Below are 72,089 nucleotides of genomic sequence, written 5' to 3'. Positions count from 1 at the left end.
TGTATCCTATATTGCAGTTCATGGAAATCTTGAAAAATACCAGTCATAATGTAATGGCTTGACAGCACTATGTAAATGAAGTCGTACAACTATTGTTCACATCAAACAATAAGATTGTTAATTGGTTATACCTCGTTAAATTGCTGAAGGACAATTCATCGTGTCGCTTATTGAACTGGGGAAATTATGATCCTCTTTATTCCATTCATTCATATTTATTAGTCCCAACTCGAATCGTTCCCTCTTACCCGTAAACTATCTTAAATGCCTCCTAAGAGGAGGCTGGATTGCAAGATCTCCAAACACAATCCATGTTTCATGTTAAACAGTAGCATGAGTGAAATATTTTTTTGATTTATGGCTTCATGGATTACAGTCATACATATTTCTTGATTAGCTTTGAATAAGTCTTGAATTCAAAACAGATAATGAAGACCCGTAATGACAATGAAGAAACTGCAAGAAAGCCGTCTAGAGACCAAAAACATTATTTTTCTAGAAGGAACAGGGTTCTATTCCAGAAATTTAATTTCACCTATTGAATCCACAAAACGGGATAGATCTCTCACCTGAAAAGATAAATCAAACATAAAAAATCTCCCAAAACTGGAGTTCCATTTAATAAGTTCTATTTGGCTCTCTATTGGTTTATATTAGGAATTAAATTACACATTTTCATACAGAACAAAATGTTTGCCTCCATAAAGCAAAACCAAAGATAATAAAAAACTATATATTAAAAAAGCTTATAGTTCCTATGAACAGAATTTCAAAACTATATGTATCCTATATTGCAGTTCATGGAAATCTTGAAAAATACCAGTCATAATGTAATGGCTTGACAGCACTATGTAAATGAAGTCGTACAACTATTGTTCACATCAAACAATAAGATTGTTAATTGGTTATACCTCGTTAAATTGCTGAAGGACAATTCATCGTGTCGCTTATTGAACTGGGGAAATTATGATCCTCTTTATTCCATTCATTCATATTTATTAGTCCCAACTCGAATCGTTCCCTCTTACCCGTAAACTATCTTAAATGCCTCCTAAGAGGAGGCTGGATTGCAAGATCTCCAAACACAATCCATGTTTCATGTTAAACAGTAGCATGAGTGAAATATTTTTTGATTTATGGCTTCATGGATTACAGTCATACATATTTCTTGATTAGCTTTGAATAAGTCTTGAATTCAAAACAGATAATGAAGACCCGTAATGACAATGAAGAAACTGCAAGAAAGCCGTCTAGAGACCAAAAACATTATTTTTCTAGAAGGAACAGGGTTCTATTCCAGAAATTTAATTTCACCTATTGAATCCACAAAACGGGATAGATCTCTCACCTGAAAAGATAAATCAAACATAAAAAATCTCCCAAAACTGGAGTTCCATTTAATAAGTTCTATTTGGCTCTCTATTGGTTTATATTAGGAATTAAATTACACATTTTCATACAGAACAAAATGTTTGCCTCCATAAAGCAAAACCAAAGATAATAAAAAACTATATATTAAAAAAGCTTATAGTTCCTATGAACAGAAATGTCTCACGATAAGGTATAATAAACCTCATTAACCTAGTAAGCAGAATGTTTTCCATTTCAATCTCAATAAAAGATAATAGTTCCAGCATGATAATGACCAATAAATAAATATTTTTTTGTCATAATAGTTGTCGTGTGAATGCTTTATTCTTTCTTGAGGCCAAAATGAACTTTCTGGTATTTGTTTTGATTATCATTACCCTACATCAACTATCAGTAAATCACAACATAGGATGAGTCCTTCAAGCTGAATGTATGGATTCTATAATTACTTTTCTTTTGATATTTTAATATTTCTCACTTCAAGTAAGTTGGTTGATCAATATTTTAAAATATATGATTATTTTTTTAAAAAACTAATTTTAAAAAATATATGCAGTTGTGGAAATACATTCATAAAACTTGTATCATTTATAAATTTGGTTGTAAATTGTGTAATGATTTTTTTATAGTGTCAGCGTTGGGGCTACAAAAATGGTTATACATTTCTACCACTCTTTGATGCAGCTTAATTCAAGATACACTCACTTGAAATTTATTCACTGTGTGCTAAATTGTATTTTATGCATTTCATATTTTCATCGGATTTGAAACATCACACTGATGATTTATTTGGTATGTAATATCTTCATTTAATAGTAATCACATATTGGTGCCTCATAATTCATGTGTTTTTATGTGACAATCAAAACAAAATTTAATTTTCACTATGTATACGTGTATTGGATACCGATATAATTTCGAATAATTATAAGTGGACTTAATAAGATAGAAAGTATAACTTTAAGATATGTTTCCTTCAGATATTCATTAAGTCAGATGATGGTTGGTGTATTATAATCCATTTAGGTAGAAAGTAGAACATCAATAAATGTCATATGGTGCTCTTTAAATGGCATTTTATAATAATTTAATTATTCTAATTTGTTAGTTACTTTCTTATTGTCCGGTGTCATTGAATTCTTAAATTTGAAATTTTCCTTGTTTTTGTTCCATTCCTTACTAATATTACATACCTATGTTCCTCTTCTTTCTATCTTGATCTACTCCTTCACATTCACACTCCTACTCAAAAGCTTTAATTATACCACTCTTTGACATCAAATTTTTTAATGGTGTTCAGTGATCAGTTACGATTGCCCAGAGCAGAATATGATTTACAAAACTGATTAACTAAGTCACCATATTGATAATCATTGTGCCGCACCTGATTGATAAAATGGGCCAGATCCACATAGCATCAATTTCTTGATTCAATCAAGATAACTTTTTAATGACTAATAAGATAATCTGATAAAAAAGGTTGGATGGATGAATCCAATGGATTCTCTGACGAGAGTGGTGGCGTTTGATAGAGTGAACAGTAATTGGTAATCGGAGGGCCATTTACCTCTCTTGTGGTACTCTACTCTGATTTAAAAGCTTTTGAAGAAAAAATGGAAATAATATTTTGCCTGATGTTGTGTTGAACGGCCATAGTTAATGGTGAAAAAATGAATTTCAAGCAGTAGAAACTTAGCATCAAATCAGAATTCATCTCTATAACACATTATATATGGTGACGCATCAAATCAGAATTGAGGAACCTTTTCTACGATCGACTTGCTTCATAGGAGAGCTTCTCCAATCCATTTAATTGCATGGCCTCTAGAAGTATCCACATGACTAAAAGGTTTCTAAATCTCCTCTGCCTCTTCACCACTTCTTCTTAAAGATCTTGTGCATCTTCACTCAACCAATGAGAGCTTGTGGAGTGAGTCGAGAAAACAGAGAAGAAGAAAAGGGAGCCCCAGATCTGGCTGGAATGAGCATCTAAAATGGGTTCCCCTCTTATTTATAATTATTAATAATGTTTCATAAGAATCCTAAAAATAAAGTATATCTTCCAATATTCTTTTAGTATTATGTGTGTGACCCTCTAGATCCATATATTATTCTAGTTAATTATTTTAAAAGTTAAATAACATTACTTGACCAACCTTATTAAATAATTATATTAACCTATATATTAATTAACCAAGGATCAAGTTAACACAATCGATATGTTAAGCTTCATCTTGGAATTTTAGCATCATTAGTTACCACATATGTATAATCATTTATCCATGCGAAACTCTTGAATGACGTAGGGAATTCTTCATTGTCCAACCCTAAGACATTTTTTCACTAGTACTGACGTGTAACTGTTATATCCTAGACAAGACATAGTCATAAATACGTCTTAGTCCAAACATAGCTGTCCATCTACAAGACGTGCTTGGTGTCGTAGATCAATGGAAAAAATACGCCATGAATCAACCTTGATTGAAATTTTGGTATACTATAATTCACAGATTCATACGTATCACTTTTGTGAACTCTTCTTCTAAACAGAATCCGCCATATATCCTCAGTGTTTATACTAATGATCATAGGATCAGCCATACTTATCATGTAAGTAGGATATGGTAGTAATATTCTTTCCAAATAGTTCAATGTTTATTTTGAGTCTTTTTCAAATAGAAATATTTTAAATATCAGTATTTTTTATTAGGACCTCATCATAATTCATGAAGTCATTGCATGGATATTAGGACTTTATTATAAACATCACATGAGAATAATAATGAAAAAATATTTATTTCAATCCAATTAAATATGATATGGAATTGTGACTAGCTTGAAAACCATAAAAAATCTATCATTTTCAAGCAAGTGACCAAACCAGATTTTATCTTGAAGGGTCTAATCACAAATATCCTAGTATTTGATGGATGTCACGTGGAATGTGAGTCAACCACACTTGTATGTCTCACTTTTGTTCATTGAAATAATTTCATTATTATTATTATTCACATGAGATGTTTATAATGAAGTAATTAAACTACAAACTATGACCCAGTAAAATTTGGTCAGATCATAATAATATTTTCAATTGTATATACAAAACTGTTCAAAATACTTCTATTCAATTGATAATCATCATGTACATCGAAATATCTACATAGAATAGCAGTATATAATCCCACTCATGTCATGAGTATGACTGATCCTATAGCCAATAATCTACAGACACCAAGAATAAATTGGGGGTTTCTTTCATAAAATAATTCACTAATTTTTTACCTAATTTCGTGAACTATATGAATTATTGAATGATATTGATGCCGGACGTCGTCGAGGACGTCATCCAGTCGGTACCGAGTATGATGGCTCGGTACCTAGATAGTGTAGTTGGACGTCGATGGTGTCGTTGTCCGATGGGTAAGCCCTAATTGGGTTGATGTAACTACGATGCAATGTGTCCTACATGTCGTATGAGCAGGTTTTGACTTAAGGGAGGCGCCAAGCTCTGAGCTTGGACAGGGACGCTGGGTGACGGCGATGGTGGCCTCTCATACCTCATCATAGTGACAAAGACGTCTACGGCCAAACGAAATCAATCTGTAGGGCTCGCACGTATCAGATGGATTCTTCCGTACCGGTAAGACGCTCAATTGTATCGTAATTTCTCTCAATCACCTCTCTCACCTACCAAGGTGAGGGATACAATTGTATCCAAGACCCGATCAGCAAGGACGATCCCTAGGAGTCAGGGCCCCAAGGTGCAAGGGACAGGTGATCTGAGGCCAGGGCATGACCGATAAAATGCCAGCAAGTTGTCAGGAGCTTTTGTTGAGTAGGTGTCAAGCACCCCAATGGCTCCGACAACCCGAGACAAGTGGCAGTAGCACGCTCAGGGTTAGTCGAGCAGCAGGACCAGCGCCCAGAGAGAGATAGGCATCCAGATTCACAATCACGGATAGAGCTCACTGGGGATGCTAAGGTCCCTGGGAGCAATCCCTTTGCTAAGAGCCCCTGTCACGGCTGAACGAGGCTGGCGTATCAAGTTCTGCAGACCATTAACCCACTCAGCACGGACGAATTGGGATCCTTTGACGCACCATCACCGTTGACAACTGCTGCGTAGAATGGGAATTCCCACCCTGGGGTCGTGAGAGACTCCCACACGTCGGCGATGCCATGTTCGTGGGCTTGTCATTGGGTCGCGCATGGTCAACAGAGCGCCCGTCATCTGTCATGATTTCCCTGGTTCCGACGCATGATGTGGCTTCTTCGCGCCACAAATGCAGAGTGGTGGTCGACTAGGACTTCTCTGACTGACTTGGCATTGCGTGGAGACTCCTCGATGGGAAGAGCACTTGCAGATGGCTAAGGAAGATGGGGCTTCCCAAGGTCTCAGGCATCTCCCCCTACCACCTCTCGCCCTCCCTTCTTCTCCTCGTGTTCTTTCTTTTCTAGAAAGGGGAGGTGAGACCAAGAGAGAAAACACAACAACAAGATTTCTTCTTCTTCCTGGTCTAGCTGTCTTAGGCCCCCCATACTTCCCTTATATAGGGAGGTCAAATGGGCCCCTAATGGTCAACCAAAAAGGGGGAAATTGGGTCCATTAGGGGGCCCTTATATAATGGGCGCCCCATTACAAAATTAAAGGGGAAAATTAAAACTTAAAAGAAAAGGGGGAAAGAGACAAGTGGGGGGGTCCAAATGACTAAGGACCCCTCCCCATGATGATGAAAACACAGACACAGGACGCGTCGCAATGCAATGAAAACAAAACGACAAATGCAAAAAAACATGAAATACAACTAAAGACGATGAAAATCCAAACGTGTTAAACGAGCATCTTCACCCAGCTGTCGACGACCGTGGCGGGCATCGCGGATGACATCGTCAATGGTTCAGGATGGCATGTGCCATCAGATATTATACCTATTTTTTAATCAGATCGATTCATTAGTGGTTTTGTTAGTGATCCTTAGATATGAGAAACCAAAGGTACCTTGTTGATGGGTGGATTTGTTTGTGTCAAAGTACAAGATTCTAATAAACTGTAAATCAGATTCTACAAGAATTACATGAATGTGATTTTATGCTCAAGATGAGATCATGTATCTTCGTTATAAGATGAGATGGATTCAAGGAAGAAGATGAGGTTGAATTCCTGGTCAATGTAGAGGAAATATTACAGAAGATAATTTCCAATTAGCTCTACCAGGAATTAGTAATAAATTCAATGATCGTTTGGTAATAAATGGTTAACCATATCCTAAGCCATACACAAGTCTTGTAAATACTCAGCATCTCATGATGCCAAAGCTTCAATTATAATGTTTAAGTATTCTTTTGTAGCTTTTCTCGCATGAGTTCTATCTTGGTAACCCATGGATTGGCAACCCAACCTATCAATTGGGTTAAAATTTATCATTTTTAATTCATCTCTATGGTCATATAGTTAATTAATAATTTGGATAATGAAGGTTATCAGGCCATTTAAAATATTAAATAGAATAAGAAATGGGCCTAGAAGGTCATACACCTATCATTTTTGAATTTTGCTGAAAATATCTTAATTTCCAAGACTTTTATAAAATGTGCCCATAAATTAAAAAGTGAAGAGAGCACCAAATTTCTAGGAGACCAAGCAAGCCATACTTAGGCGCCCTCCCTCCTTTTCTTCTCTCTCAAAAGGCTGCCTTCTAGTGAGACTCACTTGTGAGGAGCAATTCTTAAATTTTCTGTATCATTTTAGGGAACAACGAGGAGATTTAATCTTATAAAGATCTCAGGGATACTTCTGGAGGGTGAAAACATAGACATCTCAAACATACTCTACCAAGCAACCAAATGATACATGAATATGACCCACTAAAGGTTATCTGTATTTGAGATATAAGTGGTCTGGAAGCTCATGACACATTCTATACCTTGTTCAATATTCAATGATACAATATATATTCATTATAAGGCATGTGTGATGCTATAACTGAAATCCATCAATACATGCAATGACAAAATAAATCACGATGAGATCATAATACAAAGATCATTAGTCTTTAAATATGTGTTCTTAAAAAATTATACTCAAAGGATACTAGAGAATGTCATCATAATATCCGCGTGGAATAGTATTGTCTAGTCTCAACTATATTATGAGTATGATCTGTGCTATAGCCATTAGTGTGGATAGATTAAAGACAGAAATGAATACTTTTTGGGGAAATAGTTCATTGATTTCATCTACATGAATCTGTGCATGGTAGTATATGTATTGTACCTGAATGGTACTGTACCTGCATGATCCTTGATTAGTTAATCTGTATGTGACATAGTTGATTAATAATGTTGTTACAGTAAGTGTTATTAGGTCATTAAATTTCTGAATTAGACTGATGCATTCACCTGGAGGGTCATGCACACAAGGTTTTTAGACATTGGTGGATATATTCAAAGTTTGGGGACTTTTGTTATTGGTTTCCAAGGACGAGGACTTAAATGAAAAATTCACAATGACTTGAATGAAATTTTATCGCACAATATAACTAGAGGAGGGTACCCTCATTTGATACTCATTTGAGTGAGTTGAGTTCCCCCCTCTTTCTTCTCTTCTACTTCCTTGAGTATTGCTTCCAGAGGAGACTAGATGGAGAGGAAATTAAACATCTGGCAGCCAAGTTCATGGAAAGAACAGTAGATCCTGTATTCTAAAGATCACATGGATATGTGCCAAACATCTAAATGGCTTGAAGATACTTACTCGAGGAACCAAGAAATCATGAATTTGGTCCGTGCAGAAGTTATCCTTTGGCTTGCAATGTTTTTGTTTTTTAGATCCATCTTTGATTTGATATTTCCGTGCCCAATTAAGTTTGAATATTGTCAATCAAAGCCCTGAAAATCCATTTTGGCCAAACCTTGTCCTTACAAAGTCATTTTCTCCAATTCAAAAGCATTTTTATGATGTCCACTGTTTTTCCCATCCAAAAATAGACCTCATCTCTTTGAAAGCGTATCATTTATACATCGAATAGCTCAACCTGAAGTACCTTATAGAACAAAAAAATTTCTGGCTTGGGAATTGAAGGTGTATGGATAATGTAAATGGATTAATTTCTATATTCTCTACCACAAGGAGGAGAAAATAAATATTTTAATACGCAAGGGAACACAATTAGGTAAACTGAATGTTATTATTGTTACCACTCCTCGACTGGAAGATCAAATCTGAGTTAGAACGACTAATAAGGGAGTTAGAGTGCACAAAATTCATATTATCCACTCTATTGCTTGTGACCAGGGAAATTATCCTTGATAGGTGGATTCCTTTGATAGAATATCATGTCCACCCCTTACAGCATGCCTTATAATAGAGTAAATTAGCCTGTCTCAAGAGGGGGTTCTTGATAGTTGGGCACCAATAAATGCATGTCTCAATATTACTTTTGGAAGAGAATAAAGATACCTATCAATTAGATACTCCCAATCACATAGTTTCTTACTAGAAGGCATTTAGCATCTCCTTCCAAAGAATCTACCAAATCAGAGTTTGAATGGACTCTAAAGTGAGATGGGTTGTAGATCTTGTATTGTAGCCCCATATCAACTCTGGAAAGGAAAATGATGCCTAACATATGGATTTCTTTGAGAGAATATCATGTTCACCCATTAGATCATGCCTTATTATAGCATACTAAACTCAGTCTCAAGGAGGGCATACCCAATATCTAGAAAGCTATAAATGCATGTATCATTATTGTTTTTGTACAGAAATGAAGATGCATATCAATAAGCATGGGTACAGTATTTGAAATTCTTGCTTGCAAGCCTCCTCCAATAAATAGTGATCCTCTACCAAAATAAGATGATCTCATAATGAATTTCATAGATGGGTTGTCTCAATATCAGGCAGGTAACATGATAGTGGTTGTTGATCAACACCAAAAGTAATGACACTTTGTGGCACTGAAGCACCTGCTCAGACACAAGAAGTTGTAGAGGCTGTTATCTCTAGTGAGAGAACTTGACTTCACATTCACCGGGAAATTTTAGGGGCATTTGTTCAAGGCCCATTAAACAACATACCATCCTACTTGATCTTGATGCACATCACCTGGTGCAGCACAACATACCACCCTCAAATTAGTGGGATAAACCAAAGTTGTTAAATGTTTCTAAAGATTATTTGAGTCACTTCATGGCTGAGCTTCCAGCTAACTGCTAAACGTTCTTGTCCTGGGTTGTGAAAAGCCTAAAAATGGTGCAATTAAATGCAAGTTTAATTGTATCATTGGATTTAAGCTTCCGCAAATTTTTTTTATAAAATTCCCTTTTTTAAAATATCAGAAGTATAGAATGAGAAAGGGGTCGATCAACAGGGAGGCAACTGTCCTCAAAATCTTAATTTCTTTTATTGTTCATACAAATAAAAATTGCACGAAGAAACGGGATGCCTAATAAATAGATAAAGGATGCAAAAGGAGAGAGAGAGAGATCAAGAAATCTAAACCTTCTCCTGAAGATTCAGATCACCTGAATGAATGATGAGAATGGTTGTGGTGTTTATGGCTTGATTCTCTTGAAAGAATCAATACCTAAGAGAAGAAATGAGGGCAAGAAATCGTGCCCCTTCCTTGATCCTGATTTTCCTTTGGGGAAAGCAAGATCCTGAAGGGAAACTGAATAGAAATTCTGAATGGGATGCAGGTAACATCAAAATCAATCTAAATTGGTAGCAATGGTAGATGACCTACCTAACTTGGTTTTTGATTTTGGATTAAACTCTTCAACTAAGGTGATGCTCTCCCCTCAATAACTCCTCCTAGAGCATGAATAATTAGCCCATGCTCAGTGTTTTGGTAACAAACAAGAATATCAACAAAGGGAATAGAAACTCACCAGATAAACTCAAGAACTGCAGAAAAATTGAGTTAAAAAGCTTACTGTGCCCTTCTTGGCCAACTGGAGTTGAGGCAAGTTTCAAGTAGTCCCCCCCCCTCCCCAACATTATTTTACAAATCCCTTTAATGGATGGAAATATCAGGAAAATACAAAACTATACACAAAATTTCTGTTTGATCCAACTGTGGGATCTCAAGATATCAAGGTTTTAATTTTTGTGGATCATGGCCAATTTGATTTCTTCATTTTATCTCTCCTCCAGCAATTGCCAACTCATCTTGCCTTCCACGTTAAGAAAGGAATCTCTCTACAACTTAGGTTTTGGAAAATGTGATAAAATGTGGAAAAATCCATAAAAATTAGGAAATGAAAATATTAATTCTAAATAAGCCTGATAACATGCAAATCATAGTAGAAGTATCATGCATAATCATACATATCTACATCTAAAAATTCATATCTGCATGTTATCATGCTTTAAACTGATTATAATTTCCTTTAGTCTGAATGTATGATTATTTTAGATTTACTAGAATTTATGGAATAATGCCATATCTGATGAAACCTTTTAAATATATTTATTGATGTGAATGGCTTTTACTGTAGGGTGGAACACAACTAAAAAATAATGAGACCATGAAGACATAACATGAAGGCCTGAACCATCTTTGGACCAATCTTAATTGTTGTTTCTCAAAGTTCCAAAGCCATATAAATTTATCCATGGATTGAACGTAGCACAAAGGGATAACTGGCTCCAATGTCCATTTTTTGGTGAATAACAGGCTCAATGTCAAAGAGATGCCTTATATATTGAGCTTTGTATAATCTTTCTACAAGATCAAGCTAACACCCCGGTACCATTATTAAGACCCATTTATTACCCAACGAGTAGGGAAATTGCTTATCCTTTCAAGCTACAATCAGTCAGGAACTCATTTTTTAACATCAAACAATTTTTCTTGCTCCATCATTTTGTTACAATGTTTTTGTTGTGATTACAAGTTTAAATACTATACACGTATATGCCCTTTATCCCACTTTACTTTTTTTACTAAGAAATCAGTAAAAAAAATTAACAAGGAAATTAATTATTTTCATATGTAAGGTCTATAAAATAATCCAAAATGTTTTATGCAAATATCTAAGAAGGAACTCTGAATTGAGCATCATCCTACGAATTTGGTCGATGACAAAGGCATATTCCCTAAAATTCTGTATGACGTGGTGTTCCATTCAGTGAATTTAATTGCATAGAATTAATATTAATTACATAATATGAGTTACAATTCACGATATGTATCCAATACTTTTAGTTTTAAGTGGTATTTTATTTAGTGGTGCAAAGACATTTTTGTTATTATTATTATTACTGTAATAAAATATATCATGAAAAGGATAAATTCAAGCTTTGTTTGTGTAACTTCTTCTCATAATAGTGTGATTATCAACTTTATAATAATAAAGTAATATATTTTTGATTGTAAATTCTTATGTTTCGACAAAATATTTTTGATTGTCTCAAATCAATTCATATGGGGTATTCAAATTTCAACTTAATGACTGATAAAATGCAAACTGTTGGATTATTTCTATGAAATTTACAGATTATATGTATAAAAATAACTATATATGATTGATATCAAGCTTAAAATGATTAATTCTATTTTTAGAGTGATATTCTAACTTTTGTGAATTTAAAGGTATTTTTAAGAATTTTTTCAACATCATAATCTTATATGAATGAATTTTCTGGTTTCTGATATATTTTTATGGATTTTTTTACCTTACATTCATGGGGATATGAATTTTCTAAGTTAAAATATATATTTATTATATTGTTATGACTCAGTATTTATTTTATAATGATTTATTAATATATATATATATATATATCCCTTAAAAATGCCCCCCCCCATTTGTCGCCCTTCAATTCAATCAAATGGCGACCAATCCAAAGCATGCATAATGAATAGCTGAATAAATCATTCCAAAAAGTTGAAACCATGGCAAATCACGATGCCATAATGTCTCAATCAATCATTTACATTTCCAATTGTTTTATTCTCAGGGGTGACGTGGACCAATGAGGTATGATAATCGAGATTCAAATCACAATAAAATGAGTTATGATAATCGAGAAAGAAAAATAGAATAACATGCAATTAAAAGTCAATATTTGTGGCAGTACAACTAGCGCAGATGTGTAACACCACCATTGGTTTAAAGCATATTTGATGTTGATATGGCACACAAAAATATGTCGGCATACCACACAATCAATAATAATTATTCTGCATTCTCTTACAAAAATGATGAGCATTAGTGTGTCATTCAAAGGAACAAAATAAAGAAGAAAGAAAAAATAAGATGTGTGATGTGGCGTGTCACCACGTCAGAGAATGATTACTTAAGAAAATGTGTTTTATTTTATCTTTTCCTCTACGCGTTGACTCGTGGTATCCTTGGAGCGGCGATCATCCCAATACTTTATAGCTGGCAATTGGACATCTTAACCACCAATAATAATGAAAAATGAGGAAGTGTCAGCACTGATGATGAGGATAGAGAAATAATAGACAGCTAGGATTGCTCCAACTTCAAAACTTGATATCAAACGATCCGGAATAGCAATTGAGCTGAAATTTTGGGGAACGATTCACCTTTACCTCCTATTTTCATCTATACCATCTGATTTATAAATAGAAGCATGGAGCCCTATCAAGTTTATCCATAAATTTGCTTCCTACTCATGTGGACTAATTGAAAGATAATGAGTTTTTGAGATCCATGAAGCATGTTTTTGGTGCCCTAGGTGTACTGGAAGAGGCAACAGAAAAGAGGGAGAGCTTATCTGCACTTTCATATCACCGTGACCCTACAAAAACGTAAGGACCTACTGTAAGTATCCTTACCTTACATGGTTCTTTCTCTACATCGTCGTTAGATTAGATTAATTTCATTGTCACATCCTGCCATCACATCGCATCACACCCTCTAATCATGTTTTACCACCTTCACATGATCTTGTATTGTCATTTACCTTATACAACTTTTTTTTTACCTCGCTTCGGACATTCCTATTGTTCGCATCATTTTATTCTTACACTCACACTGTCTTTTCAAATCATAGTTTTTACTATCTACTAACTACTATCACCATCTTATATACTTCCGGATCGTCCCGGACAGGGACGAAGGACAGGACGGGACGGACTTCGTCCCGATCTACATCCGACATAATCTCAGGGACGAAGGACGGGACAGATTTTTGTCATCTGACAAAAAATCCGTCCCGTCCAATTATCTCGGGATAATTTTTTGTACCGTCCAGTCCTCCTGGGACGAATTTTGTCGTCCCGGATGAAAAACGCTCTTCCGGGGGAGCCCCGACCACCGCGGCTGTGCCGCTCTCCACGCGGCGGCACTCAAACTCCCCTTCCCCCCTCCTCCCCCGCCTCCCTCTTCCTCTTCAAATCCCTCATCGCCGCCTACGCCCGCAGCGGCCATCTCCCCTCCGCCCTCTCCGTCTTCCTCTGCCTCCCCTCCCCCGACGCTGTCTCCTTCAACGCCGCCATCGCCGCCTGCTCCTCCGCTGGCCACCACTGCCGCGCCCTCCTCCTCTGCCGCCTCCTCCGCCATGGCCTCCCCCTCTTCTCCGCCACGCCCTCCTCCTCCTCCGCTGCCTCCTCTGCCATGGCCTCCCCCTCTCCTCCGCCGCCCTCTCCCCGCTCCTCTCCTCCCTCGCCTCCCCCAGATGCCACGTGGCAACATCTCAACCGTTGGATGTGAATCCGGTGGTTGTATGCCCAGATTCGTTCGTCCATCATCCGGGAGCCCCGGACGGACGATTTTTTCGTCTCACGGGACGAAAACCGTCCCGTCCAGTGGCCAGCGGACGAATTTTCGTCCCATAAGTCGTCCGGAGACCTCGGACGGGGATGACTTTTCGTCCCGGGACGAAAAAATCGTCCCGTCCGCATCCCGGAAGTATACCATCTTATTTATAGTACTAATTATAGCTATCTCGCCTCAATTTTTCATGTCACGTGACTCCACATTTTATACTTATTTCGTCTCACCACAATGATCACTATGTCAAAAATACTAAATGCTTAATCACCCTAAATCCTTAAGCATTTGTACTCATCACTACCTAAATTTACTAAGTGATTAGTTGTTTATAATTTGATTGAATAATCTCCAAAGAAACGACGGCAAATTGTAATCCTAATTTGTGAGCTTATGAATGACCTTGATGGAAAATATTTTAAAACCTTTTCCAGATATTTATAATAAAATATTTTTATTTTTATTCAATATGTATATAATATTTATAAAGTATTAATGTATTAAATTGTGTAAAGTTTTTCATCAACTAACAGATGATCTGCTTTAACTGTCGAATTTTGAAGAATATATTGATCCCATCCAAGTTTACATACACCATCATAACATCATATAATACAAAAGTGTTCAAATATTACTAATGACTAAAAACCAAATTCATGAATAAATGAGAGAGATGTAGATGAATTATGAGGATTAGATTATGTCAATGCTAGTGAGTCCAGCACTGCAAATGGCAGCACCCAGTTGTTTAGTACTCCTCAACTAAGGCTACGAGAGGGATAAAGAGTGTAAAAATTAAGAAAATGTATGGAAATCGAATTAGAGAGAACATGGACGAAGACGGCATCAAGAGAAAAAGTGGAGGGTTAAAGGGAAGACAGATCCCATGAGGAGAAGCATAACAGTAAAATTATGTGTGCAGCAGTATTCCTTAGGTATTTGTGAAAGACATCATTTATGACCATCAAAGCTGTTGAAATAAAAGATGTCCACTTGCGATGTTACAAAGCTTTTAAAATTCCTTCTTAAAATATGCCGCTTTGGGTCAGTATTTTCCCTACAGTTTTGTGGTGTCATATCCAGCCATGAACACAGAATTTCCCATTCCATTCTTGCATGATTAATGAAAATTGAATAAATCAAACATCATTTTGAAAGAGTTTAAATGTGTATAATGAAAATTTTGGGTTTTGTATCATTTTCGTGTCTAATACAGAATTTATTTATATCATTTCAGGTTTTAGAAAAGTTCAATTTTTAAAAATGTTTTGGCATATATTATTTTAACAAAATAGTTACACCTCTGGACTAAAACATGTGACTATAATATAACACAGATATGGTAGTCATCCATGAGAAGGACTTACTCAATTCTCTGGGAAAATGCCTGGATTCCATGGAGTGGCCCCATGTGGAGTCCCAATTGGATCCAAAGCTACAATTTGGTTTTCCCCTTGACGCAAAAACCATAAAACTTCTTCAATGGAAAAACATATCAATTGATAGAAATGCATAAAACGGACTCTTGATAAATTCTATGAACTCAAAAATAATTATTGAGATGGCATAAAATAAAAATATAGATTGTAATCACTAAAATTATCCACCGTAAACTCGGTGAAAGAAAATATAGAAAAAATGAAATATTAATAACGCATTAAATATACTTATATCTGAATGAATTTTCTAGTCCAACTATAATTGATTCAAGTTATCAAAAATACTTAATGGACAATTTTGTCACTATTTTTTATGACAGTAGAAATAACCATCAGGATATTCCTATAAAATTGTAAATAATTATTTATGGTTGGTATTTATTATTTCTCAGATATCATTTGAACAATGGGACTTATTTTTTCACATAGTCATTATCACTAGTTGATTTTGATCATGTGGTTCATCTCAATTTTTTTGCTTCTCTTTAAGCAGTTCATAAAATATGTCCAAAAATTCACAATATCTTAACTTTTATGCAATATCAGATGACATCTAATTTATCAGATGATGTTTTGCTGAAATATGCATTGCTGAATCTTGAAAAAATCACTAATAAAAATATGTTATTGAACTAAATAATTTTCAAGAGACAGAAACAGGATATCAGAGGCAATCATAACAAAATATTATAAGCATTATTTGTAAAGAGCTATTGGACTTCCATATTTGAACTTTCATTCAAAGATCAAATCTATGTTTCATAAGATTCGAGGATTTACGATTACAAATTTTGATGACTTAAATTTTGAGGTTACTTTAGTGGAAAATATGAGAATTTGGACTATAAACTTATATATTTGACTTATGGGAATGCTTATGCAAGTATTCTGGAGATCAAGTATGTCAAAATTTTATTAATCTAATAACATCGGCTGATCCGTGAAAAATAAAATTCCATATCTCGTAGTGGAAGCAACTATTCTTGTAATGGGGTAAGCATGACATTTCATGCTCAAATTTTAATTTACTTGTTAAGCTGGAAATTCAATTGATGCAAAAATGTTATTTTCTGAATAATGAAAGACTAATTGCCGGAAGATAAACTTTATTTGTGTATAAATTATAATGTATTAAAGGAATGCTCTTCAGTAGATGAGATTATTGGTAGTTTTAATTTTGTATCTGAGGTTTCATTTTAATATAAGTTAATATACTGACTTGTTTTTTATTCAGCCTAATAGCCTTAATGAAAGTTAAAATATTCATAAAATCTCATCAATTTAAGATACTTTGAAATTCAATAAAATATCTTGGCATTAAAACAATAATTATGTAACTGAAACATTAAGGAGGACATAACAATAATATCTACATCGACTTGAGAATGGGTAAAATCGGTAAAATAAAATTCTTGAAAACTAATTATCCCAAAGACATTTGCTTTACGAATAGGATAAATATTACAGTTTTCTGGTTTGAATTGTCTGTGTAGGCTATTATTACAGTTTGATCAAGGGGACAATGAAGACCAAATTTTACCCTTTCTCATGACACCAAATTTTTCTTTCACATGAACTTCTATGTCTAGTAGAGCGATATTTTTATTTAGGCATCTGCATGAATAAAATGAAGAGAGGAAGGAGCAATCCTCAAAGACTGTATTTAGGGTTTCCCAGAGATAAAATAAAATAAGGTAGTCATGCATACTCTCTTATACTTGATTTCCTACTAAAGTCTTCTTAGATTAACAATATGTGAAATATAATTAATAAATATTTTTAATTAATGGGAATTTTAAAATAAAAGTATCCAAACATTATTAGATGTTGGCCATAATAAAAAGGCATTCTCTAATATCCATGTCAATAAATCCAGTTGAGGTAAGAGTTTTGAAGTGAATACTCTTTGTCTAACATTTTCTAGCAGTGAAAATCCCTGATCCTATAAGATTATAGAGATCCCAGGTGACAGAGAGACATTGATGGTTGAATAAACTGGCCTCCATGCCATAGGAACAAAAATCTTTTCCATCTCCATCATCCCCTTCAATTTAATCCAACTTCCTCTCATATTCTCTCTACTATTGAATTTGATTCACTTTTATTATGTTCCCAAGACATATTATAACTCTAAAATTTGCACTGTTTTCCCTTCCAAACTTCTTCTCCTGCCATTGACCACGCGCAAAACATTCATGGCTACCAACCATGCCAACCAGTAGATCATGTTTTTGTTCACGTATTATCTACATTCACATATACTATGCATCTGTCACCCCCAATAAGCTTGCCCCCGTGACCTAGTATTGTGCCCAGCATTGGCTGTGTACATTTTTTCCATGCATGACAACCCCACTGTATGCCCCAAAACCACTGACCTCAGCTGACCATAGTCATGGCAATTTTTCGATTTGTTCCTTAATTTTAAATAATAATAATAAATTACTTAAATGTTATCATTTTTACTAGGCTTATCACTTATTTTATCTCACAATTTTTCTTTATTGAAGTATTATTAAAACTTTGAAAATATCTATTTTCATTCTAGTCCATGTTATAGAATTTCCAAAACTAATAAATTAAGATGTTAATTTCATACCTACCTGTGGGTTGGCCCCTTTCTTGACCTATATTTATAATATAGTTTTTAAATTGGAGAGGATCACTTAAATATTTTAGGTTAAGGATGAATCAAACAGCCATTAGAATACTTCTATTTCAAATTTATCAATTTTTCTGAATTGAAATATGATTTAATTTTCAATTACTGCTCTAAAAATGTTGAGAAATTACACTTTGAACCAAATATATTTCATCAACCAGAGAAAAAATTGTATTTTTTTAATAAATTAGGTTTATTTATTCATTTTGATGATTTTTTATTTCTCAATGGTATTTTATTTTTCCATATTATTTAATTTTAATTTTTCTAAATGTACTAATCATGCTAGGAGTGGCTGATTTAGATGAACTTCTGAGAGTCAATTTTTTAAGATATTGTAGTCAGTCCTATGCAAACACAAGAGCTCCCTATCAGATTTATTTTGTATATTCTAATCACTATTTTGTAAAAATGTATTATCTTTTAGGTATCATAATTTGTATATCTTAAATACATCAAAAGCAGATGGAAGATAAGGAATGGACAAGATTTTACATGCTGATCCAAAATTGACAAAATTACAGTTTTTTCACATAGAATGTTAGGCCATAGGATTACTATTTGAGTGATGTTTTCTTAACGTTCTCAATGATTTTACAGAACTACCATAATTGAGGAAATAAAGAATAAAAAACCATATGGAAAAAAATGTGAGTTTCAAAAGAAAGACATATATTGCATTTTTACAACGTACGAAAACTTTTAGAATTAAATTGAAAGTCTAGAGATATTTCTTAGATTTTGATTACTTTCTGAAGTTGGATACCCGAGAAAAATATCCATTCGATCAGATCTTTGACATTAATTTGATTCCATTTTAATATAAGCTACAGTACCTTGTAGAGTGAGAGGCATTTTGGAGCCATCCAATGTCCCAGTTGTGTACATCATATCAAAATAGTGGTTAGTGGTTGCTATTGTAGTTTTTAGTTTACGTTACTTCAAAATAAAGCATATACTCATTCTGGATTGACATGTCTCTGGATGCATTGACTAGTACTAGAAAAATATCATCCAAGGTTTGCATTGACTTGACCTAGGTTTTTCATATTAGGCGTGTTCATAGAGAGAATTCAACAACTTTAAAGATGAAAGTATATCCATGATCTCATGAATAAATACCAATTTTTTAAAATGATACAGGTTCATCATGTCATAATATATATGTCTATGTATGGATGTAGATTGACATGAAATATATGACATGTTTTAACCGGACATGGAACAGGAGGAATCAATTCATCTATTTCCAAAGTGTGAATTATTTGAGAAACTAATGAATTTATTGCCAATATCATTCTAATAGTTGTAAGTTATTGCAAGTTGATGACTTATAAATCTCATGTAGCATAAACTACTGAAGAGGACAGTGCATTAGCATCAGAAATCAAGTTCATTTATCTCAAGCACAACAATTGTGCTATTGGAGATCGTACAGGTTTGATGTTATTTTTATTCATTCATTAATAGAACATCCTATGTGAACTATCTTACTACTGTTTTGAAGAAGTTGGTTTGGAAGACCTTGTCCTTATCTAGTCAATGATTCAAGTGCTGAAAATTGGTTCATAATGTTTGTATATGAAGATAAAACAAATATTGCCACTTTACCCATTTTGTCAGCAAAGAACCTTCCTCCCTGCAGTTTCTGTAACATTCATTTAATATAATTCAGCCTATTTTAGAGTTGCCGCATCCAATTGCAAAAATGTTTAAATATATTTTCTAGGACAGACATTACAAAACAACAGAGGCCACAAATAAAGTTTCAACTTAATTCTACAACAAGGAAGAGCTGAGGCAAAAAGTATCTTCACAAGAGCCAAAAAATAATTCTGGCTCGTTCATTATCATCAGATAGCATAGGTAGCTTTCAGATAGTCGATGATCTCTGCGCTCTCAAACATCTTGACACCCGTATTTGGGTCTTCTATGTAAGGAACCTGCTTAAGTTAACACCCACTTAGAAGACAGACAACAGCCCATTAACTAGAAACAGCCCATTAACAGGCACTAGCCCATTAACAAGAACTAGCCCATTAACACGAACAAAGATATAAATATATCTTGGTTTAGGAGAAAATCACCTGAAAATTCCCCACCCTCTCAAACAGCTCCTGTCTCCTCGGGCTTCCTCTGGCAACACTGCAGTTAAATCCACTCTGGTCATAATTCTTTCGCATGTAAATTCGGCTTCATGTATCAGTGAGAGAAGACAGAGATCGAGGAAAAATAGGGCCATTGTTTTTTTCTGATAGCTGATGACTTATCTTTGACGCCTTATCTGGAACTTCATAAGAGGACAGTCTTAGTCTGCCATAAATGGTTACAGAGAGATCCTTCCAGGAAAGTTTAATGAGTAGTCATGTCACATAGGTAGGGTTCAGCATCACTAACAAGATGGACAGTGACGACGATGATAATGATGATTTTAACGTCGTCATTTGTTCAAGTAAATCATGGATGGTGATGACAATGGCAGAATATTTCAACGACGTTGATGAATTTGCAATCCATCCATTCAGTAGAAGAGGGGAGATTTTTCAGAGCAGGGTTTGTGCATATCCAAAGCTTAGATATATCTTTGATTATGTTAATGTTACGGATATATCTTTGATTTTTTTCTAAGGGATTATTTGGGTAGCTGATTCCTATGATGATGCCAAATTTTGCATCATCATGGTCCTCTCCACCCAATTATTAATGATGAATTCGTCATCATTATCTGGAAATTGTCTTCGGTGGCGTGATACAACACAATGTAAGGATGACGATGATGAACTTGTCATCATCTCTCTGTCATAATGGAAAGGTATAAGAAAGAAACTATAACGTAGAGATTCTGAGAATAGAAAATAAGTTCCCTGTTTCTGTTCCTTGGCATAGTCAAGGGAAAACAAACAAAATGCAGGAAATCAACCAACATTTTTTATGTCAATCGAGCAAAGACGGATTATTCTTTCTGGTTCCCTAATTTTTTTTTTTGAATGAAAAGTGGGAAGATCACCTGAAATCAGTGATCAACCCAATTCTGGTTCCCTAATAAACATTTTATAAAAAACATAGAATTGGTAAGTTAGAAGATGGAAGTAAAAATATGACCGATTAATAGTCAATCACTGAAGTTAGCGATACTTAAAAGAGCGCCAATCATTTTTTTTTTTTGAAAATTCATGAGGCGGTCACCCGAACTAATCGGTAACCACAAAAGAGCGCAAATCATGTTGATATCATGTCATGAAAGCATCCAATGAACTGAAAAAACACGTCAATTATGATAAGCCACCAAGAGCATAAATAGAAGGGTACCAGTGCATCAGATGTGGCAGTTCATGCTCAACGAGGACCTCTCGCACAAGCTTACAAAAAGGAGAGCCCTAAATACGCAAGAAAACCAGACATGATAAGTTTTATAGACCAGATTATCTCTACCCCTCTCATTTTCCTTAGTTATTCACAGATTTTAAGATGCCAACCTCATAAGCCCAGACTTCAATGGGTTTCTCAATAGGTCTTGCCGGAGTATAAGAAGAACCCTGTAACACAAGACAATTCAGAGGGAATCCATAACTCATCACCCCCTCGAAGTAGTCTCACCATTGAAAAAAATCAGTAGTTTTTTTACCATAAACAGAAAAAAAATATTTTACTATAAAAATAATGGAGTACCATTCATGGCAGAAATCATAACTATTGTTCATCGACAATGATGAAAATTGTAATCGTCATTGTCTTCAGCAAACAAATGACAATGACAATTTAGTGAGTGTATCTCTTAATCTAAGTGAGATTACCAGCGGTAGAGTGATGAGACAAAATCAGCATCGACATCCTACCTGTGGACAAAAGCTGATGACGATTGCCATCGTCATCATCATCCTGCTGTGATGAATGCCAGCGACAATGATGACTCATCATTGTCCTCCGATCATAGTTATCCGTGACAGCAAAGACAAGTCATAAAAAGAAAGGGCCATGTACGGAAGAGGTTCTTGCCTTTGCAAACCGGCCAATCATTGCAAGACCTGCTGTGAGAGTCTGAAAATAGAAACAAAAATGCACATAGAAATGACAACTCTTTGGTGCAAGGAAAATTTTTAAAATCCCAACAATATATCAGGTGCGTACAGTCAGCAGCCCAAGTGAAAGCATTGAAGGAACAGAGCCATCACCTGAAGAACAGTACACCGAATTTTAATGACAGTTCGTCAATTCATACATTATAATTTGAAAGGTTATACCGTATTTCTGAACCAAATACTTGATGATTTCATCCGACTCATACATTGATACGCCTGTGTTTGGGTCCACCTGAATTCAACGTAGTCTATCTGTGAGACAGGTCACCCGTCCCGGTATACTGGTGAAGTTTTTACTTTAATCAACACCCGTGAATTTAAGCCCAGTGTTTAGACCCATTAATGCTAAATTAGTACCAAAAACTGAGAAATAATAAAAAAAGATTACCATGTAAGGAAACTGCTGCTTTCCTCCCATTTTGAGGACTTCGTAGCGATACTGAGGCCCATTTCTTGGGCACGGATAGTATAATACATCAAGGTCTAGTATGCTAACAATTTCCCTGACCTGAGAATCAATAAACATCAGATTCAAAAAGTAAAGAGATTAGTCTCAAAAGAATGTGATTTGCAAGAGTATGTGACGCCAAACCTTGCGACAGAATGGACAGCTGCTCCCAAGTGGATAGATCAAAGCAATCATATGAAAATTTCAATGCAATAAAACCTCCATCAAGAATAATTCATTCAACTAGGATTCCAGAGAAAAATAGAAAAAATATACCCTTCAAATTCATAAATCTCGATCGGCTTCTCCGGGCGAGGACCCAATTTTGAGGTTTCCTTCACTGTGAGGCCTGACAAGAACGATGACTTCAGATCATTGCTCCTCACGTAGGAAAAAAACTAAAACCATTATTTAAAATCTTTCACCAAAATTTCCGTTGAACTCCAGTGATCCCTATTGATTTCTGTCAAAAATATTGTGATAAAATAAAATTGATAATAATGAGCTCATTAATCAAGAAGCTACACCAAGTGTTTATCAAATAATGAACTATTTCTTACTTAAAATTATATCGGAATATTCACTAACATTATACCCACTTCATATGATGATGTAAAAATATATATTCACTTCTAAATAAAAGTAGAGAGAATGGATTAAAATCAAATTTGATGGTGAGAGTAAGGTTACCCTCATGGTCGTTAAATTAGAAAGAAAACTCATCAAATCACATTCTATACCTTAAATCTATGGTAAGACTTCCATGAGTAGGACACTGATATCAAATCAAAACATGGTTCGTTAGTAAAGACTAGTCATGAATATTTCTTTGAAAACCTATTCAAGAAATTTTGGTGCGTAAAACACTCTGGTATCATTCAAATAATACGATGAATTAACCTTCTAAGGTTGTTAAATTCATCATTCGATAGACCTGCCTTGTATAGCATACAATGTTTCATCAATCAAAAATTCATCAAGCCTAAGAAAACAAGGGTAACAAATATGTATTCTCTCTCCTCTATACAGACAATAAGAACTAACCCAGCAGCTAGAATTATGCAAACCTGCTATTCTGAGGGCATACTGGCCAGGAGGAATGTCAGCATCTGATACAAAAGCCGCCGAGTACCTATCAATATGGAAACAGAAGAATTAAGGTTTCTAAGCAGTTTTCAGTCTAAAGACAAGCCATTAAACAACGAAGAGATTTCTTCAAAAGCATTCTACACCTTTTATTCTTCAATCCACAGACAAAATGGAATAGAAATCAATTCTCCGCCTTACCCATAAACGAATATACCAGCGCCGAGGTAAAAAAGGAAGAACCGAGACTTCAGAGCAGTTTAAAGTCAATAGAAAAGACAGTGATCAGTGAAGAGATCTCTACAAAAGCATTTTAAACTCCCACTTCACAGATTTTCGAAAAAATCAGAGCACAACAGAAACACAATGTACATGTCAGAAGAGAAAAAATTCACAGGCGAAAACAAGAGAATCCAGTGAACAATGAATAAACTTCCACAAAAGCATTATCAGCCCTCTATTCAACAAATCAAACAAAAAATGCAAATGGAAACAAGAAAATCAAAATTTCCAGGCATACCCAGAAACGAAAACGCCCGTGCCGAGGCGGAACGGAAGCGCGAGAGAAGCCCCGAGCACATCGAGCACCTTGTCGCCGCGGACAGCAAATCTCTTTGGTTTGGGAGGTTTGAAGCCTGGGGGAGGGGAAAGACTTCTCTTTTCCTCTGTCGCCGAAGAAGAAGAAGAAGAAGAAGAAGAGGGTAGATCGGAGGAAGCGCGGACAGAAGGGTAAAGAGAGGGACGACGGGAGACGCTCCTTGAGGCGATTGATGGCGAAGTGGGCACCGGGCGGAAGCCGATAACCCCTGCCATTGATGAAGAAAGGGAGGAGCTCGACGGAGCTCAGCAAGATTTGGATTTGGATTTGGATTTGGAGTAGAGGATTGAAGGTTGGGAGATTGAGGCGTGGCGGGAGAGGGGCCGCTATCTTTAATCTTATACTGCTCTACTCTGATTTGGAGATTATAATGTGTGTGTTTCATCAGATGAATCGCAGTATTTGTGATTAAATTATGATGACACCTCTCTCCACTCTCTGTCTGTACGTCTCTCTCTCTGTTTATCTCTCTATTTCTCTCTCTATGTTTCTGTCTCTCTCTGTCTCTCTGTATGTCTCTGTCTCTGTCTCTCTCTATGTCTTTATCTCTCTGTCTCTGTCTCTCTCTCTGTCTCTGTCTCTCTCTATGTCTCTGTCTCTCTCTATGTCTCTGTCTCTCTCTATGTCTTTGTCTCTCTCTATGTCTCTGCCTCTCACTAGGTCATTGTCTCTCTCTATGTCCATGTCTCTCACTAGGTCCTTGTCTCTCTCTATGTCCATGTCTCTCACTAGGTCCTTGTCTCTCTCTATGTCTCTCTCTACATCTCTCTCTATGTATCTCTATATATCTCTCTCTATGTCTCTCTCTATATCTCTCTCTATATCTCTCTCTGTCTCTCTCTATATATCTCTCTATGTCCTTGTCTCCCTCTATGTCTCTCTATGTCTCTCCATGTCTCCTTCTGTCTTTCTATATGTCTATGTCTCTCTCTATGTCCTTGTCTCTTTATATGTTTCTCTCTATCTCTCTCTTTGTCTCTCTGTTTCTCTCACTCGATCTCCCTGTCTCTGTCTCCCTCTAGGTCTATGTCTCTCTCTCTTCTCTCTCTCTCTGTCCCCCTCTCTCTATTTCTCTCTATCTAAATGTCTCAATTTTTCTCTCTTTGTCTCTCTCTGTATATATAACTCACTGTCTCTATCTCTCTTTCTTTCTCTGTCTATCTCTCTCGCACTCCCACTGTCTCTCTCTACGTGTGTGTGTGTCTCTCTCTCCCTCACTCCCCTCTCCATCTCTCTCTGTTTCTCCTCCAACTCTCTCTCTCTCTCTTCGACATGATCTATGCCCTCTTTAGTTCAATAGAATGATACATGCGCCACGATTTCCTTTCATCTTGATGGGAGGGGTATCTAATAATATAAAAATACAATTTCATACTATATATTTCACCATTGTTTCCACAATCATGGTCCAAGAATAATATAGGAACATAACTTGAATCCACAAGCGTTGATCAACTTGAAGCAGCCAAGTCCCAAGTCCATAGAACTAGCTTTAAACACTAGAACATTCTCCAACAAAGGGAACACTTGGAGGGGAGAAACAAAATTCTCAACAAAATAGAGTACTTCAATAATCACCCTTCAAGGCTACACAAGGCATTATATATGTCATTAAAGTTGTAGGGTCATCCATAGTGACAATAAACTCGAAAAGGCAACTTAAAACATTGGAAAATAACCTTCTGACCCTATAAACATAAGGTCAGGAGAGTGACAGGCCTGAGCGGAGATGATATGGAGATTCTGGGGCTTGTAGAATATATCAGAAGATACTTTGTGTGTCTCAAGAGGATTTTGACAAGACAAAACAAAAGATCTGCACCCCTGAAAAATTGTACCAGAGATAGTCTGCAGATTATGTTAGAAGAGTAATCTGAAAGAGGATAGTGTTAGAGGCTTTTGTGGGTCTCTAAGTATATTTTTCTGCAAATCTTCCAAACTTCTTGAAGGCTCTCCATCTAGGGCCACCAGTTTCAAATGTGCCTCCATAAATGGGCTTTTTGGCTACAACAATTATAAAGAAGTTGAATCTTAGTTTACCATTGAGCTTCTACTAGCCCAATATTTTTTACCATTTTAGAATTTTTCGATTATTAAAGTTTAATAATAAAATTACTTGGGACCTCTCCCAAGTTAAATCTTAGGTAAGGAATTAATAGAACCACTGTACCAAAAAGAAAACTTAATGATTAATAGATTTTCATGTTTTTCCTTTTCAGGCAAAATAAAAATTTTAGCTGCTTTAAGACAATGATACAGATCTAAAGAGATCTGATGAAATCTGAAAATATATTGAAGAAGAGTACTTAAGAGTAAATCAATTCCCACCATTAATGACAATCTTGTTCTCCCTCACAGTCAATCCGAAAAGCTCATAAATTTGAGATGTTTGCATAAAATATTTAAACTATTTTAATTGTACAATAACATAATTGTTCAGCCTAAAGCATGAATGCAATAAAAGAGAGATATTTGGGCCTTAATGACAGGTAAAATGATTTGGCTCTGATTTTGTTTAGTTTAAAGGCCTGATTTTATCATAAGCCTTAGAGGCATTGATGTAGTGATAGTGTTTGCTCTTAAACTTATATTAAGTTGTCTAAAACTATTAGATTTTATTTATTTATATGACTTGTTAGTTGTTTATATATTGATGCATGATCGGTAATACACTCCTTACATAGTTTGAGGTTCGCAACATTAACAGTCTGGCCATCTTGATGTTGAGTGACATCCCAAAAGGAACTTGATAAGGTGATGATCAATTTATCCCTTGAATGATTTTTTCCTGGTTTCTAAGTTGGTTCATGTAAGTTTTCCATTTTGCAACATTTTGTGAGCATGAAAATGCAGTAATGTAATTGTATGCATTAAAAGTAATGACATGCAATTTATTAATGTTAATGACATTTGTGGTCAGTATGTCTAATACTAAACACAGCTAAGATGCAGTAAATCTCTTGGTAATAGAATTCTCACTTTTGAGTGCTCACCTTAGACCTGATATTTGACGTAGTCAAAGTTAATGACATTTTACACATCTTAACTTTTATCTCTTATAGTCAGATAAATTTGATGACAGGGTAAAGTAAGCTAGATTATCTATTTCCATTTTGGTTACCACCTCTCAATAATATCTATTCATGTAATGAAGGGATTTCCATCTTAAGGATGCTATAAGAATATTTAAAATATACTGGATAATGAGACATTATAATACCCTCTTTTATCATGAGAAATAACATTACAGCTGATTTCAATGTTTTTTCCTCCGTATGAAATACTGCCGAGATCAATTTGAATAAAAACATTCGTTTCATAAACGGGAATATATTTAAAACTATAATCAAGTTTTCTACTGAAGTTATCACCAAACAGACCATGTCTCCTTTGCCAACAGTTTGAAAGCCTAAATAACCAACACCTTGTAAAATGCACGAAATAAACTTTTGCAAGAAGGTATCCTCATTCTGATATCAGCAATCAAACTACATATTTCTTTAAGAAAATCACTCTACATTAGAAAATTTAGGTACACCATTCAAGCATAGAGAAAAGCCTTTTCTGTAAAGGATAAAAGTCTAGGGCCTTTTGTATCCAGTTGAGACCTAATCAATAAATGACTCAAGACTCCTAATCAATAAATGCCCAGGCTTGAGAGAAAAAAAAATGGACTAATTGTCTGTCAGACACCTAAAGATCATCAAGTTGGAGGTATGTGAACCAAAGAAAACATTCATCAACCGATCAAATCATAACAAATTATAGCTTTGATGATCATAATTTGTAGACCGCAAAAAACTAGAATTCTGATACATTCCTTGTGGGACATATCGTCTTCAATGTAATTCTCATAATGCAAACCTAAATTGGTAGATCAGAAATGAACTAGAGAGTTCCCGGGATGGAGAGGAGATCAGAAATGGTCAAGGAAGAGGTCGAACGGAGGAGGTAGGGATTGTCCAGAGGTAATCTGCCTGAAGACGCAGAGAAGAGCCGATCACGAGGACGAGGATCATAAGGAAAGAGACAGGATTTTGACATAGAGGAGAGAAGGGACAAGAAAAACCACAAACATAATACTTTCTGTCTGCCCTCCTAAAGTGAGTGCTGAGCTATTTAAAAAAAACACGAAAGGTAGATACATAGATGACCCTGATGGCCAAAAGACAAGACTATCACCAGGAGGGTCAGGGATCATATCAAAAAAAAATGATGCTTGACGAGCCATAAATAATTCTAACTTATATTTCACCAAAAAACAATTCTAACTTACAGTGGTAGCTTGAGCCTCCCACTTCTCCCCAAGGCACTCACTCTACTCACAAGAGCATTATAGGCATGAATATTGTGTATAAACCCAGCATCCAACATCTCATCAATGACAGCCAAAGCTTCCTCCTTCCTTCCCTCTCTGCCAAGCCCCATGGCCACAATCTCAAAAGTAGACCCATCTGGCAAGAACCCTCTTCCCATGGCCACTTTCCTCAACCTCTCAGCCTCCATCACCCTCCCTCTTGCACAAAACTCTCTCAAAATCCCATTAAATGTGACAATATCAGGCAGCCCATCTCCTTCTTCTTCCTCCATAGCCCTCTCCATCAAGCAAGCAGCCTCCTTCACTCTTCCTTCTCTAGCCATGGCCTCTGCCAGAGCTCCAATGGCTATAATCCCTGGCTTCATCCCATATAATCTGAGTTCTTCAACCAGTTCAACCCCCTTCCCAATCTCTCCCGCCCTGCAAAGATCAAACACCAAATCCAAGCAATCAAACTCTGTTGGACCCAAAAATCTCAATCTCACCCACTCCATAACCAGATTGCAAGCTTCCAAGATCTTCCCTTTCTTGCAATACCCTCTGACAATGATATCACAAGTAGCTCTGGAGATCTGAAATCCCAATCCCATCATCTCACGAACCATCTCAATCCCTTGTTCAATCCTGCCTTGCCTCACGAACCCACTGATCAGAGTGTTAAACGAGATCGAATTCGGGTTGCAGCCCTTGTTCTTCATGATCTTGAACAGGAGGGGGATGGAGTCCAGCCGATTGTTCCTGCAGAGGCTGTTGATCATGACGTTGAAGGTGATCTCGTCGGGCTTCACCCCGTCCAATTCCATGGTTTGGAAGAGCTCGGAGACCCTGTCATGGCGGTTGATCTTGCAGAAGCCGGTCATCAAGATGTTGTAGACGTGGGCGCCGGGCTTGCCGTCGATGGAGCGTTTCATCAGGGAGAAGGCGGCGTGGGCGTCATCCAGCCGTCCGTTCTGGGAGAAGGCGGCGATGGCGGAGCGGAAGGTGGGTTCGAGGCGAGGGCAGGCGAAGATGCCGTCGCCGGAGCAGGGGCAACTGTGAGGAGGCCCGATCGAGGGGAGGAGAAGGGCGAGCTGGTCGAGCCGGCGAGCTGCGCAGAGGGAATTGACCATGAACTCGGTGGTGGTGTGATCATGGCGGAAGGCGTCGACGGAGGACGCCCAATTGAAGACGAAGAGATCGAATTGCGCCCATTTGGGGTGGTTTCGGAGCTTCTTCCGGAGGAATTGGAGGAGCTCCAATGGCGTCAAGCCATGGCGAAGTTCTTGAGCTAGGAATTGGAGCAGCGATGGCGGAGGAGACGACGGGGAGAGAGATTTGGGGCAGAGCTTTGCGATCTGCCGACCGCTGGCCATGGCGATCTTATAAGGAGCTTTTCAAGTCTCTGGTTGAATTTATAGCTTCGGGACGGATGACGGATGGGACGGTTGTCCCCGTCTTCGGAGTCCCTGGAATTTGTCGTCGTTCTCGTTGCCATCGTCGAATTCGTATTTGGGTCTGTCGTGACTCATAGAGTTGGAATTGAGAGGGAGTCGCGACTCCCCACCGTGAACCCTGCTCGGAGTCTCTCTCTCTCGTTCCCCCGTCTTGTCTGGAGACCTCTCACTATAGTTCAGGATCGTCTGGGACATGGACGATGGAGGGGACGCGACGAAGGTCGTCCTGTCCGACGTCCGGAATCAGTGCAGGGATGCGGACAGGATGTTTTTTTCGTCCAAGACCTGCGGACGGGACGGTTTTTTCGTCCGAGTGGATGAAAATCATCCCATCCAGAGGTCTCAGGACGAATTTCCGTCCCGATTTTGGTCCATCCTCACAGACACGATGCTTTTTTATCCTGGGATGAAAAATAATCCTGTTTGTGTCCCTGCACTATATCTATCACTACTAGAGCTATCGCTGAGGGTTTGGCATGTTGACTGAGGCGTGATTGGTGACGTGACGGGATGGGTGACGCTTTATGAGGCTATAGCTGTGATGGATGATGTGACGGATGACATGGTGAATGAATTGAGCTCTCTGTCATTGGTCATGTCGTCCGTCATGGTGGCTGAGGCGTGATTGGTGATGAGACGGGATGGTTGACGCTTTAGGAGGCTAGGAATGTGATGAATGACGTGACGTATGACATGATGGATGGATCGAGCTATCTGTCATTGGTCATATTGTCCGTCATGGTGACTGCGGCGTGGTTGGTGATGTGATGGGTGTTGGGTTCTACTGGCCTTGATCTAGATAAAGAAATAATAACAATACGCAGCGGAAGACTTCTGCGAAATCACACGACATCGATAAAATAATGAAACAAAGCACATGTGCACGGATCTCATTGTGATTTCTTGGAACTCGGAGCGAGACGAGTCGAGCTACTCAAGTCTGCAGACTCTAGATGCATCCACGCGGTCCTCGGCACATCGGATTTGCTCCTTCTCGTTTACGAGCCCCATTCAACCTCCGTCGCCGTCATTACGTCGTCCCGATCGCATCAGGAGTGGAGAGAAGTCATGGAGAGAGGGGAGAAGAAGGGCAAGTCCCCTGAACAATTTTGGCTTAGGTGAATTTCATTCAAGTCCTTCCCCAATTTATACTAAGTGGGTATTTTTCACAAAATTTCCCAGAATTTAAGTATATCTTCCGACATCCAAAAGACCATTTGTGTGTGACACTTTAGGCCCATGTATCAATGTAGTTAACGACTCCAGTGGCCCAATAACCTATATTGGTCTTCCAAATTAATTAAAAATATCATCATATAGATTAATTAGTGTCAGATCGATTTAACCCGATTGGATAGGTTGAGTCTCCAACACGTGGCGTGCCAAGCTACACCTCGTGTTCGAGAAGATACAAAGGATTGTGTATCAACTCACTCATGGAACCTGTTCGTCATCGGTTACTGTGTATGTATTGTCTCTCACCCACTTGACACTCCTAGGACGACTTAGTGTATGGCCAACTGTCAAACCCTAATCGGTCATCCAAGTTAGTATTGATGCGTTTGGAAATCATCAAGGAACTCTTCTCCCGATATTTCATTGCCTTGGCCAAGGAATTCATCAGATCGTCTTCCTTGAGCTGTCACCTCTTATACCCATGGTTGGCGATCCCATCTTGACCACTCAATGGTCTTCGTAAACTTCTTGATGCACCCGAACTAAGACTATTTAGAGTCACATGATTAGGGATGTGTAGGTCATAGTCAACGTAAAATTGTTCGTCCACGAGACGTCTTTGGTGTCTCAGGTCTAAAGACCACTTACACAACCGTAACGTAAATCAACATGATCGACAGTTCAGTATAATACCATTATGAGATTCGTACGGATTAATTCAATGAACTCTTTCCACTAAAAAGCACCCACTCTATCCTTAGTGTCTCCAAACTAATGGATACGGGAACGGCCATACTCATCATATGAGTGAGGCTAGATATTGTTATTCTATACGGATACTTCGGTGTCCTTCTCGTGTATCCTTTGAATAGGAATATTTAGAACACATGTTTAAAGACTAGTTATCTCTGTAATATGATCTCACCATAATTCACTAAATCCGAACATGTATTCATGGACTTCATTATAAGCATCACACGTGCATTATAATGAATATGTTCTATTAATTAACATAGAACGAGACATGGAATGTGTGATTGGCTTGTTGGCCACATATATTTCCATCAATGGGATAGGTGACGCTTGAGGAGGCTGGGAATGTGATGAATGACATGACAGATGACATGATGGATGGATCGAGCTATCTGCCATTGGTCATGTCGTCCGTCATGGTGATTGAGGTGTGGTTGGTGATGTGATGACATAGGTGATGCTTTAGGAGGCTGTGGTTTTAATGGATGATGTGACAGATGACATGATGGATGAATCTAGCTCTCTGTCCTTGGTCATGTTGTCCATCATGGTGATTGAGGTGTGATCTAGCTCTCTGTCCTTGGACATGATAGGCGATGGATGACGGATGAGAGATGGATGATGAAGATCTTGGCAAGGTAACATCATGGGACGAATGTTAGGGTTGATGGTGATGATGGTTCTTAAATGATGAAAAAGGAGGTTATGACATCTATAAGTTTTAATTAGATTTTAGTTGTTTGAAAAAAAATCCAGTATTGCCCTTGACGTAACCTCGATATTTTTACCAAATACTGATGATCATGAATAAAAACATCTCTTTTATGTACAAGTGACCAATAATATACATATTGTGAACTTGGCGAATAACATCAACGTTGTGTCCTATCCACGACCCTGTTGTTGAATACATTAGCCGTCGATGTCATAGAAGGCACTGGTTGTTGTCTTTGTCGTTGCTGCTGCCATCTCACGAGCCTGATATTATTCTCCAAATTTCTGTAATCTTGTGAATTAAATATGGCTTTTTCAGCAAATTTGACAAATAAACTACAAACTATAAACTTTTTGTCTGAGGATATCTACAGGGCACCAAATATAGTCGCCATCGTTGTCATGTTCATCATAAGACAATGACGCCAACGGGAAGATGAAATATTGATATACCTCTTGGCAGAAATGGAACCGGACGGAACAAATTATTCTATCCATCTTGGAAGACCGGCACCTGTTCTATTCTGTCATCTTCTGTTCCATTAGTTTATTTATTAATCATTGCTATGTTTTTTTCTTCATTTGTCTTACGGGTCACCTTTTCGTCTTGTTCACGTCGTCCTGTTCAACAGATTTTCAGACTGGATTGGGACAGAACAGCATGGCCTGAGATGGGTGACTGAACGGATGTCCCATTCAGTTCCATTATGTCTAGCCCCAAGTATTGTCCTCTGTCATTAGAGAGAAGAGGTTAAGCAAAATATACCTTAAATATCAGAATATAAATTTGGGAGAGGGATACTGGGCTTTATACATTTGTATCTCTTAACATCGGAATCCCAATAACAATCCCAGGTAAATCATTGTAAGTTTTGTACTTTTGGAACTACTACATGTTTTTGTCCAGCTATCACACAAGGACTTTAGTCAGAACCTATGTAAGAGATATATAATTAATTTTCAGAAAATAGTGCCATAAATTCCCTTTTTCTTGTTTTACTGTGTTGTTTGCACCTTAATAAAAAGACCAAGCTTAACAAAACATTGATATATTTTTTGTTCAATAATTCTTTCTAGTTGTTTTAACAAGGACTCATATTCTTCGCAACCAAATGACAACACTTGTCTATTTCCTCCTCCGCAGTACAGCTCAGCTACTTTACAAAGTGTTACTCTTATTTCAACATGGAATTGCCCCCTTGTTTTCTCATGTTAAAGCATTATTCTTTTGGTCATTCTAATTCAATAATGCTCCAGATTTTGTACTTTAATTTTTATGCTTCATATTTGATTTTTCCCAAGTCGTAATTTTGTTAGAAGCTTAGCTTTGCTCTTTGATTGTTTTTCCTTTTGTTAATATTCAACTAGGTATACTGTGTTCAATTGGAATGCTACCCACTCTGGTTTCCAAAATTCTAATGTCATTCCAGCCAGAACTGTAACTTCTAAATGAAAAGGAAGGACTAATCTATTACATTAGATCTGATTTTATAATGTCACAAATGGATACAAACAAATCCACTGCCTAAAAAATCAGCAGGGCAGATGCCTAAACAATGTCCAATTTAGTTACCACATCTCTACCTCGCCACATCTTTAGGTGGCTCGTCCATGGTTGATCCCTACCTCCTCTGTTGAACCTCTTCCGACCATTCCCATTCATATCTCCCTCTCTCTCTCTCTCTCTCTCTCTCTCTCTCTCTCTCTCTCTCTCTCTCTCTCTCTCTCTCTCTCTCTCTCTCTCTCTCTCTCTCTCTCTCTCTCTCTCTCTCTCTCTCTCTCTCTCTCTCTCTCTCTCTCATTCATCTCCCCCTTGAATTTATCCATCTTTACATAATTGATGCACTTCATCATCAAAATTACATCGAAGGCGATACGTATAGTTCCGGATCATCCCGAATGTGGACGATGGACGGGACGGGACAAATTTTGTCCCGTCCAACGTACGGAGTCAGTGCAGGGACGAAGGTCAGTCCCGAATGTAGACGATGGAGGGGACAGGATGATTTTTGCCGCGTCCAACGTCTGGAGTCAGCGCAGGGGCAAAGGTCAGTATGAAAACCGTCCCGTCCAGTCCGTTCGGGATGATTTTTCATCCTCTCCGGGGGAAAAACCGTCCCATCCCTCATCCCAGACGAAAAAACCAGTCTTATTTTTTAAATTTAATTAAAGGTATGTTGTCTGTTGAGTCGTTCAGCGTACAACCTACCAATAGATAGAAAGAAGAAACCTCTCCCATCCGATGGCTAACTGGCTATCCGCCCCTCCCCCTCCTCGTCGTCGGCATACGGTGCCACCTCTCCCGGCTCACTACTTTCTTCCCTCTCCGGTGCCACCTCACTCCCCCTACGGACACCATACTTCCTTCCCCTCCAATGCCACCTTTCCTGTCCTCGTCGTTGGCATATGCTTTCCCGACGTCCGCCGTACCCATACTCATCGTCGGAGATCGTGTGGCTAGCGAGGCCGCGTGGCTACATCTCAACCGTCAGATGTCAATCCGACAGTTTTTCATCCAGATTCGTCCGTCCATCGTCTGAGACCTCCGGACGGACGGTTTTTTTGTCCCACAGGACGAAAACCGTCCCGTCTGATCGTCTCCGAGATGAATTTTCATCTCTATATTTCGTACAAACCCTTGGACGGGACGAATTTTTTGTCCCGGGACGAAAAAACCATCCCGTCCGATTCCCCCGCACTATAGCGATACGTCCAGTGGCGAACATATCACAAATCAAAACCTAGTACCAACTAGCAGCATGCACATCCTATAAAAACATCATACTCAACGCCCAATATCGCTTTGTGTAATTTTGAGCAAAATTTTAAATAAAGGAAAAATGCGGGTACAACTCTAAGAAACAAGGAGCTAGTATGGCCGGTACCTCTGATCCGGCCGGCCACCACCACTGCCTACACTGCCATGGCGGCCTCGGCCAGAGAAGCTGCCGCCGCCTTTTCTGTCGCCCCCGCCGCGCTGCTGCAGTGGCAACTGGACTGAGCCCGTTGTTGTTGGGATGCTGCCCTGTTGCCTGCATCCCCAAAACAAATATCACTCCCTCAACCTTATTTATTGCCCAAAGACAACGACATAATGAGATAAAATGATTTTTCCGTTCATAGAAAAATCAATATGATATCCGGTAATTCAAGAAGGCACAACAATATGATAAATTGCTATTCCTGTCGTAGAAATCCAGTAAAATCTATAATCCTGTGATCCAACAGAATAAATGACCTCTCTGTTCAAAAGAACACTTAATTAAAGGAGAGACTGGGCTGAATAGAAAAGTGTTTCTTTCAGTCAGAAATGAAATGAAGACATAATCTAAGAACTAAAAAATTTCAACTCTCAAAACTCAAGAAATGGTGTAACCCATAGAGCCAAGACTAAATATTTTCCCAATCACGGAAGTGCAGGAAATGTATAACTCAAGGACTAGACATGATCAATGATTTTGTCATTTATAAAAATGAAGTAAATCTACAGCCCTGTGGCTCAAGAGAAACAACGATTCTTCTATTCATAGATTCCGGGTAGAACTATTGCCCAAATACTCACTACTAATGGAAGTTTCGTTCGTAGAAACGGGAGTGATTCTTGAACCCAAAGACTCAAAACGAATAAATGAATGATTTACTTTCGTAGAAAAACAGGAAACCTGGAACCAAACGACATAACAAAATAAATGATCTTGCATTAGTAAGAATCTAGTAAATCTATCAGGCAAAGACAAAATGATCCTTCCTCTCATAGAAATACAACAAATCTACAGCCTAAAGGACCGTGGTAAATAACTTGTTTTCAGTCATAGAAATTTAGGACATCTATAAAAAGAACGTTTTGATCATGCTTGAAATACTGGACTTTCTTGTTTGGCTAAAAGTAGAAGAAATGAACCTCGGTCATATCTCATAAAAAAAAACTTTTACCAAAGAAGAATGAAACCATACGATATTATATCAGTAGTATTATTATAACTAAAAAGTATAAGCACTTATAATGACTTACAGAACATAGGCCATGCGTCCGTCTGGGAGCAACATTGGTACCATGGCCAAGCCGGAAGGGGCTGATGCTTCCCTTCCATAGACTCCAGGCTAAAAAATAGTTAAACAAGATAATTATGCAACACTGATGACAAAATATCGGTATTTATGAGATGATAATGTAAAAAAATTAGACCTGGAGAAAACTGGTGGCACCATAAGAGGGAGGAAGAGGGAGAAAAGGGTTGACCAGGCCGTAGCCCCCACGAGAGGGGAAGGTCGGAAGGAGAGGAGCCTTCTGAGAAAGAGCAGGGCCAGAGTCACTGGCCTTCTTGCTGTCAGCTGGCGGCTTCGCCAGGGAACAATCCAGGACTTGCCCTGCCACAATGAGAGTGTGTGTGAGAGAGAGAGAGAGATGACATAATTGGTTAGGTTTAATAATTAGAAGCAATGAGAGACACGACCAGATAAGGCTGTTCAGATTGAAGACCGAAACAGATGCAAGAGTGAGGGGAATGAGTATGGAGATAACCTTGTTAGATGTGAATCTGTCATGGTTTCGGAAAAATTAGAGTACGAGGAGAAAATGAGACAGCGAGCAGGAGAAAGGAGAAAGCCCAGTAATTTCTGAACAAAAGGAGAGAGAAAAAGAGAGGACCAAACGAGAGAGAGAGAGGGATAGAATAATTAATCAAGACATGTTTGGTCAGCCAGAAGGCAGAGAGATATATTAAGACAGAGGGAAAGATGGGTTGGTTGAACAAGAGAAGATAAAGGAATAGAACAAAAGAGAAAGAAAACCGTGTTTGTTGAGCAAGGGTAGACAGAAAGAGAGAGATAGGTAGATAGATAGAAGAGGGAGAGGAAGGGAGAGAGAGAGATAGTTAGATAGAGAGAGAGAGAGGAACGGGGAGAGAGAGATAGTTAGATAGAGAGAGAGAGGAAGGGGGAGAGAGAGATAGTTAGATAGAGAGAGAGAGGAAGGGAGAGAGAGAGATAGTTAGATAGAGAGAGAGAGAGAGGAAGGGAGAGAGAGAGGGACAGCGGGAGGGAGAGGGAGAGGGGAGGAGAGAGTGAGAGAGAAGGAGAGGGAGAGAGAGAGAGACAGAAAGACAGATAGATGGAAAGAGAGACACAGAGAGATAGAGAGACAGACAGATGAGAAGAGAAAAAGAGAGATAGAGAGACACACAGATGGAAAGAGATACAGAGAGATTGACTGACAGACAAATGGAAAGGGAGACAGAGAGATTGAGAGACAGACAGACAGATGGGAAGAGAAACAGAGAGAGATAGAGAGACAGACGGATGGAAAGAGAGGCAGATAGATTGAGAGACAGACAGATGGAAAAGGAGACAGAGAGAGATAGAGAGACAGATGGATGGAAAGAGAGGCAGATAGATTGAGAGACAGACAGACGGAAAAGGAGACACAGAGAGAGTGAGAGAGAGACGGACAGAGAGAGGCAGACAGAGAAAGACAGACAGAAAGACGTAGAAATGGAGACAGGGAGATAGCCAGTCAGACAGGGACAGAGAGAGAAAGAGCGAGATAGACAGAGACACGGAGACAGAGAGAGACTGAGCGAGATAGACAGAGACACGGAAACAGAGAGAGACTGAGCGAGATAGACAGAGACACAGAGACACAGAGACACAGAGACACAGAGGCAGAGAGAGAGTGAGATAGATAGAGACAGAGACACAGAGAGAGTGAGATAGACAGAGACACAGAGTGAGAGAGAGATGATACCTTCAAGTTCATATCTTTCTGTATTTTTTAGCGCTTTCATGGCCATTGAGCGCTCGGCAAAATGCACAAAGCCAAACCGGCTGTTCTCCTGGCCAGGCTTGGCAGGGGGCAGCACAACCTTGGTGATCTCCCCATGCCGCTTGAAAAGTTCCTTCATCTGCTCCGGCGTTACATTCTTAGGAAGGTTCTTCACATACAACGCCTTCACCTGTACAAAAAACAGAGATCCCCCCCAATGCCTATAAATGGTCGGTAGGATATTATTTTAAAATCATGTAATTTGATGCAGACAGAATGTGATACAATCCCCATTCTATCTAGGGTGAGTTTTGTCGTGTTAGCACACTAGAGGTATTTTGGTCTTTTGGCTCTCATGTAGTTCCTTGAAATAGGGCAGCCACGAAGAGTGAATCTAAAATTCACTTTTCTCTCCTCTCGATATCTAATCATCTCTCTCCCTCTGAGATTCGTGTCCATCTTGATGGTCTCTACCTGGCTGTGTCTACAGGCGGGTGATCCCTGGTCGATCCCTGCCACCTCCATTTTGCCTCTCCTCTGATCATTCTCATTCTACTCTTCAACCTTGGGAACATCTATTATTTCTCACTATCCCCCTTGGTCAATAGGAACCCACATTAATGTTCTAATAAGAGTCTACACTAGTATCAGCACACTAGTGTACCGGATCCCATTAGAACTCCGAAGTTATGCATGCTTGGGCGGGAGCAGTACCAGGAAGGGTGACAGACTGGGAAGTCCTCCTTGGTGACCACAGCATGGGCATGTGATCACAGTTCAAAATTAAAAAAAAAAAACAAAAAAAAGACATATCATAGTCAACCTTAAAAGGTCTTACTATGGGCGATCCAATAATTTTGAGTGGGAGGGGGGTTGAAAGTTCATAACCATCCTACTCCAACCAGACGTTTAAAAATACAAATAAAGTACCAATATCCATCAGTTGAGTTTCTTTTGTGAACGTTTTAGATGCATTTAGCTATTTTGAGGGCAAGGCTTTCCATTTTCAGAAATTCTTGGGGCTTAGGCAATATCTAGGCTCTCATGTAGTTCTTCTCCTCTCTTATCCTGATTCTCAATAGATCTTCAAGAGGCATTTATCAAGTATTATCCTTTTTTTCTCTTAGAGCGCATAAAATGATGAGGGAAGGAAGACCTGAGTGTTGGACGATGGGTCGCTATTCTTCGGATCTGCCCAGCTCACTGTCGGTGCATTGTTCTCCAGCTTGAACTTCGGCATTGACATCTTCTTTCTTGAATACTCGGCACAAGCATTGTTGTAGTATTCCACGAATCCGAAGCCCCGGTTGCGACTAGAATTTTGTGGGTCCTGTAGAACAAGTTACCAAAAGCACTTATGAAATGGGATTGAGAAGGGTCGGCAAAATCTCAATGTAATCTATTTGAATGACCATACATCCAGTCCAGAATATTCAAGTGCAGCATCAATTAAATTATTGACCAGATCATAATTTGGCGATCTTAATCAATGAATGATCTATAAAGACTGATTGGTTGGTAATGGTCAGAAGAATACAAAATAATAGAAAAGAAAAGCAAAGATTCTCTCTTTCTCTCAAACCCACTGCTTTACACTGCTGCGACATGGCACCGATCCAGCAGAGGAACTACACAGTACTGCTGTTTTTTGCATGGAAAGAGAGGATGGCGGGATAGAAGGAAAGTTTATCCATTCCACTACTGGCCCAATTAGACAAGTTACCATCAATCATCCCTCTCGATTGTCAGGACGATCATGATCCAGAAATCCTGATCAAATGTATTAAATCAAGCCATCAAAATTTTCAATGAGGACCAATCAAATCTGATCTGATTGACACCCCCCTACATACAGGATCAGTTGTTTTTCATCTCTGATGGCTTTTAAAATACATGATCATAAAATGAAAAGAAAATCTTTGAATAATTTTGGCAGAGACATAAATCCATGAATGTCAGACTGGTGTTATCAATGGTCAAATGTAGCATGCGTGAATGAAGCCAGGTGGATAAGCAAAGATGTCAAAATACTAAAGGAAGAACCTCCAGAATAGGCAGATAAAAAAAGGAAAGTGAGAGAGATGGAAAGAGAGAAATATATGCATCTTAAAGGAGGCATACTTTCTTCAGCTCCACAACAGTGACCCCGGGCCCAACATTCTTCACCTCCCTCTTTAAATCATCCTCTGACCAGTGACGAGGAACGTTTCCAATGAAGAGTCGATGCTTCACTTGGGAAGCAGAGACTTTCACCTTCTTTCCCTAAGATACGGCCACGTTATAACCGATTACATTACAAACTGGATGATAACATTCAAGATGAAGAAATTAAACTGCTTACATTTAGTTCAGTCCCGCTGAGATCTTTGATAGCCTTTAAGGCGAGTTCTTTACTGCGGTAGGTAACGAAGGCATAACCCCTATTCTCTGCTGAGTCCTTCTCTTTCATAATTCTCACCTTTAGAGAGAGAAAAAAGAGTGAAATGCGTTTCTGAAACCAATGGACGAACATAAAGAGAATAATACCTCAAAAACTTCACCAACACGCTCGCAGAAGCACTGTAACTCATTATTGGCGACACCTTGGGGTATGTTACCAATGTATACCTCTGAGCCATGAGGAGGCAGAGAAAGAAGTTCTTTTTGCTTCTCGTCATCGTCATCTTTGCTGTCCACTATCATGCCAGAAGTAGCTTCTTTTGGCTCTTCAAAGTCCTCTACCTCCTCTTCAACTTCTTCCTCGATTTCCTCTTCTATCTCTTCATACTCAAACTCTTCCTCGTAATCATATGGATCTATTTCCAAATGTTCTTTGGCTTCAACTTGCTTGACGGGTTCAGAAGCCTTTGCAGCCGCAGTATTTGCTCTTCCTCTTGGCATTTCTTACACCTGGGACAGGCTTGAAAGGCGACTGAAAAGGAAAGAAAGGAGCACGAGGCGTTTGCAAGGGGAGAATATAGAAATGGAAAAGGGGAAAACAAAAGATTGGCCATAAAGTGAATCTCGAATGGGTTGCTGCAAAGGAATATGGCCAATAGAAGCTGAAGCTGGATAGCTTAGCTACTAGGTAGGTGACAGTAGAAGACAGCATGGCAGCAGCAGAATGTTTTCACAAAGATAGCCAAGAAGTTGGTAATTATCAAGGACCAAGGAAGATATCAGCACCAAAGGTTTAGATGGAGTGTGAGCCAAAAATATGGTCAAGAGTCTAAGTTTGCAATTGTGATCACAAGAAACAAAAACCAAAACAAGGAGAAACAGTATCACCATGTGAATATAATTGCAAATAGCTTATCATTAGCAAATAAATAGCATACATGACTCTGTCTCTCAACGTGCAGGATAGCCTTTTCATTTGTACGTGCCAGGCGCGTAGTTTTAAGAAAAACAGAACTGAGGAAACCTTTTTTTTTAAAGCAAGGAAGGTAATATAATACAACATTGCATCATGACTTATAAGAAGATAAATATATCAATTCTAGGAATGGGCCTTCGTCTGGGCATACTTTAAAAAGATGTAACCAACGTGCTCATGAAATTCATTTCCATGATCTGTTCCTCCAAAATAAGTAAGAAGAAAACATAACCTAGGAAGCATATAACTAAAATGTTCCGGATTTTGTGCATCAATATAGATGATTTAAGACAAACAACTAGACGTCTAACAAAATATACCTACGCACGCGCACATTAAATACTGTTCTCGTGTAAATGACAAAAACATGTTAATACTTTTAGAATGGAACTATATAAGCTTTTGATGCAACCGTCCGTTTTCTGGCATTCATTAATATCATAAACGGTTAAGTCATTATCAATGACAAGTCATATTTAAGCGCAAAAGAGGCATCACAGTTACAGATTTGATGGTCCCCTCATCACATGAAAGAGTGAATTCCTCTCCAGCTGTGCCAGACTTCCCTCACCTCGCATTTTGGATTTTCAAAAAAGGAATCCTCGTTCCATCCTACGATAAACTAGTCAAAATACCAGTCATAGTATTGGGCAAAGGCCCACGTCAGGCCACATGAATACATGCCTCGCGCTAAATAACATGACAGCTGAGTGGGCCAATTAATAGGACCACTCAGGAACAAATAAAACAAAATAAAAGAGCAAGCTTTCAGGCCCTTCTGAGAATAACATCAGAGATTTTAAGGACAAGAAAAGAGGCCTAGCGAAGTCTTACAGTGCTGGATGCATTAGTAATTTGCTGTATAAATATACAAGAAATTTAGGATCGTGTCAAAAAAAAGTTTTAGATAGATGAAGTGGAAGGTTGTAACAGCTCTAGACGCATTTATTTTGCACCATCAACCATAAGGTTACGAAATCATGGAATTCTACTCATGCAAGTGCCTTCGCACGAATGAAGGACATATGTAGACTCCTTTCTTTTATGACATTTCACTACCTCTATTTTCCACAGAACTGTGAACATGCCCCAGTGTTGTCCAATTTTAAAAACGACCACATTATGGGCCTTTCCTTTATACACTTCTTTAGGCCCATCCTGTTACCTCCATAAATAGGGATGATCCGAAGCACCCAAGATATTGAGTTTTTCCAACTTTCTGTTTTTGGCACCTTCTCAACCCTCTCTATACAGTTCTTGGAGCTGAAGCCCAATGAAGAGGGGTTTTTGGTATACGTTGCATCCTAATATGGGGCAATCACAACTTCTAAGTTTTTTACAGAAAATTTCAAGCAACAGAGGGCAAAACTTGGGTGCGACCCACCAAACATTCTAAATCTCACAAATAAATAGATTGGTTAAATATTTTTCTCACCCTACCAGACAACAAATATTTCAGGCAACTTCGACCAAATCAAATAACAGCTATCAATTTCATTGCTGCATTAATTGTCACACTAAAAATCTACCAACACTAAGCCTACATAGATTGCTACTTCACGAATGGACATTGTAGAATAAGTACCCATATGTTGTGCTGCAGTTTTAGAACTGTTAGAGGGCCCCTTGAAGCATCCGAGAGTCTCATCAGTAAATTTCGTGCCAGTAAAAAAGAGGAAGAAACATTTCAATGCTTGAGGAATTTGACCTCGGTGAAATTATGTGTCATCAAAGCAAAGGAGAATCTCTGAGTAGAGATTGTTGTCTCAATAAGATCAAAGCTATCCATGTGGCCAGCAAGCTAATCTTTATACTAATCATCCAGTGCCCTGTAATAAGCTTAGGGTATGGGGGAAAGGATGATATTGAGGTTTCAAAATGAACATAGTGCGGGAGGCAGTTTCTAGTTTTGCCGCGATCCTCTCTTATGTGCTGTTATTTCACCGTTAGCCTCAATAACAAATTCAACTCAATCATAAAATTGGATCTTATCAACTGTAATGACTAAGTTAGGACGATAATCACATCAACTAATGGTCTACATGATCATCATGCAGACCTCTTTTTTGCTTCAATAGGAGATCCCCAAAACTCGGGATTAAATCACTAAATCTTACAAAGGTAACTCGTGATTTCACTAACAGGATCACGTAGACCAGCATTCGGAATCAGGTTTACAGCAGTTGATCGATGTATCTAGCATTCAATATTTCCACTGTTTACAGCAGTAGTGGTGTAGCAAGTATTTGGGTGGATTTTCCGTTCACTCAAGACTTGAATTTGCTCGCCCGCTGTCTATAATCTCAAAGTCCTCAACAGTCTGCACACAAAGAAGCAGAGATTCTGGCTTCCCCTTCGAAAAATCGGCTTCCCAATAGAAAAAAAGGGATCATTTTCGTCATAATTCGCGAAAAACTTGAAGAAAAATAAGCCCAGGTGAGCATCATCTGAATTCGTCTACGCGCATAAATCCTAGCAACCCCGCAAAGCTGCGAGTCAACATATTCCCATACATCGTTCCGTTTTAGGCAATCTTCCATAGAAGATTTGTATGCTAATTTCAAAGTCGAGATTAAAAGTTCTTGACAATCCCTAGCATAGAACAGAAGGAAACAGGAAACTAGGAACACGCAGAAGAATAAAACGAAAATCCGCGACTGACCTGTTGCTTCCGATCAATCTTCTTCGGCAGGAGAGAAGAAGAGTGATTACCGACGCTGATAACTTGATTTCACTAGCTTGGATTTCTGACTCTGCTTCCGGATACAAAATCTAGGTTTTCGTTCAATCTCTCTCTATTTCTCTCCTATCTCTGACTATCCCAATCTCTTTTTCCGTTTCTCTCTCTCTCCTTATGTTTCTCTATCACTCTTTCTCTCTTTATGCTTCTCTCTCTATCTCTCTTTCTCTAAACGTTTCTCTCTCTATCTCCCTTTCCCTCTTTCTATCTCTCTCTATCCCTATCTCCCTTTCTCTATCTATCTATATATCTATCTCTCCGTCTCCTTTTCTCTCTTTCTCTCTCTCTATCTCTCTTTATCTATCTATCTCTCTATCTTTCTCTCTCTTTCTCTACAAATATGCCTTATTTCTCTCTATATATATCTATTTCTCTCTATATATATCTCACTTCCTCTCTTTATATTTCTCCTTCTCTCGATTACTATGTAGTCTATATATTTCTTTCTCTCTCAATATATCTCACTCTTTCCTTCCCTCTCTCTATCTATCTCTCTGTCTTTCCCTCTCCCTTTCTCTCTCTATTTCTCTTTTCCTCTCTCTTTATCTCTCTCTCTCTTTTCTTCTCTCTTTATCTTTCTCTCTCTTTTCCTCTCTCTTTATCTCTCTCTCTTTTCCTCTCTCTCAATCAATCTCTCATGCTTTTCTCTCTCTATCTCTCTTTATTGGTATATATCTATCTAACTCTCTCTAACCTATCTATCTCTCTTTGTATTTCTCTCTATTGTTCTCTCACCCTCTACCTATCTAGCTCGCTTTCTCTCTCTTTCTCTCTCCTCTCTCTCTACATATGTACATCTTCCTTGCTCTTTCTATCTCTCTCTCTTTCTCTCTTTCTCTCTTTCTCTCTTTCTCTCTTTCTCTCTTTCTCTCTTTCTCTCTTCCTCTCTCTATATATCACCATCTTTCTCTCCCACATCTCCATATCTCACTCCTTTCTCTTTCATGCACACACTCTCTTTCTCTCTCATGCACACTCTATAAATCTCGTTCTCCTTCTCTCTCATATGCTTTCTCCATCTCAATCTCTCTCTCCCTCAATTATATGTTTCACCCTCTACCTTTAATTCATACACTCTCTATATATCTCACACTTTATCTCTCTACCTTTCTCTCTCATTCTCTATCTTTTCGTACAGCTCTCTTTCTTTTTCCCTCTTTTTATATCTCATTATCTTTCTCTCTCACACACTCTCTATATCTATCTAGGCATGGGGAATTGGATTGGATCATTCAAATCTTAATTGAAAGATTCAAACGAACAATGCTTATTCGAACAGCTCTGTTCTAATCTTTCGATCGAACAGACCCGTTGTTCATGTTCGATCGAAAGTTTCGAACGAATATTTTGGTTTGTTCGTGGTTCGATCGGCCATTTGTTCAAACTGTTCAAAGAAAACCGAACAAGTGGCCGGTTGTTCACCGGGGACTGCCCGCGGCTGACGGTGCTACACTGGCGGTCGCTGGCGGCAATGGGCTGCGCCAGCGCGAAGTTGCGACACTCGGCGTGGTCAGAGCTGTGGTAGCTGGCGGAGCCGATGGGCTCGCCAGTCAGGCTGTTCGCCTGCCACCGCCGCCTCCCTCTCGACTCCAACCGCCTTCAGCGTCGTATCCGCGTCCGCTGCCCCCTCCGCCGCAGCGCGCGCCGCCTCGCCGACCCACTTGATCTCGATGCCGGTTGATCTCACCGACGAGCCGCAACAGCTCCTCCTCGGCACTGAGCTGCTCCAGCGCCCTCTTCAAGCTCGACGTCAACCTTGCACTCCCTCCGCTTCACCTCGGCCGGCAGCCGATCCTCCTCCTCCGCCGCCGCCTCCTCCTGGAGAGCCACCAGCTGGCAGAGCTCCGACGTCGTCTCTGCCACGACCTCCGCGTGGAGTCTAAACTTGCTCACGGCCTGCTCCTCCCTCTTCTCCACACCGCAGGAGAAGCCTCTCCTCCGTCGTCTTCCTCCTCTCCTCTGCTTGGCCCGCCAAAGGGGCTGAGCTTGGACGGCGGCGCCGTGATAAGCCTAAAAATGCACGTAAAGATGTCGTTGATTTTGGATTTAGACTTATACCATAAAATTTATAATTTCCCTTAATCACTAAATATGGAATATAGAGCAAGGGGGTCGAACCATAGGAAGGCAACAAATGAGAATTTTTTCCAATTTCAAAGAATTAATTCAAAGATGAATAAAATTTTCAATTAATAATCTTAATTATGCTTAATAATATTATTTAATTAATCAAAATTAAGTAAGACGTAATTTTGATTTTAAATATTTCGGTCATAAAATTCAAGATAGGAATATTTTAATTGTAAGATCAGATTAATTCAGATTTTTAATTTCCCAATTATTATAAAATTTTAAAACAATTTTTATGAATTAAAAATTGGGAATTAAATAATCAAGAAATGGATTTTTAAATTGGACTTCAAGATACATGAATTTTCGATTCAGATTTTATTTTTAGGTTTTTTATATATTGAGTTAAATTCCTAAATAATAAAAATCGAAATCTAGAGAGAGAAACTAGACAAATTAACCTAGAGATAGAAATTGAAGAATTTGGGGAAAAGATGAAATCCGACCCTAAATTAAAAATCTAATGAAGTAGAAATGTTTTAAATTGATGTAGAATTAAGGATCAAAAACCAGTTCTTGAATCAGAATCAAAACAAAGTGCTAATTTCATTCAATACAAACTTCTAGGGCATGTACATTTCGCCCATGCCTCGGCATTTTAGAATCGTCCAAGAAGATGATTGAAATACAAATCAGAAACTTACAATTTTGAGTGCAGAAGCAAGATCTGTCAACTTCAAGAACCCCTCCTGTGTCCTTCCTGGCCAATTGCTTGGGGAGAGAATCCAAAAGTGATTTTTGCCCTTTTCCAGACCTCTTTTTAAACATCCAATCGTCTAGATTGTAGAGGGGGAAAAGACAAACATGTCCTCAAAATTTCAGCCCAATCCGACGTCTAGATCTCAAGATATTGCCATTTTACTACAGCTTAATGTAGGCCGTTGGATCATTTTATTAAGCCAAAAAAATTGATTTTTATGATTGGCTGACACATTCCTCATCGTTTTCCGCTTTCTCGGATCGTGTTCTGACACGTAGTTGTCCGCGCCCGCAGGCCCAATCATTGAAAAAGTCATTGGTCTCTTTGAATGTCTATAAAGAAGCCACGTCGCCCTGTGTAATAAAAAAACAAATAAAACAAAACAGCCGCAATATTTGAATATTTTTCAATGCACGTGTGTCGGTGATAGCCGCAATTTTTGACTAGTTTTTCAATAAAAAGAAGGGCGGTGAGCTTACAGGAGCCGTTTTCTTTTTAAAAAAAAATTAGGGCGCCGTTTTCTTTAAAAAAACGCGGCGCTGATTTCCGCGTACATTTTAATGCACGTGGCAAATCGACGCCACATAAATAATAATATAAAAAAATTGCACGTGCTTGTCAGTTGCTGTGTGCGTTAAATGCACGCGGCAACTCGACGCCGCATGCACGCGCTGCGCGCGTGCATGTCAATGGGTGTATGTAAAAAAAAAGAATCTCTCTCTCTCTCCTTATTATTTGACAATAGTCATCCAATCATTCGCCCGAATTTCGGGAGAATGACGTAGATGCCCTTTAGTATATATAAAAATGCCCAATAAATTAAATATATATTATTTAAATATATAAAAATCATTTCTTGGTTCTATAGAGGTCGAAAAATTACATAAAAATATGGAAAAAATCAAGAAAAATTTAAATAGCACTTACCAACCTTTAGCCAAATATTTAAGGCCCTACAAAAAATATTTCTTCACTGAAATGAGGTAAAATTCCATGAAAACATGATAAAAAAATTCAGAAATAATAATAAAATGAAAGTGTAAGTTATTTATCTTTATTTTGATATGATAACATGCAAATATAGTCATTAAAACACATAAATATAATGTAAAATAAATTAATTAATGATGTTAATTTTCAAGTTATCACGCCACTGAAGGCGGTCCGCGACCACGTGGAATGCATCTAGTCGGATCCGAACATTCGAATTGATATGATTCAAGCAACGTGTTCGAATCGGATTGAATTCTAACATTCGATGCAAACAGCCATCTTGTTCGAACAATCCGATCCGAACAGACGCGCAGATCATGTTCGAATCAAATCTGAACTGGACAGATTGGTGTTCGGATTCGATCGTTTGAATGCCCAATTCAATCGACCATTTGAACGATCTGTCCGAATCCCCGATCCCTATATCTCACTTGCTCTATATCTCAATGTATTTCTCTCTACCTTTTTCGCTCCCTCTCTCTATGTATCAAGCGGTCAAATCCCGAGCTAGGACAAATGCTTTATGTGTGCCTCGATATCTTGCAGCGGAAGTCTTTGCAATAGCTTACATATGCTTAGAAGGGGTTAGAGGGGATGGTGGGGACGCATTCCTATTGGGGAATAGGATCATTTCATTAATATCATCAAGAAGTTACAGCGTAGTCATAGACAGTACATGGGGGAAGATGAGGGATGATACCTAAGTAACGAGATGAGGCGTTATGTGCCTTGGTAGGCCCGCCTCTCCGCGTGCGTCGGCCGTCAGCCCCACTGCTACACGCGCGCCCCCGTGCCAGGCGCTGCGCGCCCGTGGGCATGGCGATCACACACGCCACCAGCACCCACGATGACACCAATCGCGTGGTCCACCCGAACGCCGCCGTGTTCGACACCTCAAGTTGGGCGTTGCATGCCCAGCACTACCCTCAGGGGCGCCTCACGCCCGCACCGTCTCGGCACTCTCTGCCTGCAAATGCCTTAGTATTTTGGCAGAATGTCTCCGGCCCCACGCCGCACACACGCAATGCGCACGCAGTGACACTACTCCCCACACAACTCCGTGCGTAGCGCCGCGGCACGCCTCACAGCTTGCACGTCCCATGCACACATGCGACGCTCAGTGCCTGCACATGCACTCTCGGCGGCCTGCGCACGCACTCTTGGCGGCCCGCGCGCCCAGCACGTGAGGGCCTTCTCTGATCCCCCATGCTTGAGCGCCAATGGGCACATACACCATAAGTGCGATAGCACTAAAGGATTTAGTCTCTAAATCATGAGTCTAGCACACAAACATGTTCCCACAGTTAGCACGCAGGCCTCTATGCGGGAATGCCACATACTTTGGGGCCTTACACTATGTCTCACTCTTAATATCTCACTCTCTTTCTCTCTTTACTTTTCACTCTAACACGCTCCCTCTATATCTCACTCTCTTTCTCTCTCTACTTTTCATTCTCCCTCGCACTCCCTCTGTATCTCACTCTCTGTTTCTCTCTCCTTTTCTCTAATTCATGCTCTCTTTCTCTCTCCCTCTATATTTTTACTCACTTTCTCTCTCCCTCTCTATATCTCATTCACTTTCTCTCTCTAACTTCCTCTCTCCCTCTCTTTGTATCTCACTCTCTTTCTCTCTACCTTTGTCTCTCCCTCTTTCTCTCTCTACCTTCCTCTGTCTCTCTCTTTATCTCTCTACCTTCCTCTCTTTATATCTCAGTCTCTTTCTCTCTATCTTTGATTTACCATTCTCTAGTCTCACTCACTGTTCTAAATCTCACTCTGTTTTTCTCTCTATCGCTCACTTCCTCTTTATATCTCTTTCTCTTTCACTCTCTATATCTTGTTCTCTATCACTCTCTATATCTTGCTCTCTTTGTCTCTCTCGATATATCTCTCTCTATCTCAGTCTCTCTCTCTTTCTTTATCCCTCTAGCTATCTATCTCTTTGGTTCCCACTCTTTCACTCCGTCCATACATCTCACTCTCTCCCATTCTCTCTGTATTTCTCTCTCCCTCTATATATATATTACACACTATATCGTGCTGTATTTCTCTATGCCTCTCTCTTTATCTCTCCCTCTATCTCTTTCTGTCTCCCACTCTTTGTCTCTCCCACTCTATATCGTACTCCCTGTCTCTCTCACAATTTCTATATATCTTACTCACTTTCTCTCTCTAGAACTCTTCCGATATCTCACTCTCATTCTCTCTCACACACACTATATCTCACTCTCTTTCTCTCTCCTAACTCTATATTTCACTCTCTTTCTCACTCTACCTTTCACTCTCTCACTCACTTTCTCAATATATGACTCTTTGTCCCTTCACTTCTCTCTCACAGCCTCTATCTAGCTATCTAGCTCTCTTTCTCTCTCTCCCTCTTTCTATCTCTTATGTGACATAACCCCTTTTAAATAATCCCCATCCATATCATCTCCTTGCTTTTGAGCCTTTTTTATTCCATTCTCTTATCACATCAAATGTTAGTCACCTCATGATATTCATCATCATCTCTCCTATTTTATTAGGATCACATTATGAAATTCTATTTTCCAAGGTAATCTCTTCCACAGAGTAAGTGACCTTGATATGATACATGTAAGGTCCACCACTCAGAGAGAAGTGAGACACCTTTGGATGACATCATAATATCTAGAGAGTACATCTTTCTATTTCACTTCATTAACTCTGTCCAAAAAAGATGTGGAGTTTCTCACATTCCTAAAAATATTAAAATCCAAACTAAAATGTGGATTTTTCATTATTGGAATGCATTTGATATTTCCCACACTAAATGAAATTAATTTTGGTTTCATAGTTGAAGGGGCGATGTAAAGAGAACTAGCGGTACATTTCTAGGGGACAACCAATTTTTTAAGTAAGGGGGGCATGGTTGCATGTAAAATATGTAGATAGTTATGCATATTAAAGGAACCCCTGCAACAAAATCTCTATATGTGCATGTTACGATTGTGAAAATTTATTAAAAACATCAAGTTATTTTCTGATTTCTTCAAATAATGGGAGTGAAGGCATTTCCATAGGGACTGGCCTTAAGAGATATATCTAACATTTGAGTTGGTTTTAGGGAGAGGGACATGATAATAAGGACAGTAAAGGTATTACCCATATATCTGAGTAGGAAAAGCGAGAAGGTGAGAAGGAAAGGATAGTGAAAAATAAGAATATAAGTATTAGGTGGAAAGAAGTAGTAAGATAGGTAGTGCAAGGACTACTTTGTATTTTAAAATAATGTATAAGAGAAACAAAGTGATCAGAGATTAGTAATGATACTATACCTAGTAGGATTATTATTTTTAAATTAATCTAGGTTATCGGTAAAGTGGAAGAGATAGAAATAGTACATAAAGGGATACTAGGTTTTAGTTAAGCAGTGAATAGTTTTATTTTATTTTAGTGGGATATGCGAGGAAAAATTAAGAGGAATGGATAAGGACTATGATAATAATAAAAGGGAATTAGTTAACTATGTATAGATTAATGAAGGAAATAAATATTTAGATATACTATGAATTTAAGATTCAGAGAGATAGGTGAGAGAATAAACATTATTTAATTTTAGAAGAGTTAAATACTTAACTAGTGTGGATATATTTTAACTTTGAAGATATTTTGATTACCTAGTTGCAGAGGGAGAGACTGAGAGCAAATAAAAGGATTGATAAGAGTACTTAAGAGGAATGTACTCATATTATTATATACATATCTGTAGCTTATAATGACAGATAGATGGTTTGTATAAGTAGATATAATTAATAAGTACTTTATAATTGGTTAAAATTCAGGAATTAATAGTGGAAAAACTTAGAAAATAATCAAAGGCCAAAATGAGATTGTAAAAAGGCCTCATGAGACCAAATTATGAAATCGGCATAAATCTCAAATCCTACTACCAACTACAGAAATTTAAGATCAAGAAAAGATGATAGAGATCAATGGGGAACAATCAAGAGCATAATGCACCGAATCAAAGAGCAGGGAGGTTTTCACTCAAAGATGCCCCCTAATCTCAGTGTGCATTGCCTACTCTTCTTCTCGATGCTAGCTCTGTCATATCCTAAGCTCTCCTTAATCTTCTTAAAACCCATCGAGCTGGTAGAGAAGTGTCACAACCAATCCTTCAGCTCCCTTGGTGATGTAGGACGACATCAGTGACGTCGTCCCGAGTGTATCGAGTTGATGCTCAGATACTCGGGTGATAGCAGACGCTATTGAATCTACGGAGATGCGACTACGTGATGCGAAGACTCCTAGACAGATGTATGTGCAGGCCCCAACTCGTGGGGTTTGCCAAGCTCTGGGCTCCAGGGTGGGCGACTGATAGCGACTGGTAGGCTCTCTCGTGTCCATTTATCCTCTCACTTATTCTATCCCAAGCGTAGTGGAGTGCAATCAAAAGATAAATGACAAAAGATAAATTAACTCGGCGAGCTAGGGGAGCGAGGTGCCTCCTTGGACCCATCGGCTGGTTGTCAAAATATTCATCCATGCAGTGGCCGGTGCAGGTAAGTTTGGCGGAGTCGTGCCAGGGACAGGCACGTCATTGCTCCACTGGCAGCGAAGACGTGGCGCTGGAGTCGTGACGCTAAGGAAATAAGGAGAGACAGGGAACGGGGCCCACGACTCGGCATGGTGGGCCGTAGCGCGACACCGCATGGGCAGCTTGGTGTGGCGAGAGCGCACAGGTGATGTGAGCCATCCATTGCAGCAGGCAGCGTGCAGGCAACTCGGCATGGTGGGCAATGGCATGGCAGCAGGCAGAGCATGGTGGTTCAATGCAGCGGAAGCGCACGGATGGCGCAGACGGAACGTCGCAGCGAGCAGCATGCATGTAGTTTGACGCGGCAACGGCGGCGGCGGCGCATCGGCGACAATGTTGGGTGGTGGCGGCAGCGACGATGGCGGCAGCGGCAGAGACGGCACCAGCAGCGACGGTGGCGGCAGTGAGCGGCGATGACGGCGTCGCTGGCGATGGTGGCGGCAGCGGCAAGCACCCTCCCCCTCTCTTCCTCTTCTCCCTCCTCTTTTCTCTTCTTCTCCCTCTTCTTCTTCCTCTTCTTCTTTGCGATCGGGATTCTTTCCAAAACTTCAACTTGACTTGAGTTTTAGGGCACCCATCCATCCCTTATATAGGGATGGTGATAGGCCCCTTAAAAAGGGTCCAACAAGGGAGGCCCAATAAACATGGGGACCCCCTTAAAAACTAAAAAAAAAATACTAAATTTAAAAACTAAGGTTTGAAAAGGGGCGTGCGAGTGGATATTGCCCGAAACTTACAAGTGATGAAGTGCCTTTGCCTTTCTCTTGGCGTGCCGATCTGGCAGAGCTCGAGCCGGCAGTTATCGCCGGCGATGGCATCAGCCTTGATGGAGGGGATCTCTTGCTCCATCACTAGGTCCCTCCAACAATCCTTGTTGTCCCATCTTTTTTCTGTGATGAAGATTCCACAATAGGCTACAAAATGTTGATGTAAAGGGTCAAGAGAGAAACTCTTCCGAGAAGACTTGACCCTCCATTGACTGGCTCCTAATCCAACAGCTCTCCTAGGACAGTGGATTGGTCTATGGCCCCATCCATCATCAACCTCCACCAGCCAGCTGATGAGAATGATGGCCGGAGGTGGAGAAGGATGGGCCTTCTCTAGTCTTCTGATCTCCCTTGGAAGGGTCCAATGTCTACGATTCAGTTTCATCCATGGACCCATCTTTTTATGATGTACTCCTTACAAAGTCAGCTTCCCCCTAAATCACTTCATCAGTGGCTGGCCTTCTAGTTGATACGTTGGGAAGCCAAATCATCTTTGTTGGTGGCCCACAATAAAACACAAACCTTCAAAAAGGCATCAAAGGAATGTCTTAAATCTGATTGTCTGATATTCTTTAAGGATATCAGACGTATGAGATTCTTTAAGGATATCAGACGTCTGAGATTAATACATTGTATTTTAAAATGAAACCCATTATAGCATGTGTTTCAGGCCAAAGTCAGCTCAAAGCCTGATTATCCTTTCATCTAATATTTCTTAACATTTGTGGACTATTGTGTCGCAATTCATCTATCATCCTCGTCACCTCGACTCTCCTGCTATTGGGGAGATGGAGAAGGGTTAATCTGATATGGAGAGATTTCAAAAAATGCACTGCTACATAAATTTGATGCGTGTGCTTTTATTGAACTAAACTATCCATTCCTCCTTCACACGCATGCGCAGGGTTGACTACATTTAATCTGGGCCCTTGGACGGGTTGATTGAGTGCTAGCACTCACCAACTCGGGGCAAGCTAGAGAACTCAGTGCTTGCCCTTTGATGGACAGCTTGAGTCCTATCACAACTGGCTTGGCTTCTATAACAACAATTATTTATCTATTTATTATTTTCATTCAGCCACACTAAAACAATATTTTTTATTATTAAAATAACATATTATAGAGAAATATTAACTTCTATCATATGTCCCATCCATGTGAAGATAATAATGTTATAACACATTAATAATGAAAATAATATTTTATTATTATTGTTCTTTTGACTGGTAAAGTATGTAAAATATTATATTAAAAAGTGTAGTTTTAACCAAATGGAAAAATTTAGGCATGAAATGAGAATTCATACGGAACAGACGGTAAGATGAATAAAATGATGCAAAGTGGCCCAACGATGTTTATGTATTCATGACCATTTTTGGTTCATCACCCTTTGAGATCTTAATAAAAGCTGAGTCAGATATAGCATAGACTGTCTGATCTTCCATATGTAACTTCATCTCCTTACTTGTACTCACCTTTGACATCTCACTTAGCATGCACACAGGGGATACATAACTTAAATTCAAAGCAGACATGGGCCATGATCTATCTATCTGTCTAATGGGACGGCTTGGTGCAAATAGGAAAGACCTATTGACAATCTCAAATTTAGGGTTTTAACTTGTTGTTAGTATTTGAGATTATTCAATAAAATATATTTAATCGTAGTTAGGAATATTTAGCTAGTGATGAGTACAGATCATCTCCACAGGGAATGGTGATTAAAGATTTAATTTTCTTACTATAATGATTAACAATACAAGAAAAGATAAAGACAATAATAGACTAGTCGAGATAGTAATATCGAGTAATGTGTTGTATATAGCTAAAATTTAACTTAAATTAGCAAGAAAAGAGGAAGTGAACGTAGAATTATGTGAAATGGTATGTGGATGATATAGAGAATGCGAAGGATACGATAATGATTGAATGTAGGAACAGTGTGATGGAAAAGATAGAGACGAGACAAGAGGAATATAAGAGAGTGGAATGAAAGTGAAAAAAAATTTTAGAGTAAAATCTAATTAAGCTAAGTATGATGTTGAAAAAAAAAACGTAAGGCAAAGACGGTTCCCTTAGATCCTTACTTTTCACTAGGGATCATCAAATGTCATCCGTCACATCACATGTCACCGTGACAGACACATGACGAATGACGTGATGGTGATGATGATGAATTGGATGAGGTGTGACGGTGATGGTGACGCGTGACGGGTTGGACGTGACGGTGATGTGACGATGAAAGGGTAGTACGGACGCGTGACGTGATGAAAGATCTGTCACGGATGACGACCATGGCGGAATTTTAATATAATTTAATAATGAATTTGGGGACAGATAAGGAAGAAAATTTAATTTTTTTATTAAATAGATGTTAATAATTAATTTTTTCCCGCAATATGTTTAAAAAAAGGAACGATTTTGTGACGTATGGTTTAATATGTTCTGATAAGCAAATTATTGACTTAAAATTGGGAGTATAGATAATTTATTAATTAAGTTCTTGATTGAAAAATTGAAGAATATACTAATTAATTTGTTGACAGAAAAGTGAAGAGATTTTTTTTTTATATACAGTTAAGTAATTAATTTGTTGCTGGGGGATGCAAGACATTTGTTTTACTAATTAATTTATTGACCAAGAAATTAAGGATTTATTGACACAGACTTTAATAGAATTGAATAATTTTTTTCATGGATTAAAAAAATTATAGTTACATTTAAATAATGAAAATTCTGAGTACAAGAATTTAATAAATTAATATCCTATTGGAAAAATGTAGTATTTACTGTCTTATGGTTTAATATGTTGTGATGACAAAATTGTTGATGTAAAATTGGGAATATAAGTAATTTAAGATTTAAGTTCTTGGCTGGGAATTTAATGTTTTTTGGAAAAATTAATTTTTTTTAAAGAATGTGAAATTATGAATGTAATAATTAACCTGTTGACGTAGTCTTTAAAAGGTCATATTAATATAGTAATTTAATAATTTAATGAAGGATTTAGTGACTCACCAGTGACCAAATGTCTTTCATTTCGTTTACTAGTAATGACTTTCATCAATAAAAGATATAATAAATTAATATAATCATAGAGAAAATGCCAAATTTTTCTCGTTCAGGCAGAATGTCCAAGTTGACAAAGCAAAATGAAGATTTAGTGTCCAACTAGAACATAAAACAATGTCCAACAAATTTGCAACATTTGAATGTTTCCTGCTTGGCCTTTAAAAAATTCAAGAGCAAGTAAATGCTACTTCATCCACAAATATTCTTGGGGGCTTTTGCAGCATTGGGGCAGCTTGGTCCAGGCATGGGATTTTGAGCTCATGATTCCTCCATCCCAGTTCTTTGTCACCTCGTCGAACTTGTCATTGAAGTTTTCCTGATACAACACCACAGTTTATCCGTTCAAAACATAGCGAGAGATAGAGTGAAGGAGATCTAGAAATTAAAAGAGAGAAAGAAACACAAGGGAGAAATCAAGGGTAAATGGAGGAATTAAGATTTTTTGAGACAAAAAATAAAAAGAGAGAGAGAGAGAGAGGTAAAGATTAAGAGAAGGGAGGAGGAAATATTACGAGACAGAGAATAAAAGATACAAGAGGTAAAATAGAAATGGAGAGAGCAAAAGAGGAAGGAAATCAGATAAATTTGGAGATTGCAAGGAGGGAGACAAATTAAGAGGAAGGACAAGGAAACTAAGTGCGAGAGAGAGAGGGTGAAACTAGAGATAAATTAGGCGAGTTAGAGATAAACGAGGGCAATAAAATCAAGAGAGAATAAAGGAATTAAGATTGTTTGAGACCAAAATAAAGAGAGAGAGAGAGAAATAAAAATTAAGAGTAGGGAGGAGGAGATATTACGAGACAGAAAATAAAAGAGAAAGGGAGGTAAAGATTAAGAGAAGGGAGGAGGAGATGGACGTGTCAATTTTTCCACCAAGATTTCTGCTACTGCAAAATAGTTGTCCATTGAAATTAGATTAGAAGATTGGATTGATATAAGTAAATTAAGAGTAAAGACTTAAACTAGACTTCGTCGTCAGAAAAGTCATTCGCCCTGTTTTCATCGGACAGATGGGCATTCTTGGCACATAACCAACACTTGACTGTGACCAGAAGCTTAATGCTTTTAGCTCTAAGCCGCTCCCGCTTGAAAGTGACAAGTGCACGTCCGCCGAGAATAAATGTTATGTTGGGCCACTGGTTGCACATACTAAGAGAAATTCTTGCGCAAGTGTAGAAAGTCGCAGGTAGGTTTGTGCACCTATACGTGCCCACCATCCCAACGCCGCTGTCTCGTTATCCTTCCTCTTCGTTGATTGTAGATACGCCTCAAATTCCTCTACTGGAGTTGGTACTCGTCGTTCCTTCTCCCTAGCTGGCACTATGCCATGAATAAGTCTTGCGAGCCAGTCCTCTTCCTCGGGGTCGCTACAGATTATGTCTTGCTCACCATGTTGGGGCATAAGTCGGCAGACAAATGCCAGTGCATCCTGAATGCCACTTGCATCAAGTGATGCTCTCTTATTGAAAGGGTCAAGAATTGCACTAGTTGTCGTTGCTCGGTTTTTTGAAATCATCTTCTCATAGTTGAACATCTTCAACTTCATGCTCTCACAAGCTTTGCAGATGGATGCAATTTGTGCAGCGGTCATCCTTCTTCCTGATGCAAATATTGTAGACATATCAAACTTTAGCAAGATCGTGTTGATATGTCACATCAGTGCCTTCAAGATGCGGATCACTTCCACGACTCTCACTGTCTTCGAACCACTAACGTATTTTTTCATCCGATAAAAAGGCCGTAGAATGTCGTGGAAGTCTGCCAACATTTCCCACTCTTCACGTGAGATTCTGATGTCCTTATCGGTCACCAACATGATTTGTAATGCCATAAAATCCACGACTTCTCGCTTTTCCAATGTGGCACGCAACATGTCATGCGTACTGTTCCACCGCATTGGGCAATTTAACAGAAAATGGTTGTGATTTTTCCCCATGTCGTTGCACGTCTTTATGTACTGTTTTCATCGTTGTGTCGATGCTCAGATGCTTGTGACTAATTGCCGAACACGGGCAATCGCATCTCCCAGGATGAGGCCACTATCATGACTCACCATTTCAGCATGACTTGCTGCAGCCACCCGGGTGGCATCCAAGTCGTCTGTATCAGCGTCGTAATCAAGTTCATATGCTGCGTCTGATGCGCTGCTGTCAGTAGTCCTAGGAGGAGGTGTGGTCACCGATATACATAATGATTGAAGTGCAGCCTGGATGATGATGTTCAATACGTGGGCAGCACAAGGGACATATGTGTCCTCAGTGAAATGGTCGTTAATTGTCTTGAGTTCCTTTGTGAGCAATGCTATCATTCGCCCGTTGCTTGATGCATTGTCTGTGTTAGATCCAACCTTCATGATAAAAATGTTAGTTTTTCAGTAAGGTAGTATGAACGTAAAACGAAACCAGACTAGAAGCCGCCGACCTTTGTCTTCAACCTGAAGTCTTCCAACACTTGGATCACTACTGCGCTCATATTCTCGCCATTGTGTTTGCCGACTAGCTCGTGTATAGCAAGTACATGTCTCATAGTTCCCACCGGTTTTTTACTCAATGAACCGTGATAACTTCTGCTATGACTAAAAACCAAGTGCCTCCAGAAAATGTTTGTAGACCCATCTTTTTGCCGCTTCAACCTATTGCATAATGGGTCAACTTTTTGGTTGCGTAATAGTAGGCACGCCCACATGCCTGACCCTACCTCCGTGAAGTACCGCAATATTTCAGCCTTCCCATTACGTTTGGGACATGACGGCCCAGCCACCGGAAGAGGTGTCTCTCGAACGTCCTCATCGAAGGAATCTACTACCAAGTCAACGCACTCATTGCTTCTTGGAGTTTCCATTGTCGACCGTGTCATAGGTGATAAGCCTAAAAATACACGTAAAATATGTCGTTGTTTGGGCTTTTAGACTTATACAATAAAATTTATAATTTTCCTTAATCACTAAATATGAATATAGAGTAAGTAAGGGGTCGAACCAAAGGGCGGCAACAATGAGAATTTTAATCCAATTTCAATGAATTAATTCAAAGATGAATAAATTTTGTAATTAATAATCTTAATTATGCTTAATAATATTCTTTAATTAATCAAAATCAAGTAAGACTTAATTTTGATTTTAAATATTTCGGTCAGAAAATTCAAGATAGGAATATTTTAATTTTAAGATCAGATTAATTCAGATTATTAATTTCCCAATTATTATAAAATTTTAAAACAATTTTTTATGAATTAAAATTGGGAATTAAATAATCAAGAAATGGATTTTTAAATTGGACTTCAAGATAGATGAATTTTCGATTCAAATTTTATTTTTAGGTTTTTTATATGTTGAATTAAATTCCTAAACAATAAAAATCAAAATCTAGATAGAGAAACTAAACAAATTAACCTAGAGAGAAAAAGTGAAGAAATTGAGGAAAAGATGAAATCCGACCCTAAATTAAAAATCTAATGAAGCAGAAATGTTTTAAATTGATGTAGAATTAAGGATCAAAAACCAGATCTCGAATCAGAATCAAAACAGAGTGCTAATTTCATTCAAAACACAATTCTAGGGCATGTACATTCTGCCCATGCCTCGGCGTTTTAGAATCGTTCAAGAAGAGTGTTGAATTACAAATCAGAAACTTACAATTTTGATTGTAGAAGCAAGATCTGTCGACTTCCAGACTCCCTCCTGTGTCCTTCCTGGCCAATTGCTTGGGGGAGAGCATCTAAAAGTAATTTTTGCCCTTTTCCAGACCTCCATTTAAAGATCCAACCATCTGGATTGTAGAGGGGGAAAAGACTAATCTACCCTCAAAATTTCAGCCCAATCCGATTTCTAGATCTCAAGATATCAAGGTTTTAGTAATGATAAATCTAGGCCGTTGGATCGTTTTATCTCTGCTCCAAGAAGCTTGGAAAAAACGCTTTTTGATTGGCCCGCATAATCATTTCTCGTTTTCCGCTTCCTCGGATCACGTCCTAAGACGTCGTTGTGCGCGTCAAAAGCGCGCAATCATTGACGTGTGATTCCGAAATTCGAAGGGCTCCAAACGCTCCACGTCAGCCTGAAATAATAAAAGCAAAAGAAAAGGACAAAAGTCTTTTTTTTTTAAAAAAAAAACTTTATTCTCTTAGCCGCAATCTTTGACCATTCTTCTCTCTCTCTTCTCTCTTTTATATATTTTAAAGGGCAAATTGTCTCGCATATCCCAGGTTTTTAAAAACGTATGCATTCTATCCCAGGTTTTTTAAAACGTCCGTTATCTATCATTTAACCGCGATCTATCCCACGGTTTTTAAGACGTCCGCGATCTATCCCGGTTTTTTCAAACGTCCGCGATCTATCCTCAATATTTCCCGACGTTGACGTGGCGTCCGACGCGTCATCCAAGAGGGCTGATCGTAATAGACGTGGCATCCTAGCCGGACGCCACGTCATCGTCGGGAAACGCGGGGGTAGAACGGGATAACTGCGCTATCTCTCTCTCTCTCTCTCGGTGATCTCTCTCTCTTCTCCGCTCTCTCTCTCTCTCTCTCTGTCGCTCTCTCTGTCTCTCTCTCTCTATCTCGCTCTCTCTCTGCTGTCTCGATCTGTCTTCGTCTGGTAGTCTATATTGCCACCGGTCGTCCGCATCCTGTGACGCGCCGAGCATTTTGTCATTGTCTCGGCGAGCGTCTGCCCTGCAAAGCAATGGCTGGAGGAGAATATCCTCCAGGAGATCCATACTTAAAGCAGAAACAGTGGAGGGTGCAAACTGGGGGGCCGTTTGCCGTGGCTCCGCAAGCTTTGACGAGACTGGCGAGGGTGTAAGCGTTGGGGAAGGTGACTTCGTTTGGAGTTATTCCGCCGTGTATCATCTTCATCAGGAGATCCCCCGCTTCTCTTCCCAGCCCGTGCTGCGCGCAGGCGGCGAGGATGGTGTTCCAGGAGACGAAGTCTTTGTTCCTTAGCCGCTGGAAGACCTTCCTGACGTCGTGAAGATTTGCTTTAGCCGATCAGCTTCTTCCAGCGGGCGTAGCCCAGAATGAGCAGGAAAATGAGCACGCAGGCGGAGGAGGTTGCTCCTACGAAGGGCCCGAAGAGGTTGTTCATCTGGTAGCCCAGAGAAGAGGCTCTCTCACGCGCGTCACAAGATGGGGAACGACGTCGGCCGTGACGGCCATGAATGTCCATATGTCAATGGTCCTTATTTTTTAGTACAAATGAGTGTCGAAATATATCATTTTTTGCATGCTTTCTTGTGGTTCTCTTTGGTCGAAATGATTGCCCTTTGTAAGAGTGGCTACACGGCCTTTATTTCAAGTGAACTAGAAAAGTGGTCGTCATGGATGACGAGGCTGAATGTTGACCGTCAATTTAATGGCCACTGGTTGAAAAATGTTTAAAAGAGAAAGTTGTCTTGAAAAGTCCCTGAATTATCGAGTAATTTTAGAAATACTGCTATTGCTACTACACATTCTCTCTCTTAAAAGAAGAACGTTGAGATACAATCACCCATTTCCATTGATCCTGCAGCAAAAAAAATTTAGAAATATTGCTACTGCTATTTTGGTGCAGGTACCTCGTAGCGCTGAGGCAAATGGTGCTCTTCAATCACACATAAGATCTTTAGATTAATTGGCTTTTAAATATCTTTCATTTGTGCCTTTATTCCCTTATCCATCTGCACAAAATATTTGACCATAAGTAAGTCAGTCAATGGCTTAAGAAGTGTGAAATAAAACGAAAGTTCTCCAATTCCTCTCCATGAGAGTTTAGAATGTGAAACTCCTGCCTTGGGATAAGGATAAAATTCTAAAGAACTTGCCCACGTTTTATGATAATTTCCGCCTTTATGTATCATATGCATTCTTTGTCAGATAGAATAAGAAACACCTATAGTGTACAACCATAGTTGGTGCATTCCTGTCGCATCAACTATTGAATGAAAGAGAAGATCGATACCGAGATCGAGTAACTAAAATCTCTGTCTCCCCAACAAAATTTCGATGTCCATAGATGAGAAATAGGACTTCTGGATCGAGATAGGACGTATGATGGAAAGATATCGATTTGATGGATTGATTTGATCTAAATTTCTTCTGAACTTTGATAGTGTGAAGCCATAAATCACTGGAATGTGGAAATTTAACTGCAAGTAACGATTGTGATATGGAAATACATTTCTGGAATATTTTTCCGCATCTAATTTGCACTGCATCTAGATTCTCCTAAACACAATGAACTATATTTTTCATATTCCAAACCTATTTGTCGCCGTTGTCCGCGGTTGAACTGCTCATGCCGGAGGAACTGCCGAACTGTTCTTGCCACTCCCGCCCACCTCGTTCAATGGTGACAAACTGGCCTCTGTAACTTCCCAAATATGTGGTCCTCCGCGGGACACCCGGTGTCTGTGTAGAGAGATACGGACCCCAATTTAGTTACTAATGTAAACAACAAACTTACATACGGGAAAAAAAAAACTTACGCAGGTGTACATGGGTCCACTTGCTCCAATTATTGCCTCATAAACTGGTTGTTCTAGTGAGTTCCCGCCTTGCACTTGTTCCACTTGCTTCTTTCGTCCCTACAGGAGGACACAGAACCGATTAGAATATGGCTACTTACGAACAAGTACGCCGAATATATATGTGCATATGAAAAAAAATGAATCATACCAGTAACTTGCCGACGCTTTTCCGTAAATTTTTAGTTGCGGAAGATGAAGCCTCTCCCTTTTCATGCGTAATGGGGCTAGGATTCTGTCGGAATACCTGCTGGCTAAGTTCAGGAAGTTGGAGGTCCCCACCATCCACCTCAAGGCGCGAAGTTTCAACGACGTCCTGTGAACCCTGCATGTTTGTTTAACACATGTTCAGTTATCACAGTTGATTAAAATTCTAGGAGGATAAAGGTAGAGTCGTTTCATACCATGTTTATAGCCTGACTACATCTTCGGTTGCACGTCCTCCGATTGTGACCAAGTCCTTGGCATAGAGAGCACTGCTTTTGCATGCCTTTACTCGTGAATCCGTGACGATTAAGATTAAAATTCTCAACCGTGTCACGTCTTCTCCTCATCTTCGGCCTCCCAGGCTGTCGCTTGACAAGAGGAGGGTATACATAGGTCAACTCATCTTCGTCCCACATGTTTCTCATATTCATCGGAGGTATACCATTATGATACGCCCTCTGGTACATATCCCTCTTGTAGCAGTCGGAGACAAAATTTTCAGGGTCATCCTTGGTCCAATGAATGCAAGCGATATCATGGGGGCAAGGAATACCCCTTAATGCCCAATATCTGCAGCTACATTTCCGCGCGCGCAGGTCGACCACGTATCCGTCCCTGAATAGCATAACTTCGAATTGATAATGGCCAGCATGTTTGATTGTGCATCCCCTAGACTTCAATTTGTTCTCTTGGACCAAGTATCTTATTCTGGGGCATAATTGGTCGGAATTGTCAGAGAATAAATCCCTTTTGCGAACTATCCTCTGCATGCATGCACTCCTGATATCTTCCAACATGTCTATGATACGGTTTCCCCTGTATGGCAAGATGTAACTATTGAAGCATTCACAGATGTTGTTGTCAATCGTCTCACATTTCGGCCATTCACTAATAACGCCATGCAGAACTTGTGCACGCCTACATCATCATCAATAGATAGAGGAAGAGGGAGAGAGAAAAGGAAGATAGATAGATAGATAGGTATCGTATCTATCTAGGACATTGACCCCCCTTTTCTGCTCTTGACTTTTCCTCTTTTCATTGACTCTTATAGGGATCGTATCATATGCTCAGGACATTTAGAAGCAGCCAATACACCTTTCCTGAACTTCTTTTGGTATGCCTTCTTTGCTCGCAAATTATACCGTTTAGATGTTTTTGTTGTCACCTTTCTTCAAAACTCCATGTTGCTTGCCAGATTGATTGCAGGCTAATTTGAATTTCCATCCCTCATCTCTGTCGGGGTAGTCTTCCTCTGCTTCACATCCTTCCTCCTAACAGCAAATTTTGTGCCCCCGTTTCCAGGTTCAGCGAGTAGGTTCAAGGTTGGGAATTTCTTCCTCTAGAAATAATGACCTCCAAAGGTTTCATACAACATATTTGATGGCCATAAAAAAATCAATGAAGAGGGACTTTCTTAACAAACTGCTCTTCCTGGGACGTGGGATTTTTTTTTTGGCTGTTAATGATCAATCTACCTCTATATTATCAATGATTATGTTGAATACTCATAATTCTCACCCTACATCAGGTTAATAACAGAAGTTACCAAGCTAAAAAGCGCTAGTCGATACCTCGCTTGGTGCTGCTCTGATGGGTGTTATTCTTTATCCTTTTGGTAGACTTCAAGAATATATATTCTTTTGGGTGCTCTGCATCCATGCTTCCCAGGAGCAAGGCTTGAACGAGTGAACCTGCCCGCTTCAATATTTGGTAATCTGGATGTTCTGGATCAACGACCTTGGTGAGATGGTCCAGTAATCCTCATCCCTTGAGAGACAGCTCAAGATATTGGTTCTAGTACATGAGATTGAGGCCATTATATTTGATGGAGACTTGTACATTTGGAAGAACTAGTTTCAAAACCCTCTCATAGCCTTGGAGAGGCAGCTCCCTCCCCATAGAAGAAATGCTCATTTTGGCGCTCACAAGGGCGTTTGGATCTCCCATGGTGGAGTTTGCTTACACACTCCTTCAGCTTTTGTGATATACCAACTGATTTTTGTATGAATGCATACTGGGGATATCACAAGCTCATTAATCTCCCTTTGCATTAGCATTTGGATGTTCCTCATCAGTGCTCTGATACCATGTGAAATGTGGATCCCTCTCTCATTCAGAAAGAGATACACTTTGACGATTATGGTTTGGTAAAAAAACATCATCACTTTAGTTCATCAAATGCTGTACAAATACAGGTTATAAATGGGCTAGGCCAGGCCTAACCAAAAATCTAAGTCTAAGCCTACATAGAAGATTAAAGTAAGCATATATACAAATAGTGTGAACACAGAACTTACAGAAATATTTTAACGGATTTGATGATGTATTGAAGCGAGAAGAAGCATGTTGTTCGAGGTCCATTCCAGCATCAGAAGTCAGAAAAAGCTGGCTCAAGGTGTATCTAAGGGCTGTGGATAAAAGCCATTCTGGTTTTCTTAAGAAAAAGGCATTTGGGAGGAACAAGCCATTCTGCAAGTTGACAAAGCTGGCTCCATCAGATTATTATGTGATAACAAGTCCTCGATTGCTACTGTCAACATGGTATGACCAATCATATTGGTGTAGACATGCACTTTATAAAAAAAGGCGGAGGCTGCTCTTCCCCTGATGCTCATCTCTAGCACTGACCAAAGATTCTTGTGACACCTAAGGTTCTTCCAATGAACCAAAAGGTGCAATCACTTTCTCTCCGAGTTGGTAAAAGTGTCACCCAATAAGGTAAACGTGGACGGCCCATTAAGTTAAGTGATTTTGTTCTCTAGTGGAAATAAGTCACTTAAAAAACATGTCACATGGCCCACTCATAAGACGTCAAATAAACAAACATACATATATGTGTACCTCTTACTCCACGTGACCCATTTGCATTATTTAAAGAAAAGGAACTTCTTCCGATCGACAAATTTTTTTAATCTCACGTGAGAAAGTATATCCTACATGATGAACACCCACTAACCAAAATCCAGCCCCCCTTGCATGAAAAGGACATCATTTCAGAAGGAAACATCCTATTAAGTGGTCACAAAGACTATCGCAACACCTTAAGTTGGCCCACATCAGGAAAAGTATAGAAAATATATTTGTTATAACTTGGCTGAACAAAGGCAAAGAAAAAAGACAATGAAATCCTGAGATATGCTAAAAAATGTTATGTTCAGTATCATTCAAATCTGAGTGCATTTATTGTGCATAATTGAATATAATCAATTGTGTTGTTGCATCATAAAAAGCAATGGTTCTCTGATGAAGCACCGCACCTTCATGTCACTATACAAGCTTAAAATAGACCGTTGAAGCCTTTTAGTGCTCTGTTCATGATCTCCTAAGTGCTGAGAATGAGAAGGAAGATAACGTACGAAAAAACGATAAAGAAGGGAGGAATAGCTACCTCCGAAATCCTTTGTCTCAAGTTGAGACAAATTCGGCAAGAATCAGCACAAATCAAGCGCAACAAATTTGAGCTTGCCAAGAATCAGTAGAAACCCTTCAATTCGAGCTACGACTTATGATATGGAGAATGGCGACTGGCAACTAGCGACTGGTGACTTCTCCTTCGGCTTGACCTAAGGGGACTTCGATCGTTTGACGATCCCTACAGAGAAGTAGAATTATTTACGATGTTTAGTATTACTAAACATACCGGTGACGGTGACGGCATCATCGATGACAGTGACGGCGTCACGATGACGGTGATGTGACGAGACAAGAACGCAAGACGCGTGACGGGAATGTGACGAAAATTTTAAAAACCCTCAGACGCGTGAAGAGACGATGACGTAATGAACAGTTCATCATGTCACCGTTCGTCAGGTGTCGTCATCCATCCCATCACGTTCGGGGCGTCACGTCCTGGACGTGCCGTTCCCTACTTTTTTCCAAGATCACGGTGATTTGCGAGTGCCAGTAAGCTCCCCTTTTTCTCGAATACTTCTCCCCACACACCCAAGACACCAAGAACACACTTGATGGATCTCAAAACTCACTATCTTTCAATCAGCCCACACAAGTAGGAAGTAAGTTCAGGATGAAACTTACTTTCAATCCAAGCCTCTACTTATATATCGGAGGGTATGGATGGAAAGAGGAGGGGGAGACAAAGTAGCGCTGAAAATTTCAGCTCAATCGGAATTGCAGATCATCAAATATCACTGTTTGAACTGTCATGTCATTCAAAATTCTGCATCTTCTCATCTTCTGCACTCGAACTTCTCATCTTCCACGTTCAAGCTTCTAGTCTTCCACGCCATGTGTACCTGCATTTAGAAAAGGACAAAAGTAAGTAATAAGACTTTATTAAATATTAAATAAGGTACTAGCCCATAGGTGACATGTCGGCGCATCACTGTACGCCATGTCAGTTTTTTTCTCTTTTTTCCAATCAACAAATGACACACAAGCGCCACATGTACAAACACAGGCCACCTGCACACGTCGCGGCGTGTCGTGCAGCCATGATCATGTACTGTTATTTCAAAAGAAAGAGGAAAGGAAAAATTCATTTTTGTCATTTTCTCCCTCGGCCCAACGCATATTTATTGCTAAAAGGTCTCCTTTTTTTTATTTGATCACGTCGCCCTTCCCTTGGAAAATCCTTAAATCAATTCGTTAGTCATAAATGCAATCATGGCTTTGCAAATTGCGAAGCCATGATTTCTCAATTAAATGATTTGCCAATCATCACTGATAGCTGTGATTGGCCACCGTTCGACAAATTAAATGGCGATAAGTGGTGACTTAGATAAAATAAAGCCTAGAAAATCTTTTAAAATTCATATTAAATAAACTAAAATCCCAAAAATACACATAAATATATATTTTGACTTAAAAATTATATCAAAAAATTCTAAAAATTCCATAAAAATCATATTATGTGTCAAAAAATTATATTCTTAGAGAATCTATAATCATAAAAATCCAAAAAAAACATAAACATGCAGAAAATTCAGAACATCACTCTAAAATTAGTTTTTATCATATTAAGATTGATAACATGCAAATATAAGTAATTTAATCCAAATAAACATGTAAATATAATCAGATTAAAGTACTAAAAATGCATGGTATAACCTATTACTTTCTCAATCTTTTAATGAAAATATAAAAAGTCCCCATTGCTATATAAATGAGACTTGAGGATACTATTTGAATTTAAGCACCGTCTTCCTATGCAAGTACACATGCTACACTCTCTTGACATTCACCCATGGCTTAAGCATCTTAAGGGCCTGATGCAGGTTTGTCTTGTGGTCAACCTCTCATGCTCTTTTAGCACATTGATGCTCATGAACCCAGCTTGAGCACTTTGTGCTTTATATTGGGGTTGGCTTCAGCGCTGCTGCGCATAGCTCAGTCACTATCAGCGCCTAAATATCCTTCCTTATTTTTAATTTATTTATTTGAGTTAAACCCTACAAAATGTAGAGTATCCACTAGATAGAAGAATTAAACTCGTTATAATAAATAATGTAAAAATATATTTTGCACGAAAATAATTGGGATCATAAAATATGCAAAATCCTACTAAATTTTTTAGTTTTAACATAATAGTCCTATCAATGCATAAACTATAAAGTCACTTAAAACTGAGGATAATATCTGTCAAAATGATGCCCAAATACCCTTAAGTTATGTATGCATCAAATAGATTCAACAATTGCATGACACAACGAAGCTCTCCTATTTCACCATTTACAAAAGGCTAATTTCACATATAAATGGTGAATTATTGATTCCCCATGAGCCAGAAGTTCAAATAAAACTTTAACAATTTCCATTATAGCTACATGACTCTATAACTCTTCATTCCCAACTCCTTAATTATGAACATACTCCTTTGCCACCAGTCTAACATTGTAGCAAATTATTTATCCTTATGGACTTCTTTTTACCTTGTAGACTCCTTCTAGTTTAACAGGATTTTATCCTTATTGGGGTAAAATAAGACTCCAAAGTTTCACTCATTTGAATAGAAAATGTTCAAACTTGATTTTTTCATGGATCTGAGTCTGAAGTTTGTTCTTCATATATTAAGTGATACTCATCTCAAATGTGGAAATATGATTTATATTTTTATACCTTCTAGGAGATTTTTCTTCAGAAAGCACTTGTTGAGAATCCTTTTGATCTTAATTTTCTTCTCCCATGGCCTCATTTTCACTTGGTTCTTGACTATGGATTGGCTATTCTACCTGTTCTTTATGTGCATTAGCAAATTCAGGAAAATTGGGAAAAGAAATTCTACCCTGAAGTTGTGAGAAACCCCAATCCATTAAATATTTTCTTTAAAAATCACAGCCTTGATGATGAGCACCTTGCTGGTCATAAGATCATAGCACTTAGACCCTTTCCTACTGACTTGTAGCCTATGAAAGTCATATACTTATGTCCTTTTACTGAGTTATTTCATATGCATCAAAGAGCCAAAAACTCTAAAATGAGATACTTTGGGCTTGAGACCAGTCTATGCTCCATAAGAAGTTCTTCCGTCAAAGCTTCTATTGGGTGATCAATTGAAAATGTAAACACTTCTGGTTACATCTTCTCCCAAAATTCTTGAGGTAAACTATTATCCTTCATCATGCATATCATCATCTCTAGAGTGGTCATGTTCCTTATTTAAACAAATCCATTTTTCTGAGGTAAGGATCCATTAATGATATATTTATTTCATTATTTGACCAATAGGAAGAGAACTGTGATCATTGCAAAACGTTCTCGCCTTGATTCATTTTTCAGCTTCAGCCATTTTCTAGAATTTTACAAAGGCCTGATGTGACTCACTCTTTTGCATCAAGAGATAAACCTACATCAGTCATGAGTAATCATAAATTAGGTGAATGAAATACCTTTTTTCTCCATAAACAATGGGCAAGATAGGACCACAAATATGTCCATTGATGAGCTTTGGTACTTTGCTTGCTCTAAAAGATGAAGTAGGGGGAAGCGATCTCCTATGTTGTTTGTTTAATCTTGGGCACGTATGGTAAATTTCTCAGCTTCAGTCTTCTACCATACTGAAAATTTACGACGATGCCTCCTTTCCCTTCAATATCAATGCTCAAATTGTCCCCAAATATAACATTACATCTATGTGATACTAACTTATAAAATAGCTTGCATGTGCCAATCATGTGGGTTGTTGCTCTGGTGTTGATGTACCATATTCCTTCCTCTTTTTCTTTTGCTTTGTCCTTGAAGAAGTAGCTGATTGGCTTCTTTCATAATCATCATGAGCATTGTCAATTGTTGCTCCTTTGCCTTTAACAGTTTCACTCTTTCTTCCCTTTCCCCTGTAGCATTCCAAGGCATATTATCCGAATCCTTCATTTTTCGGAGGACTCCTAATACTATCCTCGTTTGTCGGAGGACTCAAGGCAGGCAAGGGTATAAATAGATACTCTCTCTTTCGTATCTATCTCCTTCTCTATACTATTTACATTATCGCCATATCTCTTTCTATATTTTTCGTTCTCTATCTCTCTCTCTCTCTCTCTCTCTCTCTCTCTCTCTCTCTCTCTCTCTCTCTCTCTCTCTGTCTTTCTCTCTCTCTCTCTGTTTCTCTTTCTTTGCCTCGTCTCTCTCTGTGTCTTCATCTATCTGTCTTTCTCTCTCTCTCTCTGTTTCTCTTTCTTTGCCGCGTCTCTCTCTCTCTCTTGCACACTCTCTACATCTTCCTCTATCTCTCGCTCTCTTTCGCTCTCTCTCGTTCTCTCTCGTTCTCTCTCTCTCTCTCTCTCTCTCTCTCTCTCTCTCTCTCTCTCTCTCTCTCTCTCTTGCTCGGTGTCTCTGTCGTCGTCTCTCTTTTTTTTTTCGCCCCCTTTTTTTCTCTCTCTCGCTCTCGCTCTCTCGCTCTCTCGCTCTCTCGTTCTCTCGCTCTCTCGCTCTCTCTCTCTCACTCTCTCGTTCTCTCGCTCTCTTGTTCTCTCGCTCTCTCGCTCTCTCTCGCTCTCTTTCACTCTCTCTCGCTCTAGCTCTCTCTTGCTCGGTCTCTCTGTCGTCGTCTCTTATTCTTTCGCCCCTCCCCCCCCTTTCTCTCTCTCTCTAGCTCGGTTTCTCTATTTTCGTTGCTCTCTCTTTGGCCCCCCTTCTCTCTCTCTCTCTCTCTCTCTCTCTCTCTCTCTCTTGTTCTCTCTCGCTCTCTCTCCTTCTGTTGCGTTTGGTCTGTCTTTCTCTGTCTTCATCTCTCCATCTTTCGCTCTCTCATTCTCTGTTTTCGTGTCTCTAACTTTTCTATTAATGCTTTCTCACTGTCTGTCTACCTTTCTCCGTTTATCAATGCAGCGTGATCTCGTCCCACACTTGCATGTGTTTTTACTGGGGGTTGCCCGATTTGCGTACGATGCTTCAAGAAATAAACTCAAACTTTCCTATAAGAATCATCAACAAAGGTTATAAAACACCCCGCACCTCCACAGCTCATCACAATAACAGGGCCCCACACATAAACATGAATATTGTCCATAACAGCGTTAGTGCCACA

General features: G+C 38.9%; 3 protein-coding genes across 4 annotated transcripts; all 3 read right to left on the bottom strand.

The window, feature by feature from the left end:
- Positions 1–19,919: 19,919 nt before the first annotated feature.
- On the bottom strand, positions 19,920–24,769 carry LOC144716120 (Thioredoxin family protein). The gene is made up of 12 exons (XM_078591173.1): positions 24,353–24,769; positions 23,814–23,878; positions 23,023–23,095; positions 22,891–22,909; positions 22,687–22,806; positions 22,461–22,530; positions 22,348–22,391; positions 22,216–22,257; positions 21,696–21,755; positions 21,529–21,596; positions 20,307–20,364; positions 19,920–20,162 (listed from the first exon to the last, which is right to left on the bottom strand). The coding sequence occupies exons 1-12, from the start codon at positions 24,643–24,645 to the stop codon at positions 20,073–20,075; spliced, it is 1,002 nt and encodes a 333-aa protein (XP_078447299.1). The 5' UTR covers positions 24,646–24,769; the 3' UTR covers positions 19,920–20,072.
- Positions 24,770–28,702: 3,933 nt separating this feature from the next.
- On the bottom strand, positions 28,703–30,100 carry LOC144716046 (pentatricopeptide (PPR) repeat-containing protein). The gene has a single exon (XM_078591061.1). The coding sequence runs from the start codon at positions 30,098–30,100 to the stop codon at positions 28,703–28,705; it is 1,398 nt and encodes a 465-aa protein (XP_078447187.1).
- A 5,490-nt stretch (positions 30,101–35,590) lies between these two features.
- On the bottom strand, positions 35,591–44,809 carry LOC144716036 (RNA-binding (RRM/RBD/RNP motifs) family protein). 2 transcript variants are annotated; one of them, XM_078591045.1, is made up of 9 exons: positions 44,603–44,809; positions 41,112–41,793; positions 40,927–41,043; positions 40,707–40,847; positions 39,742–39,915; positions 38,568–38,775; positions 37,011–37,192; positions 36,837–36,925; positions 35,591–35,856 (listed from the first exon to the last, which is right to left on the bottom strand). In XM_078591045.1, the coding sequence occupies exons 2-9, from the start codon at positions 41,463–41,465 to the stop codon at positions 35,694–35,696; spliced, it is 1,428 nt and encodes a 475-aa protein (XP_078447171.1). In that variant the 5' UTR covers positions 41,466–41,793; positions 44,603–44,809; the 3' UTR covers positions 35,591–35,693. The 2 variants fall into 2 exon arrangements, with proteins under 2 accessions (XP_078447171.1, XP_078447170.1); XM_078591044.1 differs by having other exon boundaries at positions 41,112–41,496.
- Between the last annotated feature and the right edge of the window lie 27,280 nt (positions 44,810–72,089).

This window comes from Wolffia australiana, chromosome 20 (assembly GCF_029677425.1).
Source record: "Wolffia australiana isolate 7733 chromosome 20, ASM2967742v1".
NCBI classification, from domain to species: domain Eukaryota; kingdom Viridiplantae; phylum Streptophyta; class Magnoliopsida; order Alismatales; family Araceae; genus Wolffia; species Wolffia australiana.
This window is presented reverse-complemented; position numbering and strand designations above follow the sequence as displayed.

What these genes read in the sequence shown, in the direction of transcription:
- LOC144716120 (XM_078591173.1), bottom strand. Translation starts at nt 24,645, where the DNA reads ATGGCAGGGGTTATCGGCTTCCGCCCGGTGCCCACTTCGCCATCAATC. An exon ending in GTATGCCCTCAGAATAGCAG is followed by an intron (nt 23,096 to 23,813) that starts GTTTGCATAATT and finishes CGTTCTTGTCAG; the next exon opens with GCCTCACAGTGAAGGAAACC. An exon ending in TGATTGGCCGGTTTGCAAAG is followed by an intron (nt 21,756 to 22,215) that starts GCAAGAACCTCT and finishes CTTGTGTTACAG; the next exon opens with GGTTCTTCTTATACTCCGGC.
- LOC144716046 (XM_078591061.1), bottom strand. Translation starts at nt 30,100, where the DNA reads ATGGCCAGCGGTCGGCAGATCGCAAAGCTCTGCCCCAAATCTCTCTCC.
- LOC144716036 (XM_078591045.1), bottom strand. Translation starts at nt 41,465, where the DNA reads ATGCCAAGAGGAAGAGCAAATACTGCGGCTGCAAAGGCTTCTGAACCC. An exon ending in GTGCCACCAGTTTTCTCCAG is followed by an intron (nt 36,926 to 37,010) that starts GTCTAATTTTTT and finishes ACTATTTTTTAG; the next exon opens with CCTGGAGTCTATGGAAGGGA. An exon ending in GGACGCATGGCCTATGTTCT is followed by an intron (nt 35,857 to 36,836) that starts GTAAGTCATTAT and finishes TTGGGGATGCAG; the next exon opens with GCAACAGGGCAGCATCCCAA.